Source organism: Leptidea sinapis, chromosome 28, assembly GCF_905404315.1.
Source record: "Leptidea sinapis chromosome 28, ilLepSina1.1, whole genome shotgun sequence".
Classification (NCBI taxonomy): Eukaryota; Metazoa; Arthropoda; class Insecta; order Lepidoptera; family Pieridae; genus Leptidea; species Leptidea sinapis.
The window spans coordinates 6,302,893-6,374,981 of NC_066292.1; the positions used below are offsets into that span (position 1 = coordinate 6,302,893).

At 33.9% G+C, this 72,089-nt stretch overlaps 1 protein-coding gene across 1 annotated transcript; it reads right to left on the bottom strand.

Annotated features, from left to right (window-relative positions):
* Positions 1 to 16,750: 16,750 nt before the first annotated feature.
* LOC126972967 (netrin receptor unc-5-like) lies at positions 16,751 to 43,278 on the bottom strand. Its single transcript, XM_050820071.1, has 10 exons — positions 43,076 to 43,278; positions 37,371 to 37,823; positions 31,013 to 31,191; positions 29,005 to 29,083; positions 26,233 to 26,403; positions 25,332 to 25,472; positions 23,248 to 23,379; positions 21,921 to 22,035; positions 20,349 to 20,458; positions 16,751 to 18,105 (listed from the first exon to the last, which is right to left on the bottom strand). The coding sequence occupies exons 1-10, from the start codon at positions 43,146 to 43,148 to the stop codon at positions 17,945 to 17,947; spliced, it is 1,614 nt and encodes a 537-aa protein (XP_050676028.1). The 5' UTR covers positions 43,149 to 43,278; the 3' UTR covers positions 16,751 to 17,944.
* Between the last annotated feature and the right edge of the window lie 28,811 nt (positions 43,279 to 72,089).

The following is a 72,089-nucleotide window of genomic DNA, read 5'->3' on the forward strand; positions in this document are numbered from 1 at the left end:
AAGACTATAGATATCGTATCCGAGGTTCTCGAGGGTGCAGAGAACGAATTTGGGATTATTTTTTATTTATACCATTGTAACAAATTTTACTTTCGAAAGTCATTTCCACTTCACCAGACAAGCCATTGTATTTGAACATCAAATGATTTATGGCCATCCACATTTACCTTTGGGCTCAAGAAACAAAAGTGTTACAACAATTTACGTTTTGTGGAACGATTCAATAGCCATTGTGCGGTTACAGCTACAGTCTGTCAGTCGTAAAGTTGCTTCTTGTGGTTAAGTTACAAAGTTTGTAACATTATGTCTTCGGGGTAACTGTGAAACAATGTTAATGGAAGAGGTTTATGGGTTTATCAACAGTTCTCCTTTGAGACTTTATTGTTACCACTGATCAAATATCGCTTTCTGAGAACTATTATCTTATTCGTTATTGGATGAAGTATCACTGACGTCATCATAGTAGTTTCAGTCCTAAAAAATGTGATTTCAGAAACAATACAATAAATAATAAAAAGAATTACTGCAATATGTTCGGTTAATCCGAAAATTACATATTTAAATAAAACAGTCCGTTAATCTACTCGGGACGACTTTAACCGTACGAATGTTACATAGCAGAACGTGACGGCTCAGCCGCAATGAATATATATACTTAAAGTACTAAGTACTGATTTATATTTGAGATCTAAAGAAGCTTCAAATGTGCTGTACTAGTAACAGTCTAATGCAGAGACTAAGAGATAGCCCTTACGCCCCAACGTGACGCAACGTAAGTAACATTCTAACAAAAAAAATTACCGAATTTTTAATACTATTAATCTTAATATTACAATTTAACACATTTTTACCCTAAGAATTATTTTATTTTTATAAGCTACATTTTAAAGGTCACCGACCGCAGTTTACCAGTGGAAGGCTCCTTTGCACAGGATGCCAGCTAGATTATGGGTACCACAACGGCGCCTATTTCTGCCGTGAAGCAGTAATGTGTAAGTATTACTGTCTTTCAGTCTGAAGGGCACCGTAGCTAGTGAAATTACTGGGCAAATGAGACTTAACATCTTATGTCTGAAGGTGACGAGCGCAATTGTAGTGAAACTCGGAATTTTTGGGTTTTTCAAGAATCCTGAGCGGTACTGCATTGTAATGGGCATTGCGTAACAATCAGCTGAACGTCTTGCTCGTCTCACCCCTTATTTTCATAAAAAAAAGTTAGCGTTTAGTTAGTTGGAGCAGGGTTTAAGAAATCGACTTGTTACGAAACGTTATACTTCGTTGTCCATATAAAATAAAATCACGGTTATTCTCAAGCAATACCTTGTTTTACTACGTCTTAACAGCTCTTCTTTAGCCATTACGGAAACTTTACGAAAACTTGACGTAAAGTTTTGGTACTACCCACGTCGTTCTCCGAAACGTCTCGGCTCCGTCGTAAATCATTTTAACTTCGCGCGAGCTACCGAGAAATGTTGGACACTTGCGAATTATTGAAAATTGCTTTTATAACTTACTATTCGTCCGAAGATACTGTTGTGAGTACTTTTTGCGAGCACTTGAGAGAAGTTTAACAAATGCAAGTAGAAAAAGAAGGCTAATGTGGTGTATTAAACTGAAACAAAACCTCATATATTATGTATTTACTATTTTTTGAAGTGAAACCTCTTTGGCGGCGTTGAGCAGTTTTCTTGGGATGGGTATAAAATGTTAAACTCTTGTCAGGACACGTGACTTGATCAAAAATACGTAAGACAGTCACTTAAATTATGAATGAAAGTTGATTTTTCTGAGAGATAAACTTTTTATTTAAAATAATTTTAATAGTTATGAAGTGTTAAAGTGTTTATTTATTTAAAATTCTCGTTTTTGTGTTCGATAGCGCATTGTATGAATATTGTATTTAACCACATAAATGCTAGTATTTTCATACTGATAAATAAATGATCGTGCGAAATGATTCCCAAAATATTCAAAAATGTACAGCATTAATGTTCAAGTATTCACTTCTTAGCGCCGGCACTTCGGGAGTGCACCCCGTTATTTTTTTTTATTCTTAACAGCCATCTCAAATGATTTTCCTCTACTTTAATATCCACGAAAGGTAAAGCATAATCCTCGTTTCATTGTTAATGTATATACAGAAATCTTTCAAATTATAGCGACAAATCGATAAAATTGACTATTCATAAATAATGACGTGCAACGCAGAGCTGCTCGAACTGTCGCGGATCCAGGGCTCTGTGAATGAATGGCTAGATCACTTGGCGTTACGTAGATATATAGCTTTATTGTGTATCTTCCACCGCTTATATCACAGGGAGTATTCCAAAGAGCTGTTCGATTCCTACCGGCGGTATTCCACCTTCGCACGTCACGCCACAAACTTACGATATCATCCCAACCATTTGGTTGTTCAGTTTTCAAGGAACTTTCTTCAAAGTACCTACCTGAAATGTAATGTAATGTAAACCTAAAACGCTTATATGATTCCTCTGGTAGTGCAAGGGAATATCGGCAGCGATGGTGATAAACCTTATTTGACCTCGTTTGCTGCTCACCTCTTCACGTGGTCATCTTGAGACGTAAGAAGTTGTCTCATTATCGCAGTAATTTCACAAGATATGGCGCCCTTCAAACCAAAGCATTAATAGTGCTTACACACTAGTAATGTGTGGCTGAAAAAACTTCGCTGTAATACCAATATGTCCAGGATTCCTTGCAAAGGAGCTTACCACAAGTATAGTTCCGGAAACGCTCTTGGAAATCTTTGTAAGCTAGATTCTTTTTTTCAAAATTGGTGTTGTTCAAACAAATTAGTTCACAAATCACCACCATAATAACTACACATGGCAATTACAATTATTTGATGTAGGGAATATCTCTTTTACGTAAATAACAAAATTATTTAGATATTATGTATCTGTGCACAATAAATTGAATTAAGACCAAAATAAAAGAAAATAAACACAAACACAATTCTATAATCGCCCTAAATCACGAAACACAGGCCAATATAAAACCAAATATAAATAACAAAGAATTCTTAATAAAGTTGTCACGCGGATGCGAAGTTAATTTCCTGTTTCGACGGAGTTAGTTAAAACTGAGGATTGTTGACCACTGAGAATGCGTAGATATTAGTGCTATACTTGGATATATATTTTTTTATGAAAATAAGGGACGATACGAGCAGGACGGTCAGCTGATGGTTATTGATGCGCCCTGCTCATTACAATGCAGTGCCGCTCAGGATTCTTGAAAAACCCCAAAAATTCTGAGCAGCACTACAACTGCGCTCGTCACCTTGAGACATAAGATGTTAAGTCTCATTGGCCCAGTAATTTCACTAGCTACGGTGCCCTTCAGACCGAAACACAGTAATGCTTACACATTACTGCTTTACGGGAGAAATAGGCGCCGTAGGATATAGTTGTGTATAAAGACAAAGTAAAAAAAACTTTATTCAATTAGGCAAATTAGTTTGTAGCTGCATCCAATATATTATGAGTCGTGTTTAAATAATATTAATTATTATTTCATTAAAAGTAATAAATAATTAACTGTATAAATATAAGTTATCGTTTATTGGATGCATCAACCTTTAGAACTTGAACTCATTGCTTGTCTATAGGTATAATATTATTGTGTTACCTCTGTAGTCTGTATCTAACGTGGTCTATTTATTAATTCGCATAAGCAATATGCATGTATTTTGATAGTTATATAATTTACCAACCAAACAAATAATAATAATACTAAAAACTCTTACCCGAAGCCCATGAACGCGAGTCTCTTCAAGAGGCATATACATTACTACATTATTCCACTAAACGTACTACTCAAAACTGATCATCAAGTTATTAAAAAAGATAAATTATATTCTGTATTAAAGGATTTATATCTTACAATAAAAAAATATCCTGCTCGCAGTATGCTAGCAACTTTAACAAAAAATTCCGGGTTTTATTAGCGACAGTAGCGCAGAAGCTGTTTGTTAGAGCTTTTATTGCGGGCACTATAAACCTTTCTCTAGTTGAGGTGTTGACCAGCACAAATGAACTTACGAGAACACACCTCACTTGATTACACTTACTCGAATACTAAAATACAGAATTTTTAAAGAGAAGGAAACACAAAACCGACAAATTTGAAAGCCGCAAAACTCGGAGTACACCTTTTGCCGTATATTTATAATTTCAAATTCTGAAGTATCAGTTGGCTTCATGATGTAGACAATAATAAACAGCTTCATTCCCATGTTATAATTTCATATTTTTATTTATAAAAATGGTTAGAAATACGAATAAACTAAAATTTAAGGCTAGGTTGCACTGGCCAACCAAAAATGTGTTGGTACATTCGACAATTTTGATGACGTCATAAATAAAGCGGCACCGAAATTGCGCTCGTCACCTTGAGACACTTTATTATTATACTTTTTACCAATCACTATAACATTTACTGACAAATATGTTAACGTAAAGAACATGCATTTAATAAAAACTGTGCACTAAGATGCTAAGTCTCATTTGCCCAGTAATTTCACTAGCTTCGGCGCCCTTCAGACCGAATCACAATAATGTTTACACATTATTGTATCACGGAAGAAATAAGCGCCGTTGTGGTACCTATAATCTAGCCGGTATCCTATGCAAAGGAGCCTCCCACTGATAAAAATACTATATAGCATGTATATAGTATTTTTGAATAGATTTCAGTTGAGAACGTTCAACCTCAGTGCATACTCTTACCTAAAAGATCTCACAGAACAGCAGTTTTCTTTTTAATATCAGCTTCCACGTTAGCGCTATCCTTAGAAGTACTTACCAGTGGGAGGCTCCTTTGCACATGATGCCGAATAGGTTATGGGTACCACAACGGCGCCTATTTCGTGAAGCAGTAATGTGTAAACATTACTGTGTTTCGGTCTGAAGGCCGCCGTAGCTAGTGAAACTACTGGGCAAATTAGACTTAACATCTTATGTCTCAAGGTGACGAGCGCACTTGTAGTGCCGCTCAGAATCTTTGGGTTTTTCTAATCCTGAGCGGCACTGGATTGTAATGGGCATGGCGTATCAATTACCATTAGCTGAACGTCCTGCTCATCTCGTCCCTTATTTTCATATATAAAAAAAAAAACTTATAAATCTTGAAAGCTAAATGTTATTTTCTTTCCCCAAGGAGCTAACAGAGAAACGTTGCAATCATGTTCCAAACAAGTTACAGTCGTTACAGTCATTTGTAATCAATTCCATAAGGGAAAGAATTATGCTATTTTCATCAAACTTATTCAGAGGGATGAGTATTAGCAATCATTCGTCTATTGAGATCGTTTGAGGGTAGTAATTGTCAATTCAAGCGAGTTGATAGAACTTTGACCCTTACGAGTTAAGTGTTGTTGGTGACTGTAACAATATGAAAATTATGAATAACTTGTTAACACGATAATAACCATAAAATTAAAAACCTTTCATTAAAAATGCAGTGTTCTGGAGGTTAAAATTTTAAATTATTGTAAATGTGCGACTTATAACCATATCTAATATATAATATTCTCATGTCGCGGTGTTTGTAGTTAAACTCCTTCGAAACGGCTTAACCGATTCTCATGAAATTTTGAATGCATATTGGGTAGGTCTAAGAATCGGACAACATCTATTTTTCATCCCTCTAAATGTTAAGTGTGGTCCACGTCAATTTTTTTTTAATTTTTTTGACATTTTTTTTAAATTTGTTTGTTTATCACTCATCTACGATCGACAGTTACTTTTGTATCGCGATTTCAATATCGGCAATACAACGTTTGCTGGGTCAGCTAGTTTACTATAAGTCTGTTGTAGAAAACCAAAAGAAAAGCGTACTTTTTTAGCCATTTATTCCCTCCATAACACATAGTTCTTTCATAAAAAAATATTAATTTATTTACGTTTTGAATGTGTGTAGTAAGTGACACAGGCTGTTTATAGAGTGACATAACTCAATTAGTTTTTTATTTATGTAACTCGTAACTCTTCTTTATTGGTTCTTATGTATCATAAATGTAAAAGCACTGTTGAAGCATTTTTCAGTGTACATTTTACTCTCAATAGATTAAGATCGCGCTTACGAAGCGTCTTCATAAACGCCACATAAAACACAAATTTACGCAGCCATTTACGATTCCGAATAAGAGATGGCGGGAAGGTGACTTTTATGTGCACGTTTATTATTGTCAATATTTCTACTTAAGTGCATTTAGAAATTATTTCGGATTGGCAAGATCTGCCTGCAGTTCAACCCAAAGATATCTCGTACCGTTATCATTAATGGGATTATACCAGTGGGAGGCACCTTTGCACAGGATGCCGGCTTGATTATGGGTACCAAAACGGCGTCTATTTCTGCCGTGACACAGTAATGTATAAGAATTACTGTGTTTCGGTCTGAAGAGCGCCGTAGCTAGTGAAATTACTGAGCAAATAAGACTTAACATCTTATGTCTCAAGGTGACGAGCGCAGTTGTAGTGCCGCTCAGAATTTTTGGGTTTTTCAATAATCCTGAGTGGCACTGCATTGTAATGGGCAGCACGTATCAATTACCATCAGATGAACGTCCTGCTCGTCTCACCCCTTATTATCATTAAAAAAAATTATCATGAGAGTGAAGCAAAAGAAAACAGATTTTGTTCAATCTCAACTGCCATTGTTGCTGTAAATATCATTTAAAAATTAATTTTTAGTATTTAATATTAAAATACTTACTCCTAAAACAGGAGGGGCCTGAATTGGTCTGTATTTTTTGTATGAACCAATTAGATTTTTTTTTTCATATTAATTCAGAAGTGTAGGTACTCTATACCTCCGAATATATTAGCATCTCAGATCATCACATCTGATTTTACAAAGAGACCATTAAATGTGTAAGAAATTTATGGGCAAATATAAAAAGCGCTGTCGATTTTTAAAAAAAAAATTAATATATGTTAAAACATAAAGATCCGCCAGAATTTTTCAAAGTAAATATATTCCTTGTGGTTACAATAGTTAAGGAAGGCTTCGGAACACTTTAATAGAATTATTTTTTTTTAAGTTATTCTTGCCGTGTTTGGGTTGATTAGAAGCACTCTTTATGTAGAATGTAATGACCCTTTACACATTGTATTTGGTCTCTCATAACAATTACTACTTTCTTATACTTGATCGATTTAATCCGAAATAAGTAGCTAAAAAATGTGTAATTAAAATAATAATGTTCGCTGCAACTTTTTTTGTAATTGGTAATAATTACTAATTGCTAGCCGAGACCAACATATTTCGTATTATCATTGTATGCAAAATATCGTATAAAAAAATTATTTTTTGCTTCTTATGTAACTTGGCTTATTGTACAGTTCTATGAATGTGTTAAGGCCGTAATTAGTTAGATATCTTTTTTATATTTTTATCTACACCCATGCCTTAAATCCTCTATTAAAGATTCTAAAGCAGTTAGCTTATTGCCAACATTAAAACACCCAATGTCCTAATAACCATTACATCATCCAAACGAGTGTTGTTACGAAATTCAGTACAACATCTACTGAATTTCATAACAACACTCCTTTGTTTTTTTTCAATCCCTTCATGCGCAAAGAAGTTTCAACAGACAGCCACATTCTTATTGCTCGATGCGTGGTATCTGTATGAATTTCAAAAAAAGAACATTTTCGTTAACGCGCGTTCCACACTACCAGATCGTCGCGCGCCGTAAAATAAAAGTGGGTTATTCGAATCCCCGCCATTTTCCTTCGATAATATTTTTATTGTTTTGTTTACGAAAATTAGCGATTCAAGTTATGACAGCACACCGCCAGATATTTTTAACTCTGCAATAATACTTAGTTTATTTGTATATAATCAGTAATGGATGATATTAGTTTACTACTAGGACTAGCTGTTTTAATGTTAGCAGTAAGCTGTTTCAGAATCTTTTAGAGGATTCATATTGTGTGTAGATAAAGTCTTGTATGCACCCGTTGATAATTACGTATTAAAACACTCATGTGATACTATCGTCAACCCACATTCGTGTTTTAATACCCCTTATTACACAACAGTTCAATAAATAACTATTAAATAATCGATATTTAAGCGATACCTCAATGGATCTGTATCTTAATGTCAAGTTGAATCATAATCCTTTATTTCTATGCATTATTACTTTTGGGAATCAATGACGGAAATGTAATCCATTTGATGTTGACAATATCATGCTGTTTTACATCATTGTAGCGTTTCTCAATGCAACCTCGATTGAATCGCATTGTGACCGTCTCCTTCGAGACTGATGACTGGATTGTCTAGCTAAAATTATCATTAGGGGCATCTGTTTATTCCATTTTTACTGTAAGTAAGAATAAATAAGATAACTTATTCATTGGTTCCATGTTAATAATTTTAAATAAATACGCTACTAAAACCTGTGTTAATTTAAAAGGCATAAAAGGCATTTATTTTCTCAAAACTGATTCTTTTAGAATTCTTTTTGATGTCATTTCTAATAACTACAAGATACTACTATCGCTTCGGAAACAAATGGCGCTCTGAGAGAGAAGATGCGGGGTAAGAAACTCTCCCAGCATTCTTTTTTTGCGCTCTTTTCAATAAAAATATACAATATTGTACAGTCATTTCTATCGCTATAAAATAATCACAATCTAGTCCCAGACTGTCCGATCATTTAGATATTCAGCAGTGGAGTAATCGGATTTACGACAGAGCCATTTTTTTTATAAAACATTTAATTTTATTTATAGATAATGCCTGAACAGTGGCTGGGACTTTATTATAGAAGTGTATACATTTACCCTTAAAGCTATTATGTATCTTATGAAGCCTACTACAATTAGTTACAAGCAATCCCTTATTTCTAGTGTTACAATATTATAAAAACCTATACTGACACATTATTAAAATACTACGTTAATTTTGTACATACCTTAGACATATGCTGCTATACAAAAGTATACAAACCAAGAATCGCAGGTTTATTTATAGAATGGGGGAATGCCGCATTCGTGCACGGCATGTGACAGAATGTACCCGGACATACCTTAACCGGAAGCTCTCGGTAACCGGATGTTTCGCTAGAGACGTGGATACGTACGTGGCTTTCGGGCAATAAAATGGCGCTCAAGTACTAATATGGCTCAATTGAAAAAAATAAAAATATTATTATTTTTTAAATAAACAACTTTTTCTTTGAATTGAATATGGAACCTATCTTCGTAAACCGTCTCAGTAACCGAAGTAAAAATTCGTAGCACTAGATCTACTATGCTAGATCTATATATCTCCAGTGCTTAGATCATTTTTACGCCAAGAGAGATTATGACAGCTGTGAAAAAGTCGAAACGTCGAAAGTGTCAACAAAGTGTAACAAATCGTGAATGTTAGGTGTAGCTTGTCACGCTCACTAAACTAATATTCCTGGCCTGTTTTTATCGATTGTCTAACAGCAAGACTCTATTTAGACGTGTAAATTATCTAAGGTCCAGTGTTCGTTCGGCATAATACCATTAAGCCAATTTTTGCGCAAACTGTTGTGTAAAATCCGATAGAGTTCTCGCTCTATTGTAAAAGTGTTTGAAATTGTTTCATTAAAAGCCAAGAATCTTTTATCTTTATACCTCCTTTTAAATTTGTTAACATATAATTTACCAGTAGGAGGAGTATATTACCAGGAGGCTCCTGTGCACATGAAGCCGGCTAGATTATGGGTACCACAACGGCGCCTATTTCTGCCGTGAAGCTGTGTTTCGGTCTGAAGGGCGCCGTAGCTAGTGAATGAGGCAAATGAGATTTAACAGCTTATGACTCTAGGTGACGAGCGCAATTGTAGTGCCACTTAGAATTTTTGGGTTTTTCAAGAATCCTGAGTGCCACTGCATTGTTATGCTTAGAGCGTATCAATTACCATCAGCAGAACGTCCGACTCGTCTCGTCCCTTATTTTCATAAAAAAAAATTGTTATGATATGATATCTTAGCATTTTCGAGGATGTCCAAGAAAAATCAAATTAAAAATATCCCAATAAAAATTTGAACCAAATGCTAAAAAATTAAACTCACTTATTGCGACATCAGTTATTGAAATGACTTGTTAATGAAAGCAAATATGAATATTATAACAAAAGTGACATTTTAGCTACAGCTGAAATTCTGTCAGTCCTTGGTGGAGACATAGATTTCCCCAGCATTCTGTGAATTGTCAGGTAAATGCATCAGATGCAGTCAAGATAATATGTCAGAAATCCTTGTGATTCGATATAACCTATATCAGGTTATAACCACAATGTTCAGTCCATATCTTGGGCGTACCGGAATTATAAAGAACCTTTGAAGTATTTTTGTAGATTACTACCGCAGAATTTGGCAACATTCTATGGACATGAAGTTCAATCGACTTACAAACGAGTGAGTCAAACGTTTCTAATTCACTGATGCAAACAATATCGACGCCCATTTTGTGACGTCACGGAAATAAGGGCGGTACATTATGCGTCACATTCGAAATAGGAATGCATTTGAAATTCCAAATTCCGAATTTGACATTTGAATTTCTCGTTCATTGATACTTATGGCTGATGTTAGCATGATTGAATTTTAGATAGTCTAGTCTGAAATTGAATGTTCAATGGCCCTAAAGTTCGTTTGATAGCACAAGCGAATTCTCAATAGGTGTAATTTATATGCCTTATAGTCGACATTTACAAGTTATAGGACCCGGTATTTCTTATATATTTTGTTGCATTTAGTTATTTCATGATAGGTATGTGGGATTTCTGTATGAATGAATGCAGTTGACAACAATCATGTATTTTCTTACAATTTTGAATACTTTTGCAGTTAATTAAAGCACATGAACTGCTTCAAGAATTTATGCTGAGTTAAGAGAGCGGAAACTGAGCAAGATAGTTCTTGTTCAATAGACTTTTTGCAGATTTATTAAAAAATACAATTTATACAATATTGAACTGTTTCATTGCAATAGCTTTAATACAATAATTTTTATGTGTTTTTTTTTTCACTACAATGATATGTTTTGACTGTTGTTTCTCATTCTCATTTTGTTTCTTATTGAATTTACGTTCGTTTTCTACCCTACAATAAACGAGGGAACGATGGCTGACCCATGCTTCATGTTCGTAAGGCGCTACTTTGAGTGATATTTTCTTTAAACTCATGTGTCATTTTTTAATATCTTTCTATATGTATAATGAAAATAGTCTTTGTTTGAGGCTCAATCACGCCTAAACCACTGATCGTATCGACATGAAACCACCATTCGATGCAAAATTTATTCTAAATGGTTTCTGGCTACTTATTTTTCGAATTGCAATGTTTCTTCATTAATTTATTTCCTTTTAAAATTCGCCCAGCGAAGCGGGTGGGAACGGCTAGTATTATATTTTTTTTTATTATTTTGATACTATCTGTGATCCTAATATTATGATAATTGATTTCGCTTATTCTATTTTACTGCAACAAGCCGTGTCACAGTATGTTCCTGGAACACTCACGGTAGGTTTAATTTGATCCATAATGTGGTCGCATGAATAATAATAACCGTTATCCAATATTATAGTACTTAGTATGAACATCCAATTATGAAATGTCTGTCTGTGAGAGTCGCATAGTGGCTATGTATCTGCGGCCGGACCTAATTGCGTAATTGATTGATTAGTTACCCGGTGTAAACCGTCTTCACGGTCTGATACTAGATATGTAATTCGCTTATAGGTATCTATATCAATCTAACTTTGGCTGTCTGTTTGAATGTTTAATGTTAATAACTTTTTTTCCAGCTACACCGGTAGAATCACTCATATTCTAATTTCAATTGAAACATATGTACTATGAATATTTAGGATATATTAAATGTAATACCTATTGGTTTTAATTACAGAAAGATAAAGTCAAATAATATGAATTTAAATAGGCTTTAAGATTTGCCAATATTTTGATCTGGGTGGAAGTCCCGATCAATGAGAAAAACTCAAGACAACCCTGGTCAGAGATGGGTTCAAAAATGTTTAAGATCGAAGTGGTTGGTTCAGTTAAAACATCTCACTGAAATTAAAGTAGTTAATGATATTTAAATAAAGATAAAGTACAGTTATAAGACATAATAATAAACATTAGACTCAAATATTTTTATTATAAATATATAGGTATATTATAATAATATGTATGTACATATATACATATTATATAAGGAATAATACATATTATTATTGAAACACTTAACTTGGTAGAATATGAAATGCACAGGTTACTACTATTAAGTGATAACCCTCACTTGTGTGATTAATTATACAAATTAAATTTGAAAACAAAAACGAGACTCGAACCCGCAACCTCTCGCGTTCTGTGCGAGCGCTCTTTTGACTGAGCCAACCATAACAAACCACAAAGCCGTGAAGCAGTGAAGCCACAGCCTGAGAGTTGAACAAGACACAATATTTATCAACGATACGTCACTCGAAAAGTTGGCTTGGTGGAAAGCCCACGGGACGCGAGAGGTCGAGGAGGTATTACTAGGTATTCCTTAAAAACAGTTGGAGATTGCTCTCGCTTGAACTCTGTCTAATCTTTACAGATTGATTGCCTTTTCTGTGATCTAAATACTTTGTGAAAAAACGTTAGTTATACTATATATTCAAAATGTGTATACGCTGACCAATAAATTATTTAGATACCAAACTTACTCTGTATATTTGACTAATGGCTGCAGAGCGCTACAGAAATAAGATTGATTTGTTGCTATCTCGTCCATTTACTCCCGACGATAGATTATCGGATGCGAGATTTTAAGAAGGCATTTTGTAATTCATAGACTTAAGAATAAACCTATTATATTAATTGCATACGGGAACAGTTTTTCACTTTTACTATTTACTTACGATCCAATTTAATCCAGCACTGTATAAACACTATACGAAAATATACATGTTAAAGGTACAGTACTTTATGTAAAATTATTTAATGAAAAACATTTCAATTAATTTCACAAACTTGAATGTAAATTATAATTGAGATTTTATGTGTACTGTTTTAAGCTATCCCTATGTAGAAGAAATGATAAAGTAGCAGATACCATTACTGTTCGCACTACTTTTGCTGAAGGACAGTTTAGCAGTCAATCAGTGTTCTTATATAATAAAATAAATCGTGTCCTAAATAAATATCCTATGACATTACATCTATGCAGAAAAGCTTTAAATAATTGGCTAACTTGTCTTGCTTATGATGACGTGGAAAAATCTTCTGATCAGACTGACATGATAAACACACGCATTGTATAGATGGACCCAATCAAAGGACCAATTCAAACCCACATCCACACACTCACTCACTCACACACACACACACACACAATTAATTGTTAATTGTAAAATTTGGTTTAGAATCATTTCTATATTGCTTACTAAATAAAATGTATCTGCTAAGTAAGTTGCGAGATATTCCCAATACAAGTGTCCTAAGACAGCTTACTGGGAAGTCTCAACCACAAAAAAATGTATATGTAATCATTGAAATAAACGAAATTTAATATTTATTTATTTAAAATAGTACAAGTTTAAGCATATTGTTAATCATCGGCTACAGTTTTCCTGAACCGATACGACTTGCGCACCTTCAAGAGAGCATCTTCGTCTTGTGGATGTACATGGGCTGTGGAACACTTTCCTTTTCCCCCTCTTATTTATGAAAATTTAAATTTGCTTTATATATTATGTACATGCAATTGTTCTGATAAAGTAATAAATGAAAGTATCTCAATATAGTAGCGTCAGATAATTTATCGGGTAAGTACACGTTATTCTTAGAAATGTCGTGTGTTGTAAATACAATATTTTGATGGACTACGCGGGCTTAAGGGTTTGAGATTACGTTTATTGGGTGGTCGGATACTTTAATGACGGTAATGTATTTTATTTTTACTAACACTTACAACGATAGATCTGAATCGGAAACATTCTGGCTTCTATACTGATTACAGTATTTTATATTTCATACTTGGACCCGTGGTATTACAAGTGGCTCTCAGAGATACTGAATTGAAGACTATTTAAGTTGAGTTATGCTTAAGTGAGCATTTGAAAGATTATTATTATTAAGAAGATTGATTGTTCTTCTTAGTTCCGTTTGATAATTATGGTTACTTACTAAATGAAAACCGTTTAGTGCATGATAGTAAGTGAAGTATAAGTCATACAGTAAAAAAACACCATATTTGCACCGCTTTCTATTTTCTTAATTAATTTACTGACATACAGGTCTATATATTTTATGGCACTCAACTGATGATAGGTGATAACCCCAATCCATAACATCAATGATGAGTAGTTGGATCTACTATTGTTGGGCATGCTGAAGAAGTGTTTGAAACAAATTCAAACATCGCACATCACATAATAAACTGTCATCCTCAACCATATTTAAGGATCCTATAGTGCTATATTTCAAGATGCTTTCTTCCAGAATAACCTATTACTTGCGTGGTACTTCTAAGTTCTTTAAAGACTGGAAGCATAATGTTTTTGGTATTGGAGGATAGTTCGGACTCCAAATCATCAATGTTTTATGGCAATAGATTTTAGAGAATTTGAACATCTCGCAACATCACTACCAGAAGCCATCATAATTAAAAAAATATTTATGAGTAAATGCGATAAAGTTGAATTCCAGTGTAATAATAATGATATTTCTCTCTGTTTCTCTCCACTTCTGGAGGTTGTTTGTCAGCGAGTCGTGACTTGTGCCAAGTGAAACACCACTTCCTTCTTGATTCCATTCTGTCAGTGCTTGTCCATTCCAGGATGTTTTCTAGCTATGACTTTTTCCTACGTCTAGCATATTGTAAACGATGTGATAAAGTTTAAAATTATAAGTCTCATGTTTCTAGAGGTTAACATAATTGGAAAATTAATAAGGTTTATTGTGGTGGAGGAAGTTCTTAGATTATTTGAATATCTAGTTTTGTTAAAGGTATAAAGTGACATTTACTATACAACGTGTTACAAAATACCCCATAAAAATATAATTAATTATCACAGCCAAAAATTTTGTCAAACCTGTTGTTAAGCTATCATGTCAGGGAACCAGATTATTAAACAGAAAGGCTTACGTACCTATTTTACCTAATAATTGTCTATTTCAATCGTTTTTCTGTTTCTAATTCGTAAATGTTTGCTACCTCAATACAAGGATGTCATTATACTCAAGTACTGGCTTCAAAAAATGTCAAGTCGGAAAAAATGGTTATGTGAAGGATAAAGTGTATTTCTCCGATTGCTCAACGGTTGCCGAGATGGACAGAGTGTTGGATCAGTTTTCACACCGATGCAGATGGTGCGAGATGCCACACAAGCCATATCCCGACGAGCGAGGTGGTGCATTGAGCAAGGCGGAGCACACTTTGAGCCGTTTCTGTAAATTGTTCGTTTAGGTTCTTTCGTTAGGTCAGGTCGCTTAAAATTTTTGTCGTTTCGCTAATTAATAAAAGGTAGAAATGTAGGCAGGTAAGATTCTGCGTAGTTTACTCTTAAATTTTACTGAAATAGGGCTTGCAGATTAGGGAAAATAATATTTTTTTTTGGGTGTGTTATATACCGTTACTACGGTTCTGAATTATTGTGAATGGACTCGCTATAACGACCCATTTAACCTCCTTTCGGCTTTACGGGTAGTTTTGTAACATCCTGCACAAGCAGAAATAAACATAGAGGCTTGTTACTGCGGCTGCCTTTATTTACGGTAGTTATAAGATATCAGAATTTACCAAGCAGACTTGTTCATTTTATGGGAACGTGGGAATATTATTTTACAGCCTGATTGATGATTTTTAACCGGTTACTTTGAATCTTTAAGGGTATATTTCTATGATGCAATAAACCATCCTCAAAAATTAAAGCAGTGAAGTTTTACTTGGTTCAAAAAGGTGAAGTTAAAGCAAAACCAATTTTTGATGTTGTGCACACAAATCTACAACAAGTAATAACTTCACTAAAAGTTTTGACAAATTACTTACTCGTAATGTAAGTTCGACGAAGTATTTTGAAAGATGTCTATTGAACCGATTCCTTCTAACTTTATCATTAAAACTCCAACGTTTTTTATGATAGGACTTATGATTGATGTTTTTATAATAGTTTCTTCTCCCGTGTGATGATAACGTCACCATTAATAATCATATTACTGACTTATATGTTACTATCACTTCGTTGGGTTTACTTGATACTTATTTTTACCATATTTTTATATGTTGCAGAGACGTGGACTTTGCGACAAGTCGAGATAAAGGAATTTATGCCCTAGAGGAGAATGCTGGGAGTTTCGTGGACCGAGTTTCGCACCATTGTCTCCATTCTCCAAGGACTTGGCATAAAACAATGCCTTTCAGTGTTTGTACAGAGTCGAATACGTTCTTAGGATATGTTTCCCGGCGTGAGAGTGAGTTCATCGAGCGCCATTTTATACAGGGCAAAGTAGTGGGCACCAGAGGGCGAGGAAGGTCGCCCATGCGATGGACCGACCAAATTAAGTCTACTGTGGGCGGTCTATTGAAGGAGTGTACCAGACTGTTGGCCAGCAGGAAAAATTGGAGAATTCCTGTGAGGCAAATCACATCTGCCCCAAAAGATGTCACTTCCTGATGACCACGACCGCTCTACCAAGAGTGTCACGAAGAAGAAGAATCGCCTTATTATAAAAATAAAAGTATCGTCAAATTTTTGTCACATTTATTCATCATTACAAAATATCACAGTTTTAAATAAAATATTTACACACTACGTGATCATATTGTACCTATACAACAAATAAATAATAGTAAATGCTTTATTGGCCTCGTCTCCGATTCAGTCTTCAATGAAATTGATTATATTGTGGTGCTCGAGGAACTGGCATTATTTTATATTCATGATTTAGGACAATATCTAAGGATATCTCTGAAGAAGACGCTTCATTGTAAAGTATGTCATGTACAGGTGAATAAATAATAGAATATAAGTAATATGAACGCTTTAAAGCTCTTTTCCATCTATTTTAAACTGAGGAAACTGAATAGTCGTGTTTCAATATATAAGCACAATATTCATTATTTTTAATTTACATGTTAAATAAACATTTTTTCCTCACGTTGATGTAAACACGATTCCATATTTTAGGGATAAAATGGATCGAATTGATATTCTTAAGGACAATTCATTTGAAATCAGTGCTAAGAAATTAACTGCCCACTAGTAACTTAATACCAACCTTTTTTGGGAAAAAAATACTTATACAAAATCGAATTATCAAGTATTTTTATAGGTTAATACAGTAATTTCATTTGATCTAAAAACCTAATTAAATAAATGTAATAAGACAATAAACATAAGAAACTTCACGATAATCGTCAAGTATCAGAATACTTACTATATTTATTTCTTCGTTGTTTTTACATGTTAACGTAGATTATTGGGTATTCAATATTTTTACAGGTAATATAAGACAACTATTAAATAATGAATAATGGTGACCATAGTCAAATTAAACATACTTGGTATGTATAATCTATGTACCTATTTGTCTGTTAGGTATTTCAAAACTGCTTCATTAATAGTTGATGGTTGATATATAAGGCGAATATTTTAATTTAAATCATATTTAACGTAGCATTTTTATAACTAATGTAGTGTAAAAGATCTGCTTCAACCATTTTTTTAATAGGGTGACTCCCTATTATAATTGTGTTTTTATTTTAGTGACTGGCTACAAGCGTATTACATAAAAAAAAAATTGAGCAGATGGTCACTTTAGATTACCCGCCTCATATAATTACTGACCGTAAGCATTTGCTGTCATTTTTACAAAAATATTTATAAATACAAAACAATTTGACGATTACAAAAGGAATACAACGCTGATGATAAAGATTTTTATTTAACAATGGTCAAGCATATTTTGTCCCTGTAGCTGGATTCCATGGAGCCAGGAGGCAGGGTGACAGCGACGTCCACCTTAGATGGAGACGGAGACGAGGTCACCAGCTCCGCGAGCTGAGACGAGCATTCGCTGGAGCGTGACGTCATAGTTCTTGCTGCAATACATAATAATGTGTAATTACACTTACAGTGAAGGCATTAACGAGTATTCTAGATGTAACTAGCTGACCAAGCAAACCTAGTATTGCCATATAAAGTAAAAAAAAAATTTGGGGTGTAAAAAGTAGATGCAACCGATTCTCAGACCTACCAAATGTATCGTACTACAATTATTGTAAGTATTGATCTATTGCCATCTTGCAACCCTATAGCGGATTTGTGGATGGAACAGAATAATATAAAAATCGCGATTCAAAAATAGGGGTTGATCGTAGATGGTTAAAAATTTAGGGTTGTATGTATTTTTTAATGTTGTATCATAAAAAAATTAAAACAAAAATTACGACCAAAAAATAAAAAAAAAATTGGGGTGGACCCTTAACATTTAGGGGGATGAAATATAGATAGTAGCCGATTCCCAGACCTGCCGAATATCCTTATAAAATTTGGTAAAAATCAGTAGAGCCGTTTCTGAGGAGTAAGGTAACTAACATTGTGACACGAGAATTTTATATATAAGACTAGCTGACCCAGCAAACGTTGTATTGCCGATATTAAAATCGCGATACAAAAGTAACTGTTGATCGTAGATGGGTGAAAATTTGAAGTTGTATGTATTTTTTAATGTTGACTCATAATCAAACAAATTTAAAAAAAAATGTCAAAAAAATAAAAATTTGTGTGGACCACCCTTAACATTTAGGGGTATGAAAATTCCGATTCTCAGACCTACTCAATATGCTCACAAAAATTCATGAGAATCGGTCAAGCCGTTTCGGAGGAGTACGGGAACGAACATTGTGACACGAGAATTTTATATACAAGATATTAATGAAAGTCTGTTTCGGGCTTACGGGTTTCGTACCGTTGTAGCATATCATTTTGTACGTTTGTACAAAAATATTTTTGTTACTTTCATAGTGGCCATTTGGGGTCGCCAACTTAGCTTGTATTTTATTTATATCGACAGTAATATTAACAACATCTGTCTCATTTTCACCTGTGTTACTATTAACGCGCAGTCAATATTAACACTCCATGATTCGTCTGTTGTTTCCAGCCCTATTAGATTTCTGTTGGCTACTCTTCAGATATGGAACCCTACAAATTACATTTACTAACCCACGCATTTATTTTAAAGTGATAACCCTCACTTCTGGGATTAGTTATACGAAAACCTAATTAAATAAATGTAATAAAACAATACACATAAGAAACTTCACTATTATAGTCAAGTATTCATAGGAATTAAGAACAAATTCTCTATTGATTTCTTCGTTTTTACATGTTAACGTAGAAATATTGGGAATATATTACAAATTGAATTTGTATAAGTGTTAAAAATATATATTTAAATCATATAAATTAAATACTGAATCCACAAATAGATTATCTATACTAATATTATAAAGCTGCAGTGTTTGTTTGTTTGTTTGTTTGAACGCGCTAATCTCTGGTACTGCTGGTCCGATTTGAATGATTCTTTCAGTGTTGGGTAGTCCATTTATCGAGGAAGGCTATAGGCTATGTTTTTTTTTCAAAATTAGGGATCCGTAATAAAATTGCTATTTTGTAACACAAGGTGTAAAGTCGAAAACCTATTTTTGCGTGCGCTGCAAAAACTATTGACAATAGAACAAAATGATGTACAGTATATATATAGGCAATATTTTATTACTTATAAAACTATCGCGTGAATTATACTTTATATGGTAAAACAACGTTTGCCGGGTCAGCAAGTTGTGATATAATTGGAGTATTATGACTGGATAGAAAGAGGTATTGGAAGTTCGTTATCTGTACTAGCCCTCTGGAAGGCGGGATTGTATGTCTGTATATAAAACGCATTGCTGCAAAGTTCATGATGCAACCTTATTTGATCTGAAAATTGTCAGGGAACATCCATTTTGATTGGCGGTGGTGTGACGTTGAGTTTTGCATCACAAACCTACCTCAAAAGCCGGCAATGGATCTCCTATTCTACATCTCTAATATTATAGGATGCTGAGGAATTAGGATGGAGGCTGGTGAACTCTAATTTAAGAGAAACTATAGTACCTATGTTTATTACACATATAAAAACATCCGGAAACATAAAAATGTTGGTAACACTCATTGGAAGAAAAAAATATACATTCATACTTATATAATATATTATGAGAAGCAAAATAGTTGAAAGTGTAGACTCTAGAGAGGTTTCCTAGTACAAATTATATATTTCTGTAAGTGTAATACATACAGTTGGTGTAACAACTTGATGCTGATTCCCCGGACGGGCTGTAAGGCTTCATCTCGTAGTGGTTGCTGCCAGACGAGTGGTGAGTTCTGTTGCCGAATGGCGACGAGTAACTACATAATAAAATACATGTTTTTACTACTATTTGTGTTCGATACGTAGCTTTAAGAATGTACTTTATAATAATACTCTTAGTTCCTACACCTTTTTAGTACATGTATACGATAAAAGGCACAAAAGGCATTTATTTTCTCAAAATTGATTCCTTTAGAATTCTTTTTGAAATCATTTCTAATAACTACTAGATACTACTACCGCTTCGGAAACAAATGGCGCTCTGAGAGAGATTATTTTTTTACGCTCTTTTCAAGAAAAATATACAATATTGCGCAGTCATTTTTATCGCTATAAAATAATCACAATCTAGTCCCAGGCTGTCTGGATATTCAGCAGTGGAGTTACGACAGAGCCATTTTTTTTATAAAATATTTAAATTTATTTATAGATAATGCCTGAACAGTGGCTGGTACTTTATTATAGAAGTGTATACATTTACCCTTAATCAAGCAAGATAGCAAGATCATGTTTAAAAATATGTTTTTAAAATTGGATTAAGAGAAACATTATGATTCAATAAGACTATAAACTAAACATTCTTGAAAATCTAAAGTAAAAAGCGTCACTTCACTTTGACATAACATACAACATATAGGTCACGTCATAAGGTATTCATAATATTATAGGTATAAATTTAATATTGGAACAATTTAAGCGCGTACACCTTCCATAAAGGCCGGCAACGCTCTTGTGATTCCTCTGGTGTTGCAAGAGATTGTGGGTGGCGGTGATCACTTAACACCAGGTGACCCGTACGCTCGTTTGTCCTCCCATTCCATAAAAAAAAATAGTGCAATTAAAAATATTAGTAAAAATTTAATAGTGGAAACTTAACCATATTTTGTACTCACGGATTAATGTTTTAAATCCATCGAACAGCATTATATTACAAATATTGCTTAGTAGATAAAATTTATTATTTATAACCATGTGTTGCCTTCAGTAACCATTACAGGACTGGTCCGAGTAACCATTTAAACCATTTTAACTAATTAATAGTAGAGATCCGCGTACTCACAAGTAGAACCATTAATTATAGTTATTTTGCAAGTGTCATAGATTAATTTAGTACGTTAAGTAAATAAATATTTTTACCATAAAATCCAATAAAAGGCATAAAAGGCATTTATTTACTTAAAATTGATTCCTTTAGAATTATTTTTGATGTCATTTCTAATAACTACTACTACCGCTTCGGAAACAAATGGCGCTCTAAGAGAGAAGAAGCGGCGCAAAAAACTCTATCTAAACTAATATATATATATCTACCCCTAAATACACCCCTTTTCATGGTATATACCTATGTTTTACATTAAAAAGATTCAAATGTGTGTTATTGACTCGAATCGAAAAAGTTAATTATGTTACCGCATGTCAGTGAAAAATGCAATTCACTCCGTGTTTCAAACAAGTAATATCGCATAAGCCATTATTCAGTATAAAATATTCAAGTATAACCTGTCTCTCATGTGAGGCAGGTCATATTGGTTTTCGTTCCGCATCCAATATTCATTGCACGCTCTCGTCAGGTCTGGCGCGGGGTTCTTATCGCGCGTGAAGCTCTTTGGTATTCCTGTAAATTAGAGTTAGTAAGTCGACAAAGAATTGACAAGTGGCCGATTGAAACATAAAGGTTCCTTAACTACACGAGAATAGCCTGTGATTTCGTTTATGTGCCCATTATATAAGATATCATTCGCATTTAAGGAAGAGAGACATTCAAACACATACAATAAATAACAAAAATGAAGCAACTTAAAAATATAAAAAATGTGTGGTATTTAAAAAGGAGCCAAAGGAGGTTGCAATGCTGTTCTTCTGTGGCCCCCGTGAAACATGCACCTTTTTTAATGAAAATAAGGGGAGACGAGAAGGACGTTCAGCTGATGGTAATTGATACGCACTGCCTATTATAATGCAGTGCTGTTCAGTATTTTTAAAAAAACACCTTGAAACATAAGATGTCAAGTCTCATTTGCCCAGTAATTTCACTAGCTACGGCAGACCGAAACCTCGCCTGAAATAAATTATTTCTATACTAACTTAACTTAAAAACAAACAATTACTAGTAAATTAAACCTAAAACAAGAACAAACAAGTATTATAAAAAGTAATTACAATTAAAACAAAATAATACCTAATAATTACAAATAAAAATTTAAAAATCATGATTGATTGATTTATGCGCTGAACCCTAGTTCATATATTAAAATAAAAAAAGACTGAAGAACTCCTTATAATCTAAGTTATCTGACACACAAACATAATTTTTAAGGCTTATATTTTTTATATTATGATAAATTAACAGTGTTATTAATTTATAGTATAATCAACAAATTTGTGGAGCTCCTGTTAATTTAGGGTTACGCGCATATATTTAGGGATCTATTACCGTTTTGTAACAAACACTCTTTATGTAGGACCGTTTACTGCGTACGAACTACGAAGTATACTGGATCTAAACAGTTTGATATTTTTAAGTGCTACCCTTCACTTCTGCGATTAAATCTACAAAATTTAATTTGTACCAACATTTATGAACGCTGCGATATTACGCCCCAACGCTCTTACCAACTAAGCCAACTATCCGCATGATCCATTAATCTTGGTATGTTTGTTCAATTCTTGGGTTATGACTCTATCTATATTTTCTTCGTCTTAATTTTGGTACAAATTAAGTGGGTATACTGAAGCTGCCAAGCAGTATAGAATTATTATTGATTTCGTAGTATTAGTAAAATTTTTATTTTCAAGAATATAAGATATTATAATATTTGATTGTCACCTGTAGAAGCCGCAGTGTACCCAGGTCTCGATTTGTATTTACACCAGACATACAATATGGCAGCTCCAGTTGCCAGCATTGCGACTGTGATGCCAATTCCCACGTACATGGGGAGATTGTTCTTGTACAGTCCTACGAAACAAAAGTACATTTAACACACGCTGTCCCCTAAACATTTATTGTTAAAAAATCTTTATTGTGTCAAAATGATTTAATCCTACAATAATTATAAAAGAGCATGCAGACATATTATACACAAATTTCAAAAATCATAGAATTGGTGTCAGTGAGTCGTAAAACGTATATTATTCACAAATTTTCACAAAAAGTATTATCACCGAGAAAGGCTTCATTTTTATACAGGATGTCCCAAAGTTATGGAACATGAAGGGAAAGTACCTTTAATATCGTAGATAGGGTATTTTACTGAAAGAAGACTTTATGTTTATCTTAATAGTTAATAATTCTGCATTCAAAGATTTTCTAAAATTACTAGCCTCGTCTGGGACTCGAACCGTAAACCATAATGTAAAAAAAACAACACTACTTTTATGATGTCAATCAAAAGAATGGCCAAAAACTAATAAGTCTTCTTAGCTAACATAGTATTTTAAAAGTAAGGAGCAACGTAAAATGTTTGAGTCAAATTTCAAGAAAGTTATTTATTGCCGACGACGACGTTCGAAAAGTAGAGATATTATCATTCCATAGATAGCATTAATTATTCGTTAATAAGTACCCACTTCATAATTAAAATACTTTATAGCATAGTTTTTTATAGTTCAAAAGCGATACGAGAACGTGGGCGAGTTACAAACAGAATTGTGCCATATCATATCGAGTATTCACCATAAAATGATAAGAAAATCAAAAGGCAGCGGACTCATTAAAAGATTGGCGATTTGCGTAAGAGGAATGAACCGCCACACGACTTAAAATTGGTACATTGAAATATATAATTCTGTTATCAAATAACTATTACTTACACATTTTAATTAATAATAAACCTTTAAGTAGTAAAGTTTTAAGTACTTAGCTACAAAAAAAAAAAAACAAATTATATCAACACAAAGCGTACAAGTACTACATTACTATTATCGTTATAATTACAGATCAGTTCGTGTTTGTTAGTATAATTAACTTTACACTCCATTGACTGAGGCAGTCTACCGTGATCGAATTAATATAATTAGGAAAGGTTATGGGAATAACAAGTAATATAATTTTTTACTTCTATTTGATGCTTCGACAGCTTGTGAGAAACCAGCAAGAAATATTATTAGCTAATAATAATAATAATAATAATAATATATAAAATATTCAAATAAAAAATTATGTATAAACTCAACAATGAATCGGCGACTATCTTAATTTTACATTCCGTGGTGATCAACAATGTAATTATTGTGAAGCAGTTTTGAGAAATGTAACTTTTTTGGGAATTTATTTTAAGGCAATAAGGGATGGAAAGAGTAAACCACCTGATGTTCAGCAGTAGGTATCATCGGCCAATGACTTAACAAAATGCTTACTGCTGCCCTAAGACAGAATTGAAATGCTTGAAATCACAACGAAATTGGCTGAAATTTCCTAACATAATATAACGCTATAGCTCTAAAGTTAAGTATAACTTTAGAGCTATAGCGACCCATTAAATATTTATCGATTCTTCAAGCAAGTACTCCTCAATATGGAAAAACTGACTAACGAGAATGGAGCATACTTAGTCTTATTTTAAAAACCACTTAATAAGGACTTACATAATATACCTGAAACTACCACTATCTATCTTTGAATCATCCTTCAACCTTGAAAATATGTAGAAATCACAACAAAAATTGCCAATATAAGCAGTAACTGGCTGCAAGTAAAGGAATTTTAGTTCTACAAAAACAAAACATAATCCAATTAATTCCATTTTCAAAATTTTACAAATACATATTCAATAACTAATACTCTACAAAAAGCATTTATCTTTAGTTTTTGTACCACTTTTTTTTCAACGTGTCTAGACTTATTGATGTTAATTCCGTTCTCTCTTCATCAGAGTATGACCTTGAACTATCCTCACATTGTATACTTACGCATACCAGCTGCACATAGGCCATCCACACAGGCTGCGTGTTGTAATGTGGAGCCAGCACAGGAGCCGACACACTGCCGCCTTCTGACCCTGATACAGTCCTCACTGCAGGCAGACCAACCACTCCATGGTGACCAGGAGCCTTGTACAACGAGACAATACAGTTTGGTCAAAGTTTCTTATGAAATCAAATTAAAATACTGCTTAAACTTATGTAAGAGATCGAAGTATATTTTTAAGCCGATTTTTTTAAAATTTCCTATTTGAAATGTGATAAACTGGTGGTGAACCAGAAAAATACTGAAACTCTTTTGGTGTAACAGCAAGTGTATAAATTAAACTATTGACTCAAAAAAAAAGATCACTGTCGTTCTCAATATGATAGATATATATAGAAAGATATAAAAACATTGTTGGGTCTGTATCAATTTCTTTCAATCACCCTTGAATACTAAAAAGCTACTCAAAGGACTCCGTGTTTTTTCACTGTTGCAACTTGCAAGAAATTTTGAAATAGTGTGTTGTACAATTATTGAAGTCAAGTAAAATATACTATAAATACATTTATTATTCGCTAAGTGAACATGTTTGCTCGTTAAGTAAGTTTTTAAAGAGGAGAATAAAAACAGATGAAAATATATCTCTACTATAGATTCTATAGTTTATATAGGGAAATGTTTTTTGTTTGCTTCGTGTTGAAATAAATAATAGTAAGGTAAGCCGATTGTTACTTTCTATAGATATTAATAATTGTATGTTGGTATAGAATTTAATGTTAAGATTATATTTATTTTGTAAAAAACTGAAACCTCTGTGGTTTTTACAATGCATGTTATTTGTTCACATTTTGTAAAATATGTATTTCGATAAATAAATTTAAAAAAAGAAGGTAGCATGCTCACCATTCTGACATCGGAGACAGTCGTCATCACTCTGCGAGGACGGACCCCTGCACGGCGCCCCCCCGTTGGTGGGGGCTGGCTCGCTGCAGGTCCTCGTCCTCCGTCTGCCGCTGCTCTGAACACCACATCGACACGCGACCCAGGCAGACCACTCCGACCAGCCTCCGTTCACTGGACATAAATGGCGATAAGATACGAGGTTCAATAATTAAACAAATGTCTAGTAATCCCGCTACCACGTCTTTCGAGTGCTGTTCGAGTAACGCATGTATCGTAAATCTTGGTGTGTCTTGTTCAACTCTCAGTTTGTGGCTCCATCTACAGGATCTACATTACAGTTGAGAACCTGCTCAACAACTGTTAACTGTTACAATTTTTATTTAATTAATCCCAGAAATAAGTGTTATATATTAAAATAATAAAGAGATTAATCCCTACTATTATAAATGTGAATGTAAGTTTGTTTGTAGCGCTCAAAATCGGTTCAGTGATTTAGACGTTTTCACGTCTAAATTGATTGATTTTGATGAAATTTAGTACAGAGATAGACAAGAGCTTAGGAAAGGACATAGGCTATATTTTATCGCGAATAAAAGGCTAGGTTGAAATAGAGAGTAGAAGTTTGAATTGAAAGTTCGTCATTATCGAAGATAGCACCATAAAACTCTTAAATATTTCTTCAAGCGTTTTTAAAATTTAGACCTGAGTGAAAACGTGGGTCTACAGTTCTATAGTTGGTAGTTTATAAAGATGTATTAAGCACAGCAATTTGTTGTGTATTATTTTCAAAGTGAGTTTTTAAAAAAATAAACAATGCTGTCCAAAGTAACTATTGCATGCGGACGAAGTCGCGGGTAAAAGCTAGCATCTTATAAATATACTTAAGATTATTAATAATATTAATTTAAATTTCTGATACTTGTGTGTCGTATTTTATTGTTAGGTTGGTTACCAAACCAACAAGCAGGCGACTTTTTTTTATGAAAATAAGGGACGAGACGAGCAGGACGGTCGTCTGATGGTAATTGATACGCTTTGCCCATTACAATGCAGTGCCACTCAGGATTCTTGAAATATAAAATAATTCTGAACGGCACTACAACTGCGCTCGTCACCTTGAGACATGAAATCAAGTCTCATTTGCCCAGTAATTTCACTAGCTACGGTGCCCTTCAAACCAAAACACAGTAATGTTTACATATTACTGCTTCACGGTAGAAATTGGCGCCGTTGTGGTACCCATAAACTAGCCGGTATACTGTGCAAAGGAGCCTCCCACTGGTAGCTTGATGTTAAGTGATCCGAACACTCTTACAACACCAGGCTCACGGGAGCGCGCTTTCGTACTTATCGGACATGCTTTTTCAACAATGAACTCTTCTACTTTGACTACGAAAAAAAAAATAGCGATACAGTTGGGTAATGCCATACATCCAGTTAGTAAGGCAAGTAATTCAGTTCGTGGCGTGTGGGACAACGATTTAGATTCTAGGTAGGAATTCAAATTCAAATTTAAATATTTTTATTCAAAATAGGAAGTGACATCACTTATTGAAAGTCAAAAACTACCACTCATTCCAAAACGAATGCCTCAGGTGAGAGGAATAGGCGCAACAAACTCAGCGGGCTTCTTTTTTCATCGAAAAAATATGATTACAAAGTGATATTGTAAAATGAAACAGATTATTAAATAGCCTGAAGGCGGTTGCTCCATTCCCAATCTGTGGTATCATTACGAAAGTCATTTATGTTATAGTAATCAGGTCAAACAGTAATTATTTTAATATCCTTAAATTTTTGAGTAAAAGGTTATTAATAAATTTCAACAGTAACTTTAACTTAACCAAATGACTGGATATAAAAAAGTTACCAAACTATTATAAATGTCTGTATTGTATGCCAAAATCCCGACATCTTGTTAACCTTGGTTTCTTAATTTTTGACCGTCTGGTATTTTAAAAAGAGTTATTGACACGTGCCGCGTTTGGCCGTTGACATTGACTAATAGTAGATCATTTTATAAGTCTAGATAGAGTCTCTCGCTGTTAGACAACCGATGAAAACAGGCCAGGAATATTAGTTTAATGTGCATGACAAGCTATGTCTTACACACGTGATTTGTAAAACACTCTGTGTTAGTGTGCGTGAATTGCTCAAAATAGAGGTTAGCCTGCCTGGTTTGCCATGACAGCTACGTCTTACACTCGTGATTTGTTAATAACTTTGATTTAGTGTGCGTGCGTTGCTGAAAATAGAGGTGAACCGTTCGCTGCTATTTTTTCAACATTTTCACAGCTGTCCCAGTCTATCTAGGCATATAAATGATATAAGGAATTAATACAGCCCGTTGGAGGTATGGCATTTCAATTCAACGACATTTAATAAACGTCTAATTTTTAAACGGTGAGAGATTGTCATGTCTACATAGGTAAAATAATACATACACCTGTATCTGCTGTATATGATTATATAATATATCCTGAGTAATGTGTGCATGTGATACATGACTGAATGTCATTATAATTTTATCTGCCAAACTTTGTTAAAGGCAATACATGTATATAGTTAATAGTATTAATTTGTAAAATAGAATGGTCTAAAGTTTGCTTAGATAAATAAATAAATAAATGAAGAAGAACGCAAGTACCTTGTAGTTAGTTTATTAAAATTAGTGGAACATAAAATGCATTATCATGTTGCAGTGTGGTGTACAACGTTGCAGTACAAGTGTGGAGCTGGCGACGACACAATGAGCTTGTTATGTAAACTCACCGTAGACAGACAACACAGCTACGTCCGAGTCGCGTCGCCCCGCGACGTTCTCAGCCACGCACGAATAGTTCGCCATGTCCTGCGAACAAACACCTGATTTGAAAGTTGTAGAGACACCAAAAATCAAATTCTTAAAAACAGAACAGTACAAATCACAGTAACATGCTATTTCTAGATATAGAACAGAAAAATACAAATTACCGTTAGACATCTATATATAAAAAAATGAATTGCTGTTCGTTAGTCTCGCTAAAACTCGAGAACGACTGGACCGATTTGGCTAATTTTGGTCTTGAATTATTTGTGGAAGTCCAGGGAAGGGTTAAAAGGTGAATAAATATGAAAGTGTTCGGAATTAAAGAAAACCAACAATTTTGTTTTTCCTTTGATGTGTCCCCCGTCGTCCGATATTTGTTTTGTATGGACATATTTTCTATGAGAGAATTTATTGACGCACGGTTTGACAGTTCTGCTGTAAAACAATTTCAATACAACAACAGAGAGCATATTTTACAAAATAATTCTTGATTATATGAAATATTATTGACAAATTCATAAAAAACATTATTTTATTTATTATATACAGTACAACGTCTGTCGGGTCAGCTAGTACATGGATAAAAATTACTAATACCTCCTAGAGAGGTAAGGCAAAATAACGATTCTCCAATTTCCAATGGTTTCTTACTAGATCTCTTCCATGAGCGATAATACTCTCTGTAGTCGTCTGCAGAAAATCTGAGCAAATTGATGGTCCCGTTTATTTTCTATAGACAACTGTAATTCTATAACAACAGCTGAAGCAGTAATGTGTAAGCAATACTGTGTTTCGGTCTGAAGGGTGCCGTAGCTAGTGAAATTACTGGGCAAATGATACTTAACATCTTTTGTCTCAAGGTGACAAGCGCAGTTGTGGTGCCGCTCAGAATTTTTGGGTTTTTTACGAATCCTGGGTGGTACTGTATTGTAATGGGCAGGACGTATCAATTACCATCAGCTGAACGTCCTGCTCGTCTCGCCCCTTATTATCATAAAAAAAAATGTGGACAAGTGGACATTAGTATAAGTGCCAATCGTTAGCTTCATGTATATACTGCTTTCGGGCTTCGATCATTGGATATTGCCTGCCAGTTTTCCGGAGGCAATTCCCTTTCCAAAATTGTCGTTAAGCCCGATGAACTACAGTAATGAGACAACCCTTCCATTTTTTATTTTATTTTATTTGGGACATAAAACAATTACACACTAGATGATAACATTAGAGAAAGAAATAACATAAGTTATAATTATAAGTACTAAGTGCATAACCAACGACAATGTCCACCGGTATATTAATATATAAGTGTTAGATAAAAAGAAAGAAAAGCAGAGTCTAATAACGCAGTAATTAAGAGATTATTACAAACGGATGTTGCTTACAATTTTATTATGAGATTAGATATAGGTCTCCAATGAGAATATTTAATTTAATAACAATGAGATTTAAGTTTAAATTTAATTTAATAACATTAAGTTAATGCTGTTTCAATGTTCCATACCAGCTCTATTATGACATTTTCCAATATTTCAATCACATTTACTCTATACATTAGTGCAGTCACTCTAGTCCTCTCCTTGCCCGCCCCAAATGACCTAGCCATCACAAATATCCTTTTAAAATATGTATATTTAAGAAAAAAGTCAACCGACAGCTAAGCTACCATATTATTCCAAGCGTTCTTTTAAAGTTGTGTATTAAAAACTTTATTTCTTACGTACATACTTACCTACTAAACAGTTTTTATCCATAGTGAAAAAGGAGGGTAAGATCTTTCAGATTTCATAAATTTATATTTTAATTTTAAATACTTGTGGGAATAATAAATCTACAACAAATTGCTAATTAATTGATCACACTGTATATTGCCGATATTATATAATGTATATACCTTGCTCTATTAAAAAAAATATTTGTTTAAAATATTTGAGACGTGACTATAACCATTCCATACAAAAAGAGAAGACAAACCTGCAAGCCAACTTTAGGTAGGATCAGCATTTCATCAAACGCCTCAAGAGCAGCGCCGTTTCGGGTCCACTTGACGGTAGCTGGCGGGGCGGCAGCAGGGGGACTACATCGGAATGTCGCTTGTCTTCCAGCCTCCAGTGACTGGGACTGTGGCTGCTGGGTGAATTGCTTCTTTATATCTGTGGTATCAGATCAAGTTTAATAACTTGCTGTTAATCTATTTTAAGTTTTGTTTAACAATTTCTTAGTTTTTCTAATACTAATAGAGTCACTCGCCCTAACTATGTTTTCCTCGATTTGATCAACTAGTTAAATAAATGGAACGCCTTACTTTGGAGTTTATCAATTACAAACAAAATTATATGCATATGAAATACAAATGAGTAAAATTTTAAGATTTATGAGGTTATAATATTACAATATAGAATTGTTATTGAATAATGAATTTTGTATAAATTAAAGACAGTAAAGCAGTTCATTGCAGAGGAAATATCAATTATGAAATCTTTGTCTATTATCAATGATGTTCTTCTATTATCAAACAATATTAAACAATTCGCAGTGAATTTAACTATGTATTATTATTAAGAAGAAGAATGGCGACCACGTACCGGAAGACGCAGTGTTTTGTAAGCTCAAGATGGACCGACGATCTGGATGAGGGCAGCGAAGGACCGATTGTCGTGTAAATCTTTGGGGGAGGCCTTTGTCCAGCAGTGTAAGTCTTCCGGCTGATGATGAAGAAGAAGAAGTGAAGAACGGCGAAGAAGAAGAATGACGACCCCATACCGGAAGACGCAGTGTTTTGTAGGTCCCCCTCAAGATGGACCGACGATCTGGTTAAGATCGCCGGAATACGTTGGATGAGGGCAGCGCAGGACCGATCGTCGTATAAACCTTTGGGGAGGCCTTTGTCCAGCAGTGGACGTCTTCTGGCTGATGATGAAGAAGAAGAAGCGAAGAACGGCGAAGAAGCAGAAGCGAAGAAGAAGAAGCGAAGAACGGCGAAGAAGCAGAAGCGAAGAAGAAGAATGGCGACCACATACCGGAATACGCAGTGTTTTGTAGGTACAAGATGGACCGACGATCTGGTTAAGATCGCCGGAATACGTTGGATGAGGGCAGCGCAGGACCGATCGTCGTGTAAATCTTTGGGGGAGGCCTTTGTCCAGCAGTGTACGTCTGCCGGCTGATGATGAAGAAGAAGAAGCGAAGAACCACTCTTATTTACATTAATGAATTATAACGAATGAAGTAATTTAAATCAAAACTTACTTAAAAAACGCTTTATAAGAAAAATATTTTTTTTTATATGGAGGCTCCATTATGTAGAGAGATTCCATTTGAGAATTTGTTAATAATAGCATGCATCATTACCGTCTATATAATAGTAGATTATAAAGAGAATAATGATGTATTATATAGTATAATATGACAAAAATTGTATTATATTAAGTTATTACTTAGTAAAGTAGGCTAAGTTGTTATTTAAAATAAGAGCTGGCAGTTTCTTTTCAGTTCTTCTCCCCATATCAAAGCCCCTATACAAACTGATTTAGCTCCATGAAGTTTACCAAGTGTAGTTGCATTATGTCATGTTATTGTCGCTCCCTATCTAATATATATAAAAATGAATTGCTGTTCGTTAGTCTCGCTAAAACTCTACTAGAAAGGCCGGACCGATTTGGCTAATTTTGGTCTTGAATTATTTGTGGAAGTCTAGGGAAGGTTTAAAAGGTGAAAAAATATGAAAGTGTTCGAAATTAAACAAAAACAACAATTTTGTTTTCCTTTGATGTGTCCCCCGTCGTCCGATATTTGTTTTGTATGGACATATTTTCTATGAGAGAATTTATTGACGCACGTATTGACAGTTCTGCTGTAAAATAATTTCATTACAACAACAGGGAGCATATTTTACGAAATAATTCTTGATGTTTTGATATATTATTGACAAATTCATAAATACGGGTCGGGTCAACTAGTGGTAAATAAATATATTTCCATTCTTACTTTCTACTACAGCTTTAGAACGACTTCCATATTTAAAAATCACCTTTTATTAAATTATTTATCAAAAATTTTAAACTTTGTAAAACAGCCTCATAAGCACTTTTATGAAGTCGATATCTTTTATATTGTCATTTGTCTGTGATTATTATTTTTTTATCTACACCCATGCTTTAAATCCTCTATTAAAGATTCTGAAACAGTTAGCTTATTACCAACATTAAAACACCCAATGTCGTAATAACCATTACATCATCCAAACGAGTGTTGTAATGTTGTACTGAATTTCATAACAACACTCCATGGTTTTTTTTTTTTGATCCCTTCATGCACAAAGTTTCAAAAAACAGCCACATTCTTATTGCTCGATGCGTGGTATCTGTATGAATTTCAAAAAAAGAACATTTTCGTTTACGCGCGTTCCACACTACCAGAACATGGCGCGCCGTAAAAAAAAGTAGGTTATTCGAAACCCCGCCATTTTTCTTGAAAAAATGAGTGATTCAAGTTTTGACAACACACCGCCGGATATTTTAAGCGCTGCAAAATAACATAATAATCAAGTGCATTTTAATAATTGCTCTATACAAAATGTAAATTACTACTAAAATTAATAATTCTATCATTCAAACTTAGTTTACTAGGGTTGGTCACTTACTAGGGCTGGCTATTTTAATGTTAGCAGTAAGCTGTTTCAGAATCTTTTTCTTATATCTTTCAGAGGATTCATATTCATGTGATTCTATTATCATAAACCCACATTCGTGTTTTAATACCCCTTATTACACAACAGTTGCATAAATAACTATTATTTAACTTGGTGAATCTGAGTAGAATGTTAACCACTAAAATTTCATTTCTTTGGCATCATCTTAAATTTTGTCACCATAATCATTCTCAGTGTCAAACCTATTGCATACATCCCCTTGTTACTGACTATATACATAACGTTATTCATGTATGAACTACGAAGTAACTTAAGAGCTTTTAAATTCATCACCGGAATTTCCAAAAGAAGCATCATGACGAAAGTTGCTCTTACTTAATATCTTTTAATAACGGCACAAACTTTCCAAATTCCACCCTCCGCGGGGTTGAATGGAACGGAACCATTAAATGAAGGAAACATGATTTCCGCTCGTTAAATCGAGCACTTTACGATTGATGAATGTTTTGTAAGTTAGTGATGTTTTAGGGGTTGCCGCGACTGCTAATGGTTACCGCATTAACTAAGGTTACAGCTCTAAAGGTAACTTTAAATGTTAATCGGCTGGAAGTGTTTATTGCATACAGAGGTAATCTTTGATTAATTATTACATATTCCGTTTGTGTAAACGGGCTGACTTATAAGTTGGCTGTTTAGATAATAATTTATACGTCTAAATAGAGTCTGTTAGACAGTCGATAAAGAGAGGCCTGGAATATTATTTAAGTGTACGTGAATAACTACGTCTTACACTCGCGATTTGTATGACACTTTGTGTTAACTAAATTTTTTTTTGACGTTTTCTAGACGTTAAAATTATGTAAGTTTGGCTGTCATCTTATTATAAAGTGTTTGATAGTTAAGGAGCGCTTAAGTGCATTTCAGATTCAAGCTCCCAGGAATTCGGTGGAACTTATATTACAGGAATATACACCTTAAATGAAATGATATCTATTATATTATTTATAAAAATCGAACTGTATATGTGTGTATGTTCCACATCTCTCTCAATCTTAAAACTGCTGGATCGACACAGAGATGGTGTGGCCGGGTATAACTACTAGGCCGGGTAAACTGAACTTCGTTTGATTGGTTTCATACTTCACTATATGAAATATAAAAACAAGACTTGGATTTTTCTTTCGAAATTCTTTATTCATCTAGAAATTCTTAATTCTAGTCTATGGCAAGTAAAGTACTATTAATTTTGGTTTACTTGTCCATTAATACATCAGGGTTGTTTTTATTTAATTGCTTGGTTTGATATGTTCGTAGTGGTAAATATTTATGGTTTTAAAGTGAAAACTTCTGTAGCATCGTTGTGATTTTAAAGTCGATGAAACGAAATATCGACAGTAAAAAGAGACAGACACATAAATTCATAAAATTTAACTTGGGAGAAAAGGAGATAGGAAGCATTTGACAGTGTTTTGCTACCAGGCGATCATAGTTGAGGAAGAGATTGTCTTATATATGACGCGAGTACGACACCAGAAGAACATAAATATCGTAGCGGTGATTGTAATGTCTTTTAAAGCAGTTAAAATCATGTGTCATCCTAGCGACATGTACCAAAACTTCATATGCAGCTAAGAGGTTCATGCACAGTGCAGGTTTCACTTCTGATATGGATACTTTGTACGTACGCAATTTTTTTTTCAACTCGATTCCTCCACGCATTCTAGAGAAATAGACAAACGAATAGATGGACAACGATGTAATGATATTGTTAAGGTGAACCTATTAATAATATTCCCCTGTCCTTGCGTCTCATAAACTGCAACAGTAAGATAGCTGAAATTTTGACACAGTGAGTATTACCTATACCCAAAAAAATCAAGAAAGTTAATTCAATAGTACACAAAGAACAAATTTATAAATATGGTGGCACATCGATACGCAACCCTTCATATTACGCTAGTTTTTTATTTTAACTCTAAAAAATAATATGAAGATTATTATCGCTTGATCTCATATCGCTACTGTTCGCAGCCGACTAGAGTTGCGATCTTTGTTCCCGCGATCTTCTCATGCTGGAACTACCATTGAACGGGAGCAGCTGCTCGCACACAATACCACGTTTCTTGTTACAATAACGAGACGGCCTCTTGTTGTTGAAACACTGCAACGCCTTTCTTTTATTATTAAAAGACAGGGCGATGAACTAACTATCATTGAATCGATACTAATATTACAAAGTTATTTTATTTGCTTCATTGTACGCGTTATTCTATGCATCTAATGGTCGGATCGAAACAAATATTTTTGTATATTACAGCCAAATACAAGAGAAAAAGTACAGCTATCTAGTATGAAGCTACATCTAGGCTTGAATATTGATTTTTATAAAGAACTAGCTGACCCGACAGACGTTGTTCTGTATATAGTAAATAAAATAATATGTTTATTTGAATTTGTCAATAATATATCATAACATCAAAAATTACATCGTAAAATATGCACCCTGCTGTCGTAATGAAATTGCTTCACAGCAGAACTGTCAAACCGTGCGTCAATAAATTCCCTCATAGAAATTATGTATGGACACATCAAAGGAAAAACAAATTTGTTGTTTTTATTTAATTTAGCAGCATTTTCCTATTTATTCACCTTTTAAACCTTCTCTGGACTTCCACAAATAATTGAAGACCAAAATTAGCGAAATCGGTCTAGCCGTTCTCGACTTTTAGCGAGACTAACGAACAGCAATTCATTTTTATATATATAGCACTTTTCAATTGCAATCCGTGTGCGGTCGCAATGGTTAGCGATACGGTTGGATGGCGATTTTATATGAAAGAGGAGGATAAACGAGCGTAAGGTCACCAGATATTAAGTGATCTCCACCGCCCATATTCTCATGCAACACCAGAAGAATCATAGAATTGCCGGCCTTGAATAGGCTAATACAATGTAGTACAAAAATAAAAATTAGGTACACCATTTACCCATATAAATGAGCCACAATTGAGATTTGAAATGAGAGATGAAAGAAATCCCGGTGCAATACGAGTACAATCTAATCTAATTTGTGGCGTGTCGTGTGAAGGTGGAATTCGGAGGCAGGAATCAGGTGAAACAGCTCTTTTTCAATACTATCTTCTTTCATATGTATAGTATAAAAAAAGACGTGTGGCACTCGGGGACTGCCGCGGAAAATCTATTGCATAGCATTTTTTATTAACGTATGCAATTATAATTATTTATTTATTTTATTTATGCAGTATTTTTTTTAATAAAATTAATTTTAAAAAAAGCAAACGGGAACTGAGTAAAATTTAACATGCAAGATTTGATTACAGACAGACAATATGCTTGTTATAATAATAAAAATTAAAAAAATTGATAAAAAAAATAAAGAAATTAACCTGAGACCTTCTGCACAAAAAGCATACGTGATAACCGTTGTTCCACGGCAACTGCAATAACCGTGGCGAAATATCTATATAGATCTAGTAAGTAAGTGTTAGGTTATTTTCGTTACGAAATTTCTGGATTCGGTCTCCACGCTCAAGGCCCGCGATAGAAGCTATGCAATAGCTTAATAAAAAATAAGAAAATAATTATTATAGCCAAAAAACTGCTGTCGTTAGTCTTTTCGTTCAAATAATTTATGTAACAATAAGGTATAAAGGTACCTACATGCATATTCGATATAAACATCCTGACTTCGTATCTTCCCTTTACTGTTCCATGCGTAGCACTGGCACGAATATTTACCACCGAAGTACTCCTCGATCTCGTTTCTCGTTACATTCAGTTCCGCTTCCACAACCCTCACTCCATTCTGAGGATCTACATGCTCCAACTGAATGGTCTTCTCTATTCTGTTATCATTGCATTTGAAGAATACTTGAAGAGCGTTCGCAGCTCTGCAGAGTAATGTCGCTGGCTTTGTTCGTAGGACATAAGAGTTCTTGGGCTCCAGAAGGAAGATAGGTAGACCATCTATGGTCTCATCATTTTCTGGAAGTGGTATGTAGTCATCTTCTTCAACTTCTGGTTTGAAATCTGAGAGATATGGATCGAAATTGAGGAGACCTTCGGGGTGTATATACTCTGGTCTTAGTTCTTTCTCCGTAGACTGTTCAGTTCCTGTAATAATGTCAAATTTAACTACAAATAGTTAAAGTCAAAGTTAAAAATATTTTATTGACACAAAATCAAAAGATTGCTCATCAGCTTCAATCACTAAAAATACAATTAAGATATATGTTAATTACACAAAAGCTTAAACATATACATATTTTTAAAATAATGAAATCCAGTAAAACAGTACAAGGCTGAACCATAAAACCCATAAAAAAGACACATTCAATTCCATATTGTAATATCGTTTCCATAATCTTCAATACTGTAATAAGCCTTCGACATAAGTTTGCGTTTAATATAAGATTTAAATTTATTTACTATTATATATGAATTTACGTGTATACTAGAAAGTATTTTTTTAGGTTAGGTCAGACTCTCTGTCTTTTTGTTCCGGCCATTAAATTAAACGACTGCATTGATTTTGGTAAGCGTTCACTTATATAATACTAGCTGATGCCCGCGACTTCATCCGCGTAGATAAAAAATAAATAAAAATAGCCTTTATTTTTCTACTACAGCAATATTTTACATCTTTACTCTAGTGACCCGTGTAGATAAAGGATTTTTAAAATAATAAGCAAGTTTGTAGTTGATAACTTTTCCAATTCCAGTTCCCGTTTTCACTTCCGTTTCCAACAAATTATAATATTATGAATCTTATTTCGAGGAAGATTGCTATGGTAAACTTAACCTACTATTGGTATAGTTAAATCTCATCGACGTTAATTAAAGTTTTTCACAAATCCCGCGGGAATTAAAAAGTTTGTATATATTAATTTCACATGAGAACTTCACTTCGAGTGCGATTTTTTCCGAAGTCGGGTATAACTTTAAGCAATTTGTTATTATTTTAAAGTGATAACCGGGATTTATATATATTATATATTTATATATATATTATATATATATTTATATATATATTTATATTTCACTTCTGGGATTTATTACACAAATTAAATTTGAAAACAAAATTTATGTACGATGCGGGACTCGAAACCGCGACGTCTCGCGTTTTTCGCTTTTTCACTGAGCCAATCGTTCAAGTGACGTCAGTTTTATAAATCTTGATATGTCTTGTTCAACTCTCAGGTTGTGGCTTCATCTACAGGATCTACTTTAGAGTTGATGACCTGCTCAACCCCAATATTTGCATATTAGGAAATTGACTTGAGATGAACGAAAGAGAAAGTTGTACAATACATATCAAGATTTATGATCATTACGTCACTCTAACGGTTGGCTCAGTGGAAGAGCGCTCGCACGGAACGCGAGAGTTCGCGGGTTCGAGTCCCGCATCGTTCATAAATTTTGTTTTGAAATTTAATTCGGGTCACGATCGGGATCGATCACGATCTATATAGAACATTAACTAAGTCTACTATATCGCTCATAGATAATGATCGCAGCAGTTCGTTTTATTTAATTTAAATTAATTTATTAAGGACAAAGTTCGCGTTTGAAAAAGGTGTCGTCTTTGCATCTATAAAAATCTGTCAACAACGTTCTGACAGTCAACTGTCAGAACGTGTCAACACAGGATTGTGGATCAACCAGTCTTGTTCGAAAAATAAATCCAAACTGTTCCGACGTTCTATACATAAGAACGTCATTGGTTAGAAATAGTTCTATGACTGCACCGGACCGTTTTTCACGGGTACGGATCGGATTCGGTTCGGACGTAGTGCGAAAACTCTGACACGCTGCTTAATAGTTTTGAAGTGAATCCTTCTTTAGCGGCGTTGAGTTTCTTGGGATGGGTTGGGATTGGACGTTAAAAACGTCAAGACACGTGACCTGATCGCAAATTCGTAAGACATTCATTGAAATTATGGATGACAGTTGATTTTTATGAATAATAAATGTAATAGTTCTGAAGTGTTATTTTTTTTTTAAATTGTCATTTTTGTGTACGATAGCGCAACAAATTAATATTACATGTAACCACATACATTTTAGTACTTTTATACTGATAAATAAAGCAATTCGTGCGAAATTATTCCCTAACAATTCCAAAATTAATTTTGTTAAGTTAATGTTCAAGTTTTCACTTCTGCCGGCACTGCCTGAAATTACTAAGCAAGTTCCTCCTTGGGTTGCTTAAGATTATACCCACATAAGCAGCATTATCTGTCGATAGCAGTGACAATACGAAACCGTAAAGTACCGTGTTACCCCTTGCACGGAAACATTGAGACGGGCTGTCCCATGGGTATTTAATTACAGTGATAGCCCACACCCTTCAAACCGAAAGACAACAGTACACGTACATCGCAAATTTGCAAAAAAAAAACCATGTGGAAGTGGTACTGGTCTAGTATAAGACTGGACACACAGTACTATTGCTATTAGTAAAGTAGAATGTACATTATATATTTCTTCTTTGTAATCTATATACATATTTATCATTTGTAAGGTTCTATAACATTCTTTTTATCCTACTAACAACATTGACTGCTAAAGCAATAAAGAATACTTTATTATTTCCATAACATCAAGTATTATTTCGTAAAATATGCTCCCTGTTCTTATAACGAAATTGTTTCACAGCAGAACTGATAAACTGAGCGTCAATAATTCTCTCATAAAAATATGTACATATATTCAAAACAAATATTGAAAACTAGCTGACCCGACAGACGTTGTTCTGTATATAATAAATAAAATAATGTCTTTATATGAATTTGTCAATAATTTATCATAACATCAAAAATTACTTCGTAAAATATGCACCCTGATGTCGTAATGAAATTGTTTCACAGCAGAACTGTCAAACCGTGCGTCACTAAATTCTCTCATAGAAATTATGAATGGACACATCAAAGAAAAATCAAATTTGTTGTTATTATTTAATTTAGCAGCATTTTCTCTCTCTCTCTTTGGACTTCCACTAATAATTCAAGACCAAAATTAGCCAAATCGGTCCAGCCATTCTCGAGTTTAAGCGAGACTAACGAACAGCAATTCATTTTTATATATATAGATAAAAATAATTAAATAAAAGTATTGTCTCTCCTTACTGACCACACCTAGCTTCTTAAGGTCAATTAGATTCCTCCTCGTCTTCCACTTGAAAATTAGGGCCGTATTCTCAAATCGAGGATCTACAACTAAGGCATACCCCGAGGCATCATAGGATATATATATGCGTGCCTAGATTCATGAATGGTCCTACGCCCAGCTGGAGAATGCATATGCCCTTCAAGTGACACTCGAGTCAAAGTATTGCTACTTCAAGGCGTCGAGATCAGATATTCGACTTCTTGTAGCGCACACACCATCTGTGTTAAGGAATGCTCCGGTTTATAACTTGGTTAGAACGAAGCTCCTTATGGTGAAAAGTTGACGGTTAACGTTGATGAGAGTCGGTTTGAGTCTCCCACTCAGTTTGCCCAAAGTCAACAAAGGTTTGTCCCCGCCAGATTACGCAGAAAAGGCTTTCACGTTCAGGTCCTTCAAATAGTAAGCCTCCGGACAGCTGTCAGCCGAATGCAGGGCAGTAATTAACGCGCTAATTCGAGTGGTAGATGTACCAGCTGAATTCGGTTGTGGCCATATGGTCACAACGTGGCACTACCATTCATGTTTTCTAAGGTTCGATTCCGCGTTGTATATTATATAACTAAGTAAACTAAGCAACTCTTTAGTTGCAAAAATATGGCAAATTCTTATTTGTATATACCTAATAAGAAAATATTCATTCAACCAAGATTGAATTAAAATAATAAGTATGAAATTCAAACAAAGTTATTTTTTACAAGATGGTTGAGACAGAAGTCAGACATCAGTTCCAGATCCTTGGTCAAACCTGTCACCTGTCTGTTCTTGAACCACTTTAAAACGGAGGGGTTCTCAATTCTTTTGTGCACGTGTAACCCGTTTTCTCCGTCAAATGTAAACTTATTTCTGTAATTGTATTTATATAGGTTTAAAGCTGGGTTAATTTAATGTAAGTATATACAATAAGGGTGGGAAATACAATATGGTACGTCATATATTAAGATTATTATAAATATAGCATCATCTTTTTGAAAAAGTAGTGAAGGCATCACCCAAAGTGTATCAAGAGACCGTCATTGATCGTGTTGTGACACCAAAAAAAATGAATATAGCTTTTTAATCTAGTTGTTGTAGGTACGTCACAAAAATGCACTATTATTTCTATCAAAACTTACGGCCGGACTAGATTGTATGTGGATATTTCAATTAAAATTCTTCTTTTAAATATTATATTGTACAACGTTAATATTATTATGGATACATGGAAGTTAGGAGAAATATAGTATAAGTAGCTAGTGAAATTACTGGGCAAATGAGACTTAACATCTTATGTCTCAAGGTGACGAGCGCAATTGTTGTGCCGCTCAAGCTTTTCAAGAATCCTGAGCGTCACTACATTGTAATGGGCAGGTCGTATCAATTTCCATCAGCTGAACGTCATGCTCGTCTCGTCCCTTTTTTCATAAAAAAAAATATATATAAGTTTATCGAGTGAGACAATTTAATAAATATAACTTAAGTCCATACCTAGGTAGGTACACATACTACATCTATATAGTAAAAAGAAGTGCTATTAAAAAGAAGTGAATTAATATATTTTTCAATATTATAAAATAATATTCATGAATCAAGTTCGATTTTTTAAGAATCTATCAGGAATGTAACCCAATAGTGCATAGTTGTTATATTTTGTCCATTAACCATTGTTACTTTTCTATTACAGGAGTAACTCAAGGTGAAGTTTAAATTTCCAAGCCATATAAACATAAACATTTATTTAAACATTATCTTAATCGTTACTTTTTTTATTCGTCAAAATCCTGGTACAGGAGTAACAGGATCCGATTTGAACTTATTTTCAATTTTAAAATAAATACTCAAGAAGGCTAAAAGCTACTTCATCATATAACCTGCTATTACAGATTGAAATCCAGAACCTTCAAGCAGTTATTGTGATCCTAATAAATATATTAATAATCATTTGAACTGAAAACAACTTGGACATTTTTAGTTACATACAAACATTAATAACAAAGAGATAAGGTAACAGAAAGCTTTCCTTGCCGGTAGCTACTAGGTACCTTAAGATAGCTTCTTTTTTTTTAAATAAATGTAAAATAAAAATAAAATATTAAAACTGTTGAATTTGATTTAACAATATTTAAATACTTATAATATTATGTCATCTTTATATAATTACATTATTAAAAAAGGATAGAATATCCGTTGGCACAAATATAAATAAAATCTCATGTTACCTCCATTTATAAGTTTCCCAACGGTCAAGCACATAACAAGAATTACTCTAAACAGACACGTTTTCACACACATCACTAATATAAATACACTAACACAAAATCAACATTCACTATCCATATAAAGTTACATTATACTTCATGCGTTTCGTAATTTTAAATATAAAATTAAAAATCAAAGTGTAACAACCATCCCTTTCGATAGCTCGAGGCGTACTAAATCTTATTATTCCTTATCCCATGCCATGGCATACCATAGCCATTAGCCTGCCATCACCATGTGTAGAAAATTTTTGTAGTGTGTGTAAACAGTAGTACACTCGATGCACCAACATAATTTTTAAAAAGATTTTTTGGCTTAATTAATAGGTTATCATTGATAATATCGTTTTATTATAAGTTTTCACTTTAATTGCAGAAATTATAGGTAAAAGTCAAGCAGGATGATTCTTACATTTAAAAATACATACCTAGGTTAATAATTACTGCATTTTTTTTTAAAGAAATAGTAATTACAGACAAAAAGAATAACAACTTCTTTCGAATAAAATAAAATATATATAATCCTTTCGCTTAAATTTATTTTTTTAAATATTAAAACAGTTACTTATCTTTTAATGCTATTATTTTTTTTATTTAACTTTTTAACATGAATTTAGCCCTTAATATTGTGGAGAAGTATTTTTTTTTCTTTTGATCTATTTATATTTTTAATTAGCTGATAGCTAGAGAATGTGACCTCATAATGATTTCTCTACTGGTGCCAGAAGCGCCATCTAACATTGTAACGCGCAGTAAGAATTTTTTTTTAGTTTCAGCCACAAGCGCGAAACGGACTTCAACTTGATAAAAGCTCGGGCTGCAGGAAGCTTACTAGATCTTGTTAATTCCGCTAGATGGCGTTAATTGACAATCTCATCTGATCTCATACTCCTACAACAGTGTACAAAAAATTAAAGACTGTGTCTGTACTCAGAGTATAACAATAAAATTGTCGCTAAAATAAAGGGTAAATATAATATCATAGTTTTCTATTTCATTGTCACTTACATTGCCGCCGCAGCTCTACCTTTACGTCTATCGCCCTGTTACCGCATAACTATCTATATATATTATATTTTACCCGTAACAGGGCGACCTGAGCGAAGTGCATGTTTGACATCAAAATTTCGGGTTTGAAACTACTTAAACCAACTTTGCTTGCGGGGGCGTCGTGTACCAGGTCGTTTCCTTCCCTCAAAACGAGTGATGGCTGGTCTATGCTAAAACTCGTGAAGGGTCGTTCTGTTATAGTTAACTAGCTGTTACCCGCGACTTCGTCCGCATTAACCAGTGTAACCATATTAGTTTGTGTTCCAATAAGAAAAAAATAATTATATATCACTCATCGTTAAGGCAGCGTTCGTAAGAAAAGTTTTCGTATGTTTTCGTTTGCAAGTCCAACTACCACGACTTTTACTCTTAAACAAGCCTTTTCAATTTTTTGGCATGTGGCTATCAATTGATAACAAAATTATCAAAATCGGTTCAGTAGATCCGGAGATTATTTATATAAATTGCTTTACATGCGAGTTAGTTACTAAATAGAATTGTAGTACTAAGAATTATCGCACCTTCGAGGTGCGAGGCATAGCAATGAACAACAGAGGGGCAGACATTCAAATATATTTTCCTCTGAGTATTCACTAACAGAATAGTAACTTTTTCAAAGAGCTTATGTTTTTTTTATTTATGGTTTTGGCTTTTAAGTGTTCTGGTAACTTAATATAAATTTTACCTGACATTGGGTAGGGACCGGAACTGTGTAACATCACAAACTTAAATAAATCATTGTATTTGTTTGATGGGATTACTAATTATGACAGTAATCACGACCATCATGTTAACGCAGCATCCTTACACAAACAGTGAATTCAAGCTCTAAAGGTCGATACCATTCTAACGAAACTCTCCAAAAAAATGGCGATTCACTCGATTATATGATACGTGCAGTCATTGACGGATTGACAGATGACAGCTATAATCTTCTAAAAAACGGAGATAGCCGAAATCCACTACGTTTTAAGCAACTGTTCGCTTTCAAACTTAGCCGTATTATACTTCCTCGCCAATCGCCATACTGTAATTAGGTACTGCTATTTACTATTTCAAACTTATGTCAAATGACTGCACGTTTCATACTAAACTAAATTTCATTTTTACTTGGCCGTCCCGCCCTTAATTCGATGTATTTACATCCTCTTTTGTTGATGCATCCAATGTTTATTAAAAGAAATCCAATATAAGAAATACTTTAAAAAGCTTTTTAGCAGCTGTAAACGTGATTCATATTGTAAATATTGCATGCCAACAAACTATTTTGTTTAATATTATTTTATTTGTTTTTTTGTATGTATAATAATCAATTTGATTTTAAAGAGTGAGCCTTTGAGTTTCTTGTATGTTCTTCTCACGAGCTCTACTTTTTTCGAAAATATAGATTCAGTAATTTAGAAGAAATATAATGTTACGATTCAAAAGCGCTTAGCTTTAAGCCTAATTGAATAAAGTTTATTTGACTTTGACTTTGCACTACTCTTACTAACACTGCATTAGGTCCATAAACGTCAATTTTTATTCACAGCTTGCTTTGCTTTTCTTCCGTGTTTGTAACAAATTTAAAAATTTATTGGATTTCTTCATAAGATTCACTTTTTTTTAGATATATAACCTTTTTTCTGTAAACAAAGCCAGCCTGATGCAAATACTAAACTAAAGAGTTTTTAATAAAACTTTCATGAGACATTATAAACTCTATTTGTTTGAGCCGAGATATCACTGCGAAATCACTACACTCATCCTGATGAATAACCTCCAAGTGATCCGAAACTAGTCGGATCCAAATCCGACAATCCGTGGGTAAAGCTGTTTTAGATAAACATAGAATTCTTATAATTATTAAGAGATATATTAACTTTGATCACATCATATATGCGACCTTAACTTTGATTCCTTGACTTGAGTTGTAACAGTTATTACAAGTTTTATTTCTTGAATGCGCGCCATCTAGCATTAAATTGTTCAATCAATATAAAATCAAGTTTTGTAAAGCTTTGCATTTATGAGTTGTTTCTGTACCGTTTACAAGACCGGAAATAATAGAGCTTGGTAAGTCTTCGTAATTTCTCTAGATGGCGCTATACCGATCTGTTCGGAAATATAAGGTATAACCACAGAGTAGAGGAAAAATGAGCCTAATATTTCTAGAAAAGTGTAAATCTTATTTGAAATTGATCTGTTAAATATTTATAGATAATATGTTATTCATTCAGAAGTTCAGTTTCTAAAATGGTGATAGTAGCGCTATCTTGCATAAGAATGCGCAAAAAATTAAATCTCTTGTTTTGTAAGGGTAATAGTCCAGATTTTTTACTTACCGATTCAGCAGACGCTAATAAAGACCCATACACCATCGCTCAACATTTCAAGGAGATATCGCGACGCTACTTTGATAAGGTGGCTGAGCATCCTAATATCTTGGTGAGAGAGGCATGTGCTTACACTCCTCTAGACCACAGTCTGAACAAACAGAGGCGACTTCGACACGTACTGGTCGACCCGGACGACTATATTACGATCGCGAACGCGACACCAACACCATCACCAGCACCGACACCAAACCAACCACACCGCCCTCGAAGACGTAGGCGCGGCCGTGTACACCAAACCGCTGCCACTCGTCACTTTGACGATTTCCAGCGGCCACAACCTAATATAATACGATTCACACACTTTGATAGAAGCCCGACGAGATAGTCCTCGTCCTGTAATCGTTTAACACCACTCACACTCACATCACAAATCACACACCTACAATAACACTACACACAAATAGTCACACACTTATATACGCTCACACATACTTACATACATATATCACCGCACTCGCCGGCGAGTGCGAAGTCTCGTCAAACCTAGAGTCCACTGGACTAACAGATATATTAGATCGTTAGTGATCTTCTCTCCATCCAGCCTAGTGAGCAGGCGGTCCGAGGTTCGAGTCTCCGTCCGAGACGCCCCGCGCCTGTGAGCTACATTTTCGGCCTCCAAGGCCCCCGCCCGGCTTCGCTGTAAAAGCCTTCAGGGCTATCAGCACAGAGGAGGTTTTTAGTCGGTAGGGGGTGTTTACACCCGAGCCCGACATATGGGCCCCGTTTCGGGGTCTTCAATACGTAAATGTATTTTACTCCTCTCGAAAAAAACAAAAAAAAAAGCTTACTGCAAGTAGGTCTTCCGTATTACACTAGATGGCGTTAAATCCATAGCGACTCCATACCAGCTTCATACTGACAGGGCGGTCTGTATCATATTACCAAATATTACTTTTCCAGATCCCTCAGAAGCCGTAGGTTCCAATTGCCCTTTCTTTTCTCCATATTATTTACGTTGGTTCTCATCAGATGCTGCACCAATGTGGAATTATTATCAGCCCAAATTCATGTATCAGTTCGGTCACAAAACAGGGATGGATAGTAGAACAATATTCTAAAGTACCTACTTACGTGTCCGGTAAAAAATTACAGAAAATTACAAAAAAACAGAATTTAAATTGAATAATATATTATTTATTTTTGATCATGTTAGTATATTTCGTTGGGTGAAGTACAAATTAAGTATAAGAAATTGGATGGAAAGTGTATCAATATACTGTCTTAGATTTTTTTTTCATAATATTTATTTAAAATACAATATAGTTATAGCTTACAATATAATAACACACACTTAAACTTTAGGAAGCTTATCTGTGTGTGAAGCCGCTTAAAATTAAATTACATAATATTTAAAAAGAAAAGAACAATTATTTTCAATTAATACAGTTATTACAAGATGTTATTTTAAACAAAGTAGTATAGAAATAAATGCAAAATAAAAAATAATTATGAACTAATTGTTAGTAATTACAAATTAGTTGTCTACTTAGCCTACCGCAGATAAATTTATATTAATGAAGGATTTTGTAAAAAGTACTTTTTTAACGATGACTTATATTTATTTTTATTTATATATAATTTTTGAATCCCTAAGGGAATGTCGTTTAAGTATAGAGGAATGACGCAGTTGTTTGCTCTGGTGCCATATATATTTGTAGATTTAGGTAATTTAAGTGACATGTCTGTAAATTGTCTTAGATGAGACAGTCTTTGAATTTCTCGAAGGAATTTTGATTCATTTATATCTGACAATATACGGAATTTCACTTTATCAAAGACATTTATAACCTTGCAAATGTTTAAATAGTGCAAGGTCTGTATTTTCTTTGTGTTTATAAAAATTATTTGGAACGATAGTTTTAAGAATTTTTTTTTGTAATTTGTATATATCCTCTAAATATGACTTCTACGTCCTTCCGTAACTGCTTAGTCCGTAGTTTATAACGAAATCCGCCAGAGCCATATATAATAATCTTAGGGCACTATAAGGTAACTTATATTTTAAATATGCAAGTTTACAAAGCACCGATCTCCATTTAGCACAAACATGGTTTTTATGAGGTCCCCAATTGAGTCTATTATCAATCACAAGCCCAAGGTACGAGTATTCTTGTACATTTTCTATTTTAATACAATCACACGTCTGTGTTGGATTGTGGAAACAACGGTGGTGGTGGGCGATAATAGCGGGTTCATTTTGTGTTTTATGATGAGACGAATGTACATACATAAGTTTAGTTTTGTTAATATTTATAACCAATCCGACATCATGAGCCCATAGACACATATTATTGAAATCTGATTGCATATCATGTTCTGTTAATTTAAGGTTTTTGTTTGCAACAACCAAACAAGTGTCATCTGCAAATTTGTACACTGAGGCTTTTGTGATTACACCACACATCCTTTACATATAGTAAGTATTCTAAAGGACCCAAGATTGAGCCTTGAGCACAGCCGTTTAGTGTAGGTATCATAGTGCTTTTAGTGCTTAATACTTTCACTGATGCACAACGATTATTATGATAGGTTTTGATTAAGTTAAGAAATAGTCCCTGTATCCCATTTTGCGAGAGCTTTTCAAAAAGTATATCGTAACTTAGAACATCAAAAGCCTTGCTGAAGTCAATAAACATCACTAATATATTATTTCATTTATTATTTAGGTGACCATTTATTTCATTTGAGAATTTTTCTAAAAGTTGCGAAGTACTCTTGTTTTTTTGAAAACCAAATTGATTTTCGTTTATTATATTGGTTCTGTTTAGAAAAGCATTTATTTTATCACAAATGTATCGCTCTATTATTTTATTTATTCTGGATAAAATTGTTATTGGACGATAATTATTGTAATCATTCCTTTCGCCTTTTTTATATATTGGTCGTACTATTCCTATCTTTAACAGGTCTGGATAAATGCCAGTTTTAATGGAGCAGTTATAAGGTGTGTTAATATAGGGACCATCTTTTCTGAAATATATTTTAGTTCATAGGCTCGTGGCATACGAGCCTATGACCTGGACTTATATATTTATATCATAACCTGGACTTTTATCAATATTAAGTTTTTTCAAAATTTGACTTCTTCCTTTGTTGCTTTTCCAATCCAGATAGCCCGGTCAGCATTGTATTATACACATTAGGATTTAGTAGTTGTCCGAAGTGACATTTTTTCGTGATTTTCTTAACATTTCTAACAAATTCTTGTATAAAATTATTTGCTAATTGTAATAGTTCTAGACTAAAGGATCTTATTAAAATTTCATCTATACTTTTTGTGATTTTACCTGTCAAATTGTTTATTATTTTAAGTTTTAAGTTTTAAGGTTTCACGATCAAACAGAAAACAAAACAAAAATAATAGTAATACTTATTCCTCGTCTTATACACGCCGTGTTTTTTTTTAATTGAAATTATTGTATGGATCTTCTATTCATTACTGTTTATTCGAACTTAAAATACTTTACATTCCACAAATCTTTAAAAGATATTTAAATCGCAGAATTACCTCGCTAGGGAATTCGAAATCGTAGACGATTTCAAACGAACGGCGGTAGCAACATTGAATATAGATTGTACAAAAGGCAAGGCGTATTCTCAATGTAAAATAATTCACAAGCGAACGATTCCTTTTGAAGCATCAAAATATGTAAGTAACCAAAATCTTTACTCATTTTTAAATCTCTAACAAATCATCCTATCTCTGTCTGACCTACGCGAATTTAGTGCGCTGTCTCGGTCTGATAGAGGTACGGAAATTTAAATTTGTCGGGTTGGCTCGCCTTTCCGCTGTCAATTTTGAAGTATAATGAGCCTTTAAAGGTTGTGCAATCAGAAATATTTGGAATTGGAGATGTTTCTGTTCAAATATTATCATAATGGATTATTATTGGAACCAAAATTAGGCATATTTATTTTCAGTTATTACAGGTGATTGGTCTTATTACAATTTAAATATTATTGATAAAAATAAGACACAATTTATCTCAACTAAGATGAAAATAACTTGAGACGTCAAAAACAGTTTTTCATGCATTTTTCCACAGCGACTTCTTACTACTACTTAGCTACTTCTTAGCCTAATTAAAATAATTCAATTGGATTTTATTTCTTAAGAAGAAACTTAATCATTTGTAAATTATATACTTAAGATGATTTAAAGAATTTGTTCAGATTTAACTGTGAATTGAAAATAATTTGTCCAATTTTGCAAACAATTCATTTGAAATAAAGATGAAACCCTATAGTAAAGTAATTATCGCTTTTATAATAATCAAGCTAAGTACGTAATTGCAAAGTGCTGTCATGCTTAAATCATAAACCCTTTCAATGAAATAAAGAAATTTTGTTAAATAAACCAAAGTGTTAAAACGTTTGAACATAATTACATAGTGTTATAATATATGCTGTGTGCAAGAAATGCTTTTTGCAATAAGGAAAATTTCTATATACATACTAGCTAACCCAGGAAACGTTGTATTGCCAATATTAAAATCGCGATACAAAAGTAACTGTTGATCGTAGATGGTTGAAGTTGTATGTATTTTTTAATGCTGACTCATAATCAAACAAATTTAAAAAAATATGTCAAAAAAATTAAAAAAAATTTGGCATGGACCTCCCTTAACATTTAGGGGGACGAAAAATAAATATTTTCCGATTCTCAGACCTACCCAATATGCGCTCAAAATTTCATGAGAATCAGTCAAGCCGTTTCGAAGGAGTTTAACTACAAACACCGCGACATGGGAATTTTATATGTTAGATTTAATACTACTTTAAGCGATAAGTTATTCAATTGAATTGATTTAAGAGGATTGTTATTATGATATTACAACGTAATCCATTTGACATAAGCTTTCTTGGAATATGTTACCCTTTTCCGTGCCCAATTATTTTTTTTTAATTTAGTTCTAATGACACACTTGAATGGAGAATATATATTATTACAAGACTACTGCTTCTGATCGCATAATATAATGTATTTGGTTTTTATTTATCATGCCATAAATGTCGTAAAACGAAATACTAGCAAAAGCACGTCATGGTTAGAGCAAGTTCAGACAAGTAGAAGATGCGATTATGGCACAAACTTAACTAAATCCGTATTCGTTTGCGGATAAACTGTCCGAGCACTGCTACACTACAGTCGGGCTGCTTCACCATACTTAACGTGGAGTCTTTTATACGATACGACTATTGTCGGGTCGAAGCGAGGTTTTAATACTGAAAATTATCTATCTCGAAAGCTTTGAAAAAAAAATAATTTAAAAATATTTGAACTATTTGAATTTCGCATGTTATATTTTTTGAAACGTTGCAACCTTCTTAGTAATTAAAAAAACAATTGGCGGAAAATCATTTGTCGATTGTTTTTTATCACACATTAAAGTTCTAAAGTATTTATTTATTATTTATTCAAAACATCACAAAATCCACAGAACTTAAATTAGGTTATAATAATACTATTTTGTAGGACTTACATCTAATAACGGATTTACAATATTTATAAAAAGACATGATATTTGTGCGTGTGGGGTTTGGTGAGAGTGCGTGTGTGTGTGTGTCTCACACTCCTTTTAAAGCAGCCTTTACTGTTATTAAAAAGTTCAGTACTGTTGAATTGCTTATTATAGTTGCATAGAGTGCGACAGATTACCGAATTTTCATAATAATTAGTATGACTCAGCGGGACTTGGAATAGAGGCGTGTGTCTAGTGCGAGCTGACGGCACTCGTAATTGTATGAATAGTTCAGTTAGCTCTGTACTGTCGATCCTACCATGAACTATGTTATGAAGGAAAGAGAGATCCAGAACCTAGCGCCTGTCCTCAAGTGTCATCATATTGTGAAACCTGCAAGATTCGGGGTAGTCCACATAATTGTGTCGTGCGCGATAGTTGATATGTTTTAAAAATGTTGCTTGTATGTTTTCAATTTCTTGGACATGTGTTATGTATCGTGGGTTCCATATATTGCTGCAATATTCAAGAATACTTAAGTACGCAACGAAAATGGAATTATGTCGAAAATAATTTAGAGCGATGTTTTTTTCTGATTTTAAAAGTTCTCTCTCTCCTCAAGACTGTGCCGCTCGTCTTCATAATGTTTTTGGCAGAGAAGCACCTTGCTTGAGCACCGTGAGGCGGTGATTTGCTGAATTTGAGAGAGTTTGGCTTTCTTTACATTACTGATTTCGTGAAGGGTGGCCTTCAACTGCCATCATCGAAAATAATGTGACTACCGTTAAGCGGCTAATTGAAGAAAACCCGCGGATAACCTATGAGACAATTCGAGGACTATTGGGGATTGGTATGACCCAAATTCAGAAAATTTTACACGAAGAATTGAAAGTTCGGAAACTTTGTTGTCGTTGGATCCCTCATGAACTGACAGCGAAGCAGAAGCGGGATCGCGTGGATTGTGCTCACAGATGCTAATGAAGTACGACCACAGACATTCTAATGCTGTTAATGACTGATTATTGTCACATGAGACGAAATTTGGATTTATTGTTTTAAATCCGAAAAAAACAGCAATCTTGTGAAAGGGTGTTTGAAAATGAGAACAAGCCAACAAAAGTGAGGCAGGCGAGAAACGTTGGTAAAAAATTATCGCATTTTTTTTCTCATCTACAGCTACCATCTGCACAATACCACTTGAAGATCAAAAGAATGTTAATGCCGAGTGGTATTCTACCATTTGTTTACCCAGGGTGTTAAAAAAAGTTCGCGCAAGAAGACCTAAAAGCCGCGTTCTTCCACATTATGACAACGCTACTTTACACACGGCCAACAAAACTAAGTCATTAAAAGCGTCCGAAAAAGTACAACACATCACCCATCTTGCACATAGCTCCGACCTAGCACTCTGTGATTTCTGTATTTTCTCCAAAATCAAAGATTTGATGAGAGGTTTCACTTTTACCAATTCCGAAGAGGCAGTGATAGCGTTCAATCATCACGTAAAAAACATGCCTTCAGATCTATGGTCCCCCTGTTTAAAAAAGTGGTTCGATCGCATGAAAAAAAGTTTAAAATGTAAAGGAGAGTATTTTGCAAATCAATAATCATAATATTTTGGTTGTAACATGTTGTTTTTTTTAAGTTACGCAAAACTTTTAGTGTAATGTGTGTAAATTACCTACGTGTAATAAAAAAATTAAGCAAAGAATTGAAAACCTTGAGGAAGCTGTCATTTGTTCCAAGAAATTCTCGCTTATTTGTTAAATGTGTGTCGTGAAAATGTCGTCGATGAAATAAGTCTGAGAAGGAAATATTTTTGCTCTATTTTGACTTTATTTTTAGTCTCAATGGCTTGCGTCTCTCGCGTTAGTTTTGCGCAAATTAAGGTAAAACTATCCATCGCGTTGGATTGCTAAAGGCTGACTGATCCAATTACTGCGTTACAGAGGGCCCCAATGCGACGCCTTAGTGCTTTAACGGTCACTGTACGATGAGCTGAATAAACATTGTAAAATCGGTAAAAACAAGATGCATGATTTGATTCTGTCAAGAAGCATAGGAATCACAAATGCATTTCCTCTGCTTCTCCCAATCACTCATCCACTTAAAACAGCACTATCTGTTGATAGAAGATGTGCAACACACTGTGGAATAAATAATCTGGAACATACTGAAGCGCCTGGTCTTAATAGTGAAACTTGAAGAGTTGCTGCAATCTCTGGTTGCTGTGGCACATGAAAGGTCAACAAAAGTCAACGATAGTAATAAACACGACATCCTACAATATATATCGTACCCGATATATCGTTAGGTATAAATATGATTAACTAAGTAGCAATCAGTAATCCCTGCACGTAACACAAACGAGGACTGCGACAGGAATCTTCTTTCCAATTGTTCGAATCTTGGACGCTTAGTCCACTTGAGCTGGTTGCCAAGTGATAAACTGCTTAGTGGTATTATTTGAAGATTCCACTTTGACAAGTCGATAAAGGGGTATTAATAATTCTGTATACACTTATAAAGATTAGTTTGATTCGCTAGTTACTCAGGTATCTTTATTATAAGATAATTACTCAACAATAAATGACTCTTTAATAAGTAATACATAAATAACTAACCGTTCCCGACCGCTTCGCTGGGCGAATTTTAAAAGGAAAAAAATATAAAATGACATAAACCATCTAGGGTAAACTTTGCATCGAATGGTGGTAGTTTCATTTCGATACCATCAGTGGTTTAGGCGTGGAAGAGCCTCAAACAAAGACCATTTACATTATATAAATAGATAAATATACAAGAAGTCATTTTCGACCGTTTTCAATCCCCGATCTATCCTTAGCTTAACTTACTAGAGGTAGACAAATCGATATAAAGCATCGAACTATAACTATATTAGACAATACTATGGATAGATAAGATCTTGTCATTGAACGGTAATAGCAATGTATCCGTTACTAGAGATACGTAATTGAAAACGGCCGTAAATGTCGGCATAATAGCCCAACGATGTATACATACCTGCATCAAATAAATGACTCTGAATTGTTCATTCTACGTAAATGTCTTAGCGTCATCATTACATTCCACCTTCGCACGACACGCCATAAGTTAGGGTATCATCCTCACCATCTGGATGTGTGGCGGTCCTACACAGTGCGGTTTTCAAGGAGCTTTCTTCCACGTACTACAAAGCTGTGGAATGAACTTCCTTGTGCGGTGTTTCCGGGACGATACGACATGGGTACCTTCAAAAAATGCGCGTACACCTTCCTTAAAGGCCGGCAACGCTCCTGTGATTCCTCTGGTATTGCAAGAGATTGTGGGCGGCGGTGATCGTTTGTCCTCCTATTCCATAAAAAAAATATAATATTATGTTATAAATACTATTGACGACTAAATATCTAAATTAAAATCATGCCTTTTCCTATGCAGCCAGAATGTTACCAAGATGTCTGGGTGTACATCGTCGGCGTGTTGATTCCTACGAATTGAAAGCTTAATAAAAAATCCGTAATGACGTGGTGGTAATTATTGAAAACTAGCCACTATCTGTAGCCTAACTGTTCAGTCAATAAAAAATAATCTAAATAGAACACTTTAAGGATTAAAACGCGTGTAATTGTAACTGTGTTTATACATTCGATTATTTTAGTTAACACGACGTTTTAAGACCTTTCTAGATCTCGTTTTCAGGGGGACTCTTTCCAGTCCTTACTGTTGCATATAGTATTTTTTTTTATTAACTGAAGTTATTCGGGTTAACAGAAAATAATAATAAAAATGTAACTTTTACGCAAAAAGCGAATGTAAAAACACAGTGACAATACCACATGTTTTAATCCTTTAAAAGTTTTTTATTTAAATGTGTAACGCTAATCAAAGAAAATACAAAAAAAATTGTGTAAGTATTCGAGAATAATGTAGTCTAAAGCCATCGGAAATGTGTTATCAAAGTTATAAAGAGTTAAAAATGAAACAAAACGTATTTCTGAATGATTATGTCATATTATGTAGTAATAAAATGATTGTGATGATTATTAATATCGTATTTATATCAGCTTTTAAATTACCGCTTTATAATTGCCAATTTTTTAAGAATTAAAATGGATATTATAATATAATAACTTTTACGACCCACTTGAATAGAATATATTATATATTCAATTATTTCACTATAATCACAACCATATACAAGTAACATTAAATGATTTAAAACAATTGGGCAGTCGGGTGACCAACAGCCAGCACGTCCGATACTTTCGACTGCCCCAACAAGAAGTGCCCAATAGCCAAGAGCAATTCATAGCAGTTACCCTACTACCCAACCTTAATAATACGAAACTACCAACATCATAAAGTGACATCACTAAGATTTTGCATGTGATTATATAATATTACAATTACTTAAAATATACTAAATATAATTACTAATACAATATAATATAAACAGGTTACAAATGATTCTATTAATATTATCATGACTCAATGTTAGTACTAATTGGAATGTCGAATAACCATTACAATCTAATATATAAAATTCTCATGTCGCGGTGTTTGTAGTTAAACTCCTTCGAAACGGCTTGATTCTCATGAAATTTTTAGTGCATATTGGGTAGGTCTGAGAATCGGACAACATCTATTTTTCATCCCCCTAAATGTTAAGGATTGTCCACGCCAATTTTTTTTTTTTTATTATTTTAAATTTGTTTGATTATGAGTCAGCATTATAAAATACAGACAACTTCAAATTTTCACCCATCTACGATCAACAGTTTCTTTTGTATCGCGATTTTAATATCGGCAATAGAACGGTTGCTGGGTCAGCTAGTATATTAAAAAATTATCCTTAAGCGATAGACATATTATGCCATCCCAGACTTTGCTGTAGACCTATAAAAGAATTCCACGCACATTATTTTGTTAAATCTCATAGACAGCGTTTTCGTTGAAAGCTCCCAGATGGGAATATTTTTTTCTGACACCTCCGACAAATATAGTTAATGTATACAAAAACTTAATAAATTAAATACTATACCTTTTAACTTACTCAAGAACAATGCTATCCATTGGTGAAAACAGCATGAAAATCGGTAGATCGGTAGTTTTTGAGTTTATCGCGAACAGACAGACGCACGCGGCTACATATTATTACTACTAATTTGTTTTATAATATATTATAGTGATGTTGGGATGCTGGTCATGAAGAGAGAATGGATGAAGGTAGAATGACTGAATTAATTTATAGATGTGATGTGGATGGAGGATCCGTGATTAATTCCGATGTATTTAAAAAGCCAAGAAAACAGCGCCAAAAATTAGGAAGCGTACATAGAAGGTTTGATGCCAGTGGAGGAAGCCCGGCTTTGAAGTATGTATGGATCTATGGTCGTGGTACCAGGCAAATGGAAATCCAAAAATTTTGACTTCCAGGAGTCGGGACTTAATGTATAACCTTAAAACATATACCTATGAGTCCCTTAATAAAACGATTAATATGGTGAGATGATTATAATGAAGTAATCGGTATGTACTGCCAATGTTTGCAAGTTTTAACATCAAAAAGGTTTTTGTCTATCTACAGTTGCAAATATATATATTTTCAAATTAAAATTCAAATATTTTTATTCAAAATAGGATTCAATTGAACGTCAAAAACTACCACCCATTCAAAAGAGACTGCCTCAGACCTGAGAAGAATGGGCGCAAGAAACTCAGCGGGCTTATTTTTAAATATAAAAATATGGATTAGAATGTGTTATCCTACAATAAATATTTAAAGCCTGACGGTATTCGCTTTATTTACAGTCCGTGGTGTCATTAAGAAAATCGTTTATGCTATAGTAACCTTTCCTACACAAACGTTTTTTAACAATACTTTTAAATTTCGTAACACATTTGTTTTGTAAATTTTCTGGGATCATATTGTAGAAGCATATACATCGCCCAACAAAAGACTTTCTTATTTCTAATTGTACACATTTTTAATGAATCTACAAAAAATAGGCAATCAACGGTACTTGATGGATAAATAGCAAAAAAAATATTAAAGTTTATTAATTTAGTAAGCTGATTGTAATCTAAGTCGTCCGACACAGACACAGATTAAAACTCTATCGGGGACCGCACCTATTTCATCAAAGTTCCCCGACCACAAACAGGGCCGTACTGTGAAGCTCGTCATAAATACTATTTAATTTGTACTTATACAATAAAATTGTATTTGTATACTATTTTATTTGTATGACTCAATATTGTGTATGGGATTTTATGTCTGTAATAAAGAATTATTATTATTATATAAATCGAACATTACATTTGATCAACAATTTGACAACAACTGTTAAATGTAGTAGTACTTGTGTGAAAGTAGGTAAAGATTATTTTATACGTATTGTAAGTATTTATGTTTTATATAATTTTATCTAAATTAAATTCAAGCCTGTATCACAATAGGCTACCCTGTGAGGATAAAGGTTTTACTGATTAAATAAAAAAATACCCTCATTCTTATAAATATGGAATTCATTTGAGTTTCATTATTAGATGCAGATTGTGATGCTTGTTTCAATCGTCAATTAACATTACAATTTCTGTTTTGTTTTAATCTCCTGTGTTGGCCTGAAACAGTGGGTACAAACCCTTACATAGGTTTCATGATAATATGATAAAAGTTAAATAGAGAAGATCTCCTCGTGCATGTGGCTGATATATTGGTACTTGAGAGTTCATCATCATTTCAGCCGGAAGACGTCCACTACTGGACAAAGGTCTCCCCCAAATCGGTCTGTCTCTCGGTCCTGCGCTGCCCTCATTCAACCTATTCCGGCAATCTGAACCAGATCATCCGTCCATCTTGCGGGTGCCTACCAACACTCCGTCTTCCGGTACGTGGTCACCATTCGAGGACTTTTCTGCCCCAACGGTCATCTGTCCGTCGAGCTATGTGTCCTACCCACTGCCACTTCAGTTTCGCAATCATTTGTGCTATGTCGGTGAATTGAGAGTTGTAATAATGTATTTCTTACTTTTTTTTGTCTGGGTCCTGATATAATGAACGAAGTTGAAAGAAGCTAAAAAAGGAAAGAGAAATAGTGTGTGTGGTGAGGAGAGTGAACCGTTCGCTGTATGTGGACAATAATATGTGGACTGAGAGTAGATGTTAAGCAGACTGGAATAACTCTTTGCGTTCAATTTGTATTATTGATCTTTTAATTTATTTTCTTAAACAAAATAATTTGTCTTTATTTTCCTCATAGTTGAACGTATATCGTTCGTTTTATCGGACTGTACTGTGATTCGGGGGATATTACTACTGTATTGAGTCCCTTGACTTTGTCTTGTGCCTAAGAATTGCATCCTCGATAGGAGTCACTAACTTACTCCTCGTGGTGAATTCATCGTCGAGAATATCCAAATATATATCACCACAGAGTAGGTATATTACTATATGTCAAAGTAAAGCACGTCCGTTTTTTCCTAAGATAGATTAGAATAGATTTTAAATATATCCTATAGATAAAAATTATTTGAATTCGGAAAGTTGAAATTCATAATAATATTATTGCCGGGCGTCGAATATGTAACTGTTCATAATTTTGCTATGAGACAAAAATATAGTCAAGCAATAGTGATTTGACTCAAAAGTTTATTAAATAATAAAGTACTAACGCGACAAGCAATAGATAAGAACCTTAAAGTTTATTATGACGATTTCGATTCACATGGAATAAAGTCACGGTCCTGGCCGAATCTATCGTTTTAGTTGTTGTAGAACAATATCCAAATCAGTATATAATGCACATTGTTGGCTTCTTAAAGAGAAAATTTATATATTTTAAATAATACCAAATACAAATCAAAAACTAAAAACAAACTTATATAAAAGCCTAGAGCAAACACTTCTAGAATAAAGGCTGTTTTAGTATTGGGCAGCATGAATCCTTCGCTTCACTTAGGATTCTACTAAACTCCTTTGCATAGCTCAGCAGTTCAAATTGAATTCAAGTTCACGACGCTAAGACTCCAATATGGCGGAAATGACGTAAATCTTCAACCTAATGAATGTGTTGATTCCCAAAGGAATAAAGTGATTGAAATTGGTGTAGGTCAGTTTTGAACAATCATTTATATTTGAACTGCATTTTCCTTTAAATCGTAATATATATAAATCCATCTCCTGTATTGTTTACCTCCCGGTTTCCTTTTTAAGTTTCTGGGATACCAGTCTGTGATAGATTTGCTCCATTTGTCTATACCCCGAAGGATGAGTCCCGTCCAGCGCCATTTAAATTTTCTTATAGCATTACTGACATTAGTGATTTTTGTTTTCTGTCTTAAGTCTGTGTTTCGAACTTTATGTAATTTATTAATATTCAGCATACTCCTCTCCATGGCTCTTTGGCAAGTCTCTAGTTTTTTAATCTGTCTTTGCGTAGGCTGTCAACCAAGTCTGACAACCGTAGGTCAATACAGGAAGTACACAAGTATTATAGAGTTTTCAGACGAACTTAGGACGATAGCAGGCAAGACATGGTATAGGTTAGCTAAAGATAGAAAAGAGTGGAAGAAGTTGGAAGAGGCCTTTGTCATAGACAACCAGATAGTGATAGATACTTAGTTAAGGATAGTTTGTAAGTATATATGTAAATAATACTATCTGAATAAAGGCTTATATTATTATTATACATAAATCCAGCATCCTGACGTATGTTTCCAGTGAACTCCTAAACTAATGAACGGTTTTTAATGTAATACTTCATGGAGTGACGTTTAGTCAAACTTGAGAGATAGGATAGTTTTTATTTCCAATATCAATTGTGGATGGTTTGACAGTTCTGCTGTGAAACAATTTCATTATAACAACATGGAGTATGCTCCATGTTGTTATAATACAATATGTTGTACGAAATATTTCATGATGTTATGAAATATTATTGACCAAAAACACAAAAAGAGTATTTTATTTATTATGTACAGAACAACGACTGTCGGATCAGATAGTTTGGCTATATAGTTCAATAAAATCAGCATTTGATTATTTTTTTTACTGCAAAATCTAGAATACGTTCCTGATCGCAAGTGCAAATATTCTCATAACATCATAGTATTTTTATACTTTTTTGTCAAGGAATTAATACTGTTATCGTGATTTTTTATCAGATAAAATAATTTCATTGTCACATAAGCCGATTTGTTTAACGCTTTACCGCGTTCCACTTTTTATTGAATTACTAGCGGTGAATAAAATTGATATTTTATTATAATAGTTGAAACACGTGCATGAGTATCACTGATGGGTTAGGTGCTTACAAAAACACAAAATGAATTACAATCTAAATGAATAATCTAAATTTTCGATAGACAATTTATTTATCATTATAATTCTCGTTTTATTTATAATTTTTTTTTATTTTCATAAAAAAAGTAGATACTTATTAAATTTTATACATTAACTAGCCGTTCCCGCCCGCTTCGTTGGGTGAATTTTAAAAGGAAAGAAATGAATAAAGGAACGTTGAAATCCGAAAAGCCATAAAACATCTAGGATAAATTTCGCAACGAATGGTGGTAGTTTCATGTCGATACGATCAGTGGTTTAGGCGTGATTGAGCCTCAAATAAAGACCATTTTCATTATTTATATATGTAAAGATAGGTAGGTATAAGTAATATTGGGACACACTTGTAACCCAGTTGATGAAAAATATATTACAATTTGTTGCATGTATTGGATGCATGTATCATAATTAAGCAGTACTTAATCAGTAAAAAAGAACCTTTACTGGAGTCAAGAATTGCAAAACTACAGGTTGTAATATTGATTTAGATTTGTTTATACTGCGTGTGTAGTATCGAGATTAGGTACTTATCTTTAGTTTGGAATAAGTGTGGTATGTTTTTCTTATTTAGACCTGCGATTAGTCCTCAAGATTATAATCAGGTGAGTTACAAAAACCTGAGGTTTGGCGAGGTGGGGCCATTGCTCCATCTTCCCTAAGGTAGCACAAATGCTCTCTTGAGTCTTCTAATCTTATTTGGCTGCAAGTGTGGTATTTTAATTTTAAAAATTTGGAAAACTTACAGCTAAGTACATATTAAAAATTAATCTATTATGAAACAAGAACCTATTATCAAGTTTTCACAAATAATAACTTTTTATTGTGTACCTATAGTTTTTTTTTTTTTATGGAATAGGAGGACAAACGAGCGTACGGGTCACCTGGTGTTAAGTGATCACCGCCGCCCACACTCTCCTGCAACACCAGAGGAATCACATGAGCGTTGCCGGCCTTTAAGGAAGATGTACGCGCTTTTCTTGAAGGTACCCATGTCGTATCGTCCCGGAAACACCGCACAAGGAAGCTCATTCCACAGCTTCGTGGTACGAGGAAGAAAGCTCCTTGAAAACCGCACTGTAATAGTCGCTTACATTTAATATAATATTATATAACCTACTTAACTTTGTATAACTTAAAATTGTTTGTAAAAGTATTTGCAGTAATATTTTTTATCAGCGTTACAAATTAAACAAAAACAGGAATAATTAACAACTTATACTCCATTATACTAAATAACAGGATAATTGTACGTTCCACGCTCGTAATTTTATTAATATTAAACGTAAGGATAAATGCTGTTCTGATTCGGATATCATCACAGTTTCTATTATCTGCGAATGCTTCTACCCTTTAACCAATACGTGACCGCTTGTACTAGATCAGTTGATTCATTAAATTATGGATGTGACAGATTAATGTATAATATAACTAGCTGACCCTACAAGCGTTGTATTGCCATATAAATTAATAATAAAAAATTCAATAATTAACAGTAATTATGTATAAAAAATAAATTGCGACAGATTTTATGACCTACCAAATGTATATAAAAATTATTGCATATTAAAATACTTACATATTATTAATTAAATTGTAATTATAGACTATACATTAAAATTTATCGTACTACAATAACATTGTACTCAATTGCCATCTAGCAACCCAATTGCGGATCTGTGGATGGAACACATTAATAAAAAATCGCGATACAAAAACAGTAGAAGATCGTAGAAGGGTGAAAATTTTAAGTTGTGTGTATTTTTCAATGCTGAATCATAATAAAATAAAAATTAAAAAATTGTCAAAATAAATATTAAGGGGTGGTCAAAATAAAAATTGGACTGTGTATTCATTCAGAACTCTCTCGCAAACCAAATAAATAATAGTATTTTCTTTGATTACGAATAATACGAAAGTCTTTTTAATGGATTTATAGTTATACGCGTTTCAATCATTTATAAAGTATTTTACTAAAATAAATACTAAAAACATATTTATTAAATAGCACATCCATTAACTCGTAGATCAATGTTTATTTAGCAGGCTTGTCTCGTGTCGGCCACAATCGGCTCAGTGCTCGTCGCACCGTATAATTGTATTTGACGACCGGAGCTAGCGCCGCGGACGGCCGGGAGCAAATTAACAGCTTAAGACAAAATCTCCGTGTTATTTCATAAGCGATTATCGTTTTAAGTATGTTTCAGGGTTTATGTTCGCTCGTTTGTTTGATGCCCTGTGGTTTTTGTTGTTTACTTTATCTCGTGTAAAGTCGGTCTGGGTTGTCAATATTTATGATGCCAATGGTGTGAACGTGAATTACGAAGTAAAGAAGCATAAAGAAATGTCAATCTTGGAGTAGGTACTATATACCAATCGCTGATGTGCCAACTTATATTGATTGTGCAAATTTACAAAATCAATATGATTGACAGTCTTAGTAGAATTGGGAATATGTATACTAAAAAGAGACTAAGGAAAGAAAAAAAATAACCTAATTCGGGTAAAAGACACGCCACAAGTTAGGATATCATCCCCACCACCTGGATGTGTGGCGGTCCTCCACAGTGCGGTTTTCAAGGAGCTTTCTTCCACATACATACATACATACATACAAAGCTGTGGAATGAGCTTTCTTGTGCGATGTTTCCGGGACGATACGACATGGGTACCTTCCAAAAAAGCGCGTACCCCTTCCTTAAAGGCCGGCAACGCTCTTGTGATTCCTCTGGTGTTGCAAGAGAATGTGGGCGGCGGTGATCACTTAACACCAGGTGAAAAAAAATACCAAGTGTAAAAGAGCTTGCATGTATAAATTAGGGCAGGCGAGATACAAAAGTTATATGTACAACAGTGCTAGGTTGGAGTCCAGGCTACACCATTGCTTTCCTGTAGCTAAATCGGTATAAAAAAACGTTTTTTTTTTTAAATGTGTTAATTATGCACTCGACATTTTTTGTCCTGATTGAACCGGAATGATATTAATTTAATAATTTAGTTGAAAAGTTTTTAACCAGTCCCAAAAAATTCTCTTCCTTTTCACCAATGACCTTAAATAATAAATTTTGTCCCAAATTACTTAGATCCAATAAAAATTCAATCGACGGCAACATTGGCCAGTAAAAAGGTTGGCAACCCAATATTTTCTAGTATCGGGCGACACTTGAGCGTTGCCACTGCTAAAAACTCAATACAGTATTGCTTTCACAGCGTAGTAGTTATGAAAGAATAGCATGGATACGACTTGTATCACATTAATTTATTACTTACCTTCCAGCTTGACATTATTATATTTATTCCTATTGCTTTGTTCTCTAGCTATATTAAGCCTGAATTTTCTTTACATAACGCGCTGCACGTATTCCTACAAAAATAGAGCGATAAATAAATAAATTACTCACAATCAACGCATTAGAACCTCATCATAAAAAAAATCACCCGTGTTTAATATTATAGCGGGTATATAGGAGATATAGCCGCTATAATACTTGTACTTAACTTTGACACATGAACTCTACTTTATAGAAGCACCATCTGCGCATTTACTTTAGTAAACTATGTCTATTAGTTCTCGAATACAATCCATTTTTGTTAAGGTCTTAAAAATTTTTCAGTACCATAAGTGGAGAGAAAGGATCTTCTAAATAATGCTACAAACTAATAATTATTAATCAACAATATTTCAAATATTATAACAAGAATTACACTACAAACACTCGCAGTGGTTACACTCTTCCTAATTTGTAGTAGGTATTGGCCTGCCATTAGTTATTCACAATGTCGCCCAATAGAGGGCATGTTTATTAAATATCACTACAGAGGAAGTAGTGTGTTGATTAAAACTATAAGCTACTAACGTTGCCAGCTGTCGCTTAAATCTAAATGGTAGGTATAGGCTACCATTAGTTAATTTCAGCTTATAATTAATGAAATTATTTGTATCAAATGAAATTATACAAATATCGCATTATACAAAGTTGTATTTAATTTAAATATTTCATCAGCCTGCCACACAGTAAATTCAAACAGCTAACACCAACATACCATATTATTGGAAATACTATTTTGAAAAAAACTATGTATCTTGTTTAACGGTACTAAAAAATATAATAAAATTGACACTCAATAAACTTTTGACTACCTACCGAAACCAGTATGGTGTATGCAACACATAATGTATTTTTACGTTATAGGTACCTATATAAGTATAGAATTATCTTATATACGTATTTTTTTTTGTATAGAGAAACTATTTTTATTTTTATTTCGTTATATACCTATCTATTATAATTAGGTGGTATATTATCCAATATATCGGCTTATCCATATAAATACAACGAATGCTAGGTCAGCGCGACAAGGCATGGACACATAACGAGTTTAACAGAATATGATTTTCCCTCTCCGCTGAATGAGAGCGACATTTTAACGTCACTTTTTATATTCCCCATGAGATTTATTTTGCAGACTGTACCGGGAATTACGTAGAAGGGTTTCTGTAAGCGTTTTACTTCGATAGATATAGCATACTATTTCGTTGTTCATAATGGTAGAAGTTAAAATTACATTTGTATTCGCGTCTACGGTTCATATGAAAAACTTCTATTTGTAATAGAAATTGACAGAACTTTATTGTTAGTTTTTATTACTTAGTTTATAAGTGACAAGAACTGCGACCACGTACCAGAAGACGCAGTGTTGGTGGTCCCCCCACAAGATGGACCGATGATCTGGTCAAGATTGAATGAGGGTAGCGCAAAAACGATCGCCATGGAGATCTTTGGGGATGGCCTGTGCCAGCAGTGGACATGCTACGGCTGATAAGATCAAATCAAATCAAATCAAAATCAGTTTATTCACGTAGGTCACGGAAATGACACTTATGAATATCAAAAAAATATATATTTTTCTTATTGAATCTACCGCTACTTCGTAAAGGGTTGAGCTAATGAGAAGAAGTAGCAAGAAACTCATTTCCACTCTTTTATATCAAGATTTACAGATCATTTCAATTACAATATATATGTATATAGATGATGATAATATAAGTCAATTTCTTTTTTTATGGAAATAAGGGATGACATGAGCATGACGTTCAGCTGATTGTATTTGATACGCCCTGCCCATTACAATGCAGTGCCACTCAGGATTCTTAAAAAACCCCTAAAATGCTGAGCGGTACTACAATTGCGCTCGTCACCTTGAGACTAGATATTACTCTCATTCGCCCTGTAATTTTACTAGCTTCGGCGCCCTTCAGACCGATACACAATAATGCTTACACATTATTGCTTCACGGCAGAAATAGGCGCCGTTGTGGTACACATAATCTAGCCGGCATCCTGTGCAAAGGATTTCTTTAGTAATATAGCATATTACTAAAGAAAAAGGTATTAGCATTATTGGCAAATTAATTGGAAATGAAATGTTCAGCTTTTGTGTGGAGCAGAATTGGCTATGTACGGACATTGAGAGACTAGGTATTGACTCTCAATCATATGCTTACACTAGCGATGCGCATGGTACCTGTTCGTGGCTCGACCATAGTTTAACTACTATGGCCGCGTGGCGGACAGTAGTACACGTAAAAATACATTACGATGCAATGTCTTCTGGTCAGATCACTTTCCATTTGAGGTCGAATGTAATCTTGAAAGGGTTAGACCCATGACTATTCCGCCTAATATTAGTAATGTAAATAAAATTATATGGGGTGAACGCAGAGGAGATCAAATTGATATGTTTTTTAAATATTGTAATAGTAAATTGAAATTAATAGATTTTTATCTAGAATTAAGCAAATGTTATGATAATATGTGAATCATCAATCTTTGATAAATCTATACTAATATTATAAAGCTGCAGTGTTTGTTTGTTTGTTTGAACGCGGTAATCTCTGGTACTACTGGTCCGATTTGAATGATTCTTTCAGTGTTGGGTAGTCCATTTATCGAGGAAGGCTATAGGCTATGTTTTTTTTTTCAAAATTAGGGATCCGTAATAAAATTGCTATTTTGTAACACAAGGTGTAAAATCGAAAACCTATTTTTGCGTGCGCTGCAAAGACTATTGACAATAGAACAAAATGATGTACAGGCTATAATATGGGCAATATTTTATTACTTATAAAACTATCGCGTGAATTATACTTTATATGGCAAAACAACGTTTGCCGGGTCAGCTAGTAAATTATATATTATGTGTATTATTGTTTATATTTACTGAAGCCTCTAATAATTTTTATGAAAATTTTAGTTATAAGTGTGGAATAACCCATAGGAGTATTCGACCATTGATGGGGCGGAACAAGCACGTCCACATTGCTCACCACGATGCTAGACCAAAATTTCTTTGCTGGGTGTGGAACGGGAAACCTCGGAAAGGAACTGTTTATAGGAATATGGTGGAATCGAGGAAACTATAAAAAAAAAGGTTAAATTTTGTCAAAACCATCAGGAGCAAATAAAAATGAATATTCTTGCTACAAAACATGTGCAAAAAGACTTCCGAGGTTTCTGGAAATAAAGAAATTGAGTCCGAGGGCTGGTATTCCGGTGAGCGTTGATGGTGAGTGTGAGCCTGTGAGGATTGCTAATCTGTTTAAGAACCATTTCAGGGTACAATCACTTGGGCAGTTAAGTGGAGGTGCTGATGCAGGGGTGGTGGACCCGAGTCGACCCTTGCAAGTACCACCTCGGATAACAGCGAAGGAAATAGCCAAAATAATAAAGAATATAATAAGGGCAAGTCTTCCCGTCATGACCACCTCAGCATTAAGCACCTTCAACACGCTGGTCCGCATTTACCTAGATTGTTGGCGGTCTTATATAACTTCTGTATCAGACATTCGTATGTGCCCGGGGCGTTAATGAGAACGGTCGCTATCCCGATTTTAAAAATACTAAACAGGCGACGTATCGGATAGTAACAACTATCGGCCGAACTCCCTGGCAAACATAACGTTTAAAGTTTAAGTTAAAAGTTTTAAATATTACTCTACTAACATTTTGCTTAAGGGCTTACTAATCAAAATTAAATAGGCTAAATCTAGTTGTAATTGCAATTCTATATATTTTTTAAATTTGAGTCATATTAATCAATAAATGAAGTACATGACTGCAAAACTTAATTAATTTATTGCGTTGTTTTGTAGTCAAACGGTAATATATAAACTGTTTGCAATTTATTTTTCACGTGGAAAATTTATTTTTGACTCTTGAAGTACTCTAGAAAAAAATACAAGTATACATCATAACATTAGCTGAAGACATAGTTAAAACTAGTTGTTAATAAAGGTATGTTTTTTTAAAGTACGTCCTAAATTTCTTTTGGTTGTTGTGAATGGGATATTTTTATTTCACATACTGCAAGATTGGCGAACACTTCAATCGTATTCTCACAGGAAAACAGCAATCGAGCGGTCGCTCACAGCGGGACATCTAGGAATCAAAATGAAAAACAATCGACAAACTTAAAAACTCACCGAACCGATATCTGTATAAGTGTTTCATTGTTTTGACCGTATAATGTCAAGTGTGTATCGTGTTCAAGTGATTTTACTACAATCGTCTTTGTGCCAATGTGGTTTTTATTTCGTGGATAATAAGGGTGATTGGAATGAAAATACGGTTAGGGTGTTGAGTGGTTATCGAAATATAATTGATTTAAAGTGAAGTTGGTTCTCATTGCAAGTTTTGATTGAAGAGTACAATTTCAGTATAATTGAACCTTTTTTATTAATTATTAAAAATGTAGCAGCTGGCTGAATATTTGTTCAACCTTAAATATAAAATATTACCTTTGTTTATATTTTACTAATACTAACTACAAGCAAGGTAAGTCTTCTAAAGCGTATCTGTTGAGAACCGCTCAAGGCAACCTCAGGCAAGGCTCAGGGATTTCCAGGGTGCGCCTATATTCTTGAATAAATAAATAAATAATATCCAAAATCATTATTGCATTCTATGCAGTTATAAGGAAAAAAGCATAACATCCTATTTTTGATGTAAATGCTTAGGGCAAGTTGAAGCCGACTGGCGATTTGTATGTTTTGTAAGTGCTGATTGGCAGTCAGATCCTTATGCAGAGAATGCATGGACGCGTAAGAAACGCAATAACACGTGCTAACACAGTACAGGAGTGTGTAACGAGCACTAATCCTCCGATCTCCAGCATAGCTTCCTGATTTCTGCAGCAATTTGAAAAGGCTGATAGACTTCGAACTTTCTGCGCTGGCAAGAGAAATAAGACAAACGGGAACAATGGCCCAATCAAGAGACTTTATGTGAAAACAGCTGGGCTGTTAAACTAACTAAGCGCTGATTGTCTGATCCACCGGAATTTTATTGTTATGGTTTTTGACTATGGATCAGCTAAAACTAGATCCCGCGTTCCTTTTCATATATTATTCCCTCTTGCATGAAAAAACTAAAAATGTCAATGTAAAACATTGAAACCCCCTGTATATTATATAAGTAACACTGAAAGTATATTTTCTCTAAGTAGACACTTATGCATGGCATCCATTTTTACTGAGAGATTTGTCCTATCTTTCGGCGCAGCGTCTTGACCGGCATATTCTTATTGCGGCTTCGTTTCGGCTACGGTCTGATGGAGACGCCATTTTTATAAAATTTTGTAGATCTTAGATTTTCGTTGCTAAAATATAAGAAAAACAGTAATAAAACTAATCTATGAAATAAAATAGTCGTACGTGCGCATACACTATAATTACTTTTAAAATGCTTTCGTTAAATAAACATTTGTTTTGCAAGTAGCATGGCGATCATTTTGGAGTTTACCATCATAGTTTTTTATAGCAGCAATTGTAGAAAAACAATTGTACAATTTCAGTTGTCCCTCTGACGGACAGATGGTAATGTCTTGGTATCGTAGGTTATCCTTATAGATCGGCACATGAATCATGTCCACGTACTGCTTTATAGTTCATACTATACTCTTAAATTTAAAATTAAAATCATCCTTTATACTCATAATAAGCTTCTTTCTTAATACGGATAAACGGGCGTACGTGTCACCTGGAGTTTCAATATTCTCCAGCAAGACAGAGACAACAGAGGAGCGCTGCCTGCCTTCTAGGAAGGCTTACGCGCCTTTTTGATAGAGGATATTTATGAGTGGCAAAATGCGTGTAATAATGTGGATTTTAATGCCACTTCTCGTTTGAGCTGAACTTATTCGAAGTGCTGGTAATCTCTTAGCCTCTCCATGATAAATTTTGACATTAATAGGCGCCAGTTAAACCTTGTTCCTTATATTTATATCCAGTCTGTTATTACCATAAATGATATTCGTATTTCAGGAAATACCTACTAAGAAGAAATTACGATTTCACAACCATGGCAATTAGATAAATGTTGTGAAGCTTAACCTTAATAATAATAATTGTTTCATTGATGAAGTCGTGGTTTTTCTAATTTCGTTTAAAATAAGTTAAGCTAAGCTCTTGAACCAGATGGAAGTCTCTATAACACTTTTGTCCTCAAGATATAAAAATATTTTATGATTTTCACGCCATTTCAAAGATCCAATGAGTAAGTGTCTCGGAGCGGGGGTGACGTATGCTGTTATATTCAAATTGAACGACCTCGACCTCCTCCATTTTTACAAAATGGCCGAACATAAGCTTCTTATTCTAAATATTAGTGTTTGTAAGTTCTTACTTGATTGGTTTAATAATATATGTTTATAAATAAAACAACAAAGATAAAAATTCTTATGATTTTGAGGAATTTAATAATAGTGAGTGAGTTAAATAAAACTTACGAGAGACAGCCTTTAATAATTTGCTTCATTGAGGCTGAAACATAAATTGAATTGAATTGACTTTTTTTTAATCCTATTAAAACAAAAACGAATGTGTTGACACAAAAGTATTGTGATGACGAATAGATCCATTCGTTTTACATAACAATAGAGCTTTTTGTTGAGTTTAGTCTGATAGGGCTGTCACTGTTTGGAGAAGGATATAATATTAAACTGTTTTATGATCAAAGATATTTAGAAGCATACAAGTAATTTGACTTAGTAATCGAATTGTTTTTTTGTTTGTATTGTTTGCTAAACATAATTTGACTGCAACGTTTTTTAAATCAACTCATCAACTGAAGGGTACAAGGCCAATCCTATCCCAAAGCCTATCCCAACTATGAACAATTTTCCGTCTAAAAAAAACATTAAAAGGTAGAAATGTAATATTTAACTTCCTATTTAGCAAGTAAGTATTATCGAATTATATTTAACGTATCGAATTATTTAATTCGAATCACATTAATAATAATAATAATAATTCCTTTGTTTCAGGCTACAAGGACTAATAATATATATACCTTAATATTACATTAGTTCGTTTTAAAGACATTTCATATAATTACATTAGTTACATTAATAAACACTAACTGAAATTATAAAACCCTGAAAATATAACTACATAATAAAATATTTTTTAAATGAACAAAAATATTCCGCCGATACAACCCTACTTTAAAAGATTCACATAACAAAGGCGGGCACTAGTTATCTATTTAAACCTGGATTAGCACTCGATAAACCATGATTAATAGCCCTGTGGATGGACTTCGTGTACGGTGCGCAAAAGGTTAAATTAAGTGCCAAATTTTTTTAAGTGAATTTGTAATATTTTCTTGCTGTTGCTGAAAGGCCTAAATGAATTATAAAAACATTTTTGTCGGACTTATCTTACTATCAGTCTGTCTATGTCTACG

Bases quoted from the DNA above. Each gene is read 5' to 3' on its own strand.
- LOC126972967 (XM_050820071.1), bottom strand. From the start codon at position 43,148: ATGTGTGTGAAAACGTGTCTGTTTAGAGTAATTCTTGTTATGTGCTTG. The intron at 22,036-23,247 runs GTGACAATCAAA...TCTAATTTACAG, and splicing joins GTACACTGCGGCTTCTACAG to GAATACCAAAGAGCTTCACG. The intron at 18,106-20,348 runs GTATGTATTACA...TATGTATTGCAG, and splicing joins ATCAAGTTGTTACACCAACT to CAAGAACTATGACGTCACGC.